Source organism: Hesperophylax consimilis, chromosome 6 (genome assembly GCF_061612785.1).
Source record: "Hesperophylax consimilis isolate HC1 chromosome 6, BYU_Hcon_1.0, whole genome shotgun sequence".
NCBI lineage: Eukaryota > Metazoa > Arthropoda > Insecta > Trichoptera > Limnephilidae > Hesperophylax > Hesperophylax consimilis.
In genome coordinates, this window is record NC_142841.1 from 23,970,945 (window position 1) to 24,033,295 (window position 62,351).

At 34.3% G+C, this 62,351-nt stretch overlaps 4 protein-coding genes and 1 long non-coding RNA gene across 6 annotated transcripts in view; 2 read left to right on the forward strand and 3 right to left on the reverse strand.

The window, feature by feature from the left end:
• The window catches only part of LOC149423105 (uncharacterized), an 11,147-nt gene extending 9,257 nt beyond the window's left edge, over positions 1-1,890 (forward strand). Inside the window, exon 6 of the mRNA XM_089632857.1 lies at positions 1,435-1,890. Coding sequence (XP_089488983.1) covers positions 1,435-1,520 — 86 coding nt within the window. The 3' untranslated portion in view covers positions 1,521-1,890. The remainder of the gene's footprint in view (positions 1-1,434) is intronic.
• Positions 1,891-8,180: 6,290 nt separating this feature from the next.
• RabX4 (RAS oncogene family member RabX4) lies at positions 8,181-12,167 on the reverse strand. The gene is made up of 5 exons (XM_089632858.1): positions 11,981-12,167; positions 11,666-11,865; positions 11,345-11,437; positions 10,788-10,901; positions 8,181-8,542 (listed from the first exon to the last, which is right to left on the reverse strand). The coding sequence occupies exons 1-5, from the start codon at positions 12,102-12,104 to the stop codon at positions 8,432-8,434; spliced, it is 642 nt and encodes a 213-aa protein (XP_089488984.1). The 5' UTR covers positions 12,105-12,167; the 3' UTR covers positions 8,181-8,431.
• A 6,872-nt stretch (positions 12,168-19,039) lies between these two features.
• Positions 19,040-23,951, reverse strand: LOC149423107 (complex III assembly factor LYRM7). Of its 2 annotated transcripts, none has more exons than XM_089632859.1 (4): positions 23,781-23,951; positions 23,551-23,694; positions 22,297-22,378; positions 19,040-21,171 (listed from the first exon to the last, which is right to left on the reverse strand). In XM_089632859.1, the coding sequence occupies exons 1-4, from the start codon at positions 23,802-23,804 to the stop codon at positions 21,080-21,082; spliced, it is 342 nt and encodes a 113-aa protein (XP_089488985.1). In that variant the 5' UTR covers positions 23,805-23,951; the 3' UTR covers positions 19,040-21,079. The 2 variants fall into 2 exon arrangements, with proteins under 2 accessions (XP_089488985.1, XP_089488986.1); XM_089632860.1 differs by having other exon boundaries at positions 23,867-23,929.
• An 11,065-nt stretch (positions 23,952-35,016) lies between these two features.
• LOC149423108 (uncharacterized) lies at positions 35,017-41,636 on the reverse strand. The gene is made up of 3 exons (XR_016302304.1): positions 41,453-41,636; positions 41,223-41,366; positions 35,017-35,103 (listed from the first exon to the last, which is right to left on the reverse strand). It is a non-coding gene; the product is annotated as an uncharacterized LOC149423108 (long non-coding RNA).
• Positions 41,637-54,344: 12,708 nt separating this feature from the next.
• LOC149423109 (uncharacterized) lies at positions 54,345-60,567 on the forward strand. Its single transcript, XM_089632861.1, has 3 exons — positions 54,345-54,632; positions 56,626-56,834; positions 57,901-60,567. Exons 1-3 carry the CDS (start codon positions 54,471-54,473, stop codon positions 59,852-59,854), a joined length of 2,325 nt encoding a protein of 774 aa, XP_089488987.1. The 5' UTR covers positions 54,345-54,470; the 3' UTR covers positions 59,855-60,567.
• Positions 60,568-62,351: the final 1,784 nt, after the last annotated feature.

Here is a 62,351-nt window from a genome sequence, read left to right on the forward strand (position 1 = left end):
ATTGTTTCAACGTTCTGTGATTTAGAATACACAGACCCGGCCCTGAGCCAAACGAAGCGAGTAAAATTTTGGCTCCACTTGTCAAAACCAGTAGACGTCTATGTATTGCTGCTGAATTCAATAATATTCTGAAGATTTTTTGCTTACGTAGCATCGTTTTTTTGAAAAATAATCTCAAGGGTGATGTTAGAACTGTTAGATAAAATCAGAGCCATTGCGCCTTGGCAATTCGGTGCCCGGAGCGGACTGCTACAATTACGCCCGCATAGGTCTGGCACTGCACCATAAATGACAAAAAAGTTCTTGATACATATTCATAAAAAAAAAAAAAGTGGGTGTGTCAAGCCTACGCAAGACAGAAGAGAAACTTCTAGTATTCCTCTCTCTCTATTTTCATTTCATCATCTCTATTTTCTCTCTTAGGTTAGTTTGAAAATTAGAGGTTAAATAATTCAACGACGAAGCATGGATTTGCTTTTTCTAATATTTTCTTATAGATGAATGACGTTCGATTAATGTATAGTTCCAAAAATTTTCAATTTATTCACAAGTATACAATATTACATAAATAACAATATTACAATTAAATATCTCGTCACTACTCATTTTTAACACTGAAATTCTGTACCAAACCGTATGAACCACAATTTATGAATGTGGGTTCTGTTGGTTTGTCGGTTTCTTACCTTTGTCGTCTGCGCCTCGAGCCGGTACAGCCGAGATGTTCCTGGTCTCGAGGAACTGTCTCACCTTACTGCAATTGCTTTCCTCGAAGGTTCTATCGGAATTATCCACATTTTTGGAGGCAGCACTACTCACTAAAACCAGCAGCAGCAAGCTGAACGCACAACACGTATATTTACACGGCATTTTAAACATATTTTTTAAAGTTTATAACAACTTCCTCGACAGTAAACAATATTTATATACTGGAATACGAATGGAACGGCAAAGCGCGCGACGCGAGCGCTCTCGACGGACGACTAAACCAGACTGAACGGCGGACGGACGGTACAGGAAAGCCCTGTCCACGTCTGTACCACAGCTAAGGCATGCGCCAAACAAAATTATACTACCGAGTAAAAAAGTACTTAAATAAAACACATAAAAACTTTTATGCGCATGCTAATGATTTGTTGCTTTTACTGAAAACAGTGAACGGTGAACGGTGAGCGGTGGTGGGGGTACCCGCATTTTCGTGTCGATCCTGACTCGGTTTTACTCCGTCCCCGAAAATCCATTACGCGCCTAAAGAAGTTTCACTTCAAAAAAATTGAGGTATCTCTTTTATAAATATATTTTCACTTTCTTGTGTGTCGAGGAATCCTGGCCAGAACTTTGGTATGCAGCGGGGTAGAAAAGGTAGCGTAGCGATGAGTTATGGAGTGACTACAAACTTAAACAAAACTATAAACTTATTGTGTTTGTTTTCAGTTGTTCTCGACACAAATCGCTGGTACCACAAGACGGAAGTCCTACCAGGAGAGATTAGCATCACTATTGGAGCGGAATATGATTAACAAAACCAATGCTATGAGCAGCCCCTTCCTTAATCCGCCACACAATGTTACCAGCCGGGTGGCGATGTAGTTCCTCCATTTTGTACACCATACAGACAGGGATGGGCCTATTGAGGCGTCACAAATTATCTATAATAATTCATAATTATTGTTAAGTTTATTGTTCATTATAATATTTATATTACTACTAAGCAAAATATTAATGAATAAATAAATTAATGAATGAATCAAATGACTTCTTAGAAGTGGAAATTAAAACAATTCCTGACATTCAATTGAGCTGTAACTCGGGAGATAGACTCGTTGTCGATGACATGACAATGCATTGTATCAACATCTGGTGGCACTCACGCACATACGCGCATTTCTCTGAAATTGGATGACGTTATAAAAACTTACAGTTGCAGTTGATATAATACTAAATAAATCTCGGTACCATCCAATTAGGATTTGGCTTAAGTGATAGCGCGGTTCACTCACTTTAGTCAGTCCCTGGAGAGGAAGGTTCAATCCTAAGTACAAAAAACTACATTTATTAATAAAAAGAGTGAGAAATATGTGTATAATATTTAGAAAAAAACGTCGTTTTTTAAGGGTTGATTTTTTTCTAGAAAAAAATGTATTGTCGTCATCAAATATTTTCTCTTGAAATTCAATTTTAAATAGTTTTGCTTTTATGAACGAATCCCAAAATTAAATACTGTGTTTGAAAGCAGATGAAAGACTCTTTCAAAATTTCATATTATAAACGGAGATGTACAAATGAAATAAAAAACTAGACTAACATAGCTAAAGTTTTTAAAATCGCTTACCGATGTTTTTTAAGTGCATTTTATTTAGCACTTAATATGAAAATAATTTTAAAAAGTGTTATACCAACGTATTATAAACGTGTTTGTCACTTCAATTTTTTTGGTTTATATAAAAATAATTCATTATTTAAAAAAAACTTGACCGGGTCTTTGGCGGTTTTCTGTTTTATAGAAATATTTCAAATTATACGGAAACGTCTATTGTAAACTTTTAAATGAAAATATCAAGCTATGTTTATAATAATTTCTAAATATGTTAATAATATATATGATCATTATAGAAAGGGAGACAGATATATATTTATTGTGTGCACTAAGTATTTTTAATTATTTACTTGAATTCCATTGATTTTGTTAAAATATTTTAATTTTTTTAAATTTCAATTTTACACTCAACTTTCATTACGTGACCACAGGCACAACACCACACTGAAATGTCATTAATATTACTTCGATCCACTAGACACTAAACTAGTGAAGCTCTTAATAAACCATTATAACTCGGTTCTGAGTATTTTTTACAACATTGTATTGAGGGGTATTTTTACAAAACTGACTTATTCCAATTGTTATCTTATTTGACCTGTGAATGCAATATTTTTTCTAAATATATTTCTATACAATATTTTGCAATACTATGTTGCAAAAGGTACTTATTCCCATAGAAAAATAACTTAAAAAAACTTCCGTTTCTTGCAAACTCGTCTTATTCCATCCAATGTTATATAAAAATAGGCTTATTCTATTTCAGCCAATATAAACCGACCATTTGTTCACTTACAAAATGGCCGACTTGTTTGAAAGTTATTGTATGTTGTATTATATTAAGGTAATCTACCACTTAAGAAACACAGATATAATATCATACATTTGACACCTGTTTTTTGTGATTTCCCAATAAAAAGATCAAATGTAATAAGTCAGTTTTGCAAAAATACCCCTAATTTTGTAGATACGTACTTGCCATAGAAAAATTGCAAAAAAATTGAATTTATTTTATAATACCCACTAACACGTGCATTTTTCTAAATTATTGTTGTATATTTTTTCAACATACAACATAAAAATCAGTAGTTGTGGATAATTAGGGTTGGGATAAGGAATTGGGAGGTTACTTGGCCGAGTGCACACTGACCACATATGCAAGATTTTTTTTGATTAGTTGACGAAAAAAAAAACCAAAACCTCAAAAATACACCGAATGTATTTCAAAAGTTCATTTATTTTTTTTACTCAAAACTTTACAAATTATTGCAGGAATCCCTGGTTAAAGAATGTCAGGTCTATCCCTTAACACGTAGTATAAACAGGTATAGTACAAGGTAAGTAAAAGTACAAACACGTGGTATAGTACAAGGCAACTTATTTCGATTCTATCGGCTAATAATTAACTTTTATAGCTTTAATAATTTTATTACATCTTCTCCCATTCGAAACCTTTCAAGTAAATTATATCCATATTTGTTTGTTTTTTATTTGCTCTACTATACACTTATAATTGTATGCATATACCTACTAACTACTTTTTATACATAACACTATGTTCCATCTCAGATCTTATTATTTCTTATTCATGTCGATATTGCTAAATTCTATTAGTTTTTGCTTTTTACAGGTGCAACTCTTATTTTGTTATTTTTTTTTTAAATCTCTGTTATAATGTTCTTTACCTCACGAGTAAGTTACACTCTAATTTATATTGGTTTATCGATTTGTTAAACACACAATTAATACTGGGTTTAAACACACCCACTTACTTACTTTTTATGTTGAACTTTCTTTTACTTACTATTTCATGCTTGGGTATATTTTATATTGAATCCATCTTATTAGTGTTTTGCTAATTTGCACAAAATTTTATTATATGTGTTGCTTTCTTACAATTAACTCCATTTATCTTCTTATGTTCAATTATTGTAATCAATGTAAATGTATATTTTCATGTAAAAGCCCATTAGGGCGTAAATAAAATAATAAATAAATAAATAAATAAAGTATAATATCCACATAGCACTCTTCTTAGGGTGAATTGCCTAATACAAAAAAAAAAAAAAGTATAATATTTTCTCCGGTAAGGGTGGTTTTTAAAAATAAAGGAAAAATTGAATAAATTTGACATTCAAAATATGTAAAAGAAACATTTTTATTGTTTTTATTGCTATATTTTAATCATATTTTTTAATGTTAATTCCACACAAGACCAACTGCTCCAAACATCTGGAATCAGTGAGGCTACGGTATCTCTAATTTCGGTATGCTATGAGACTGAAGAAGGGAAATGAGATGGGAAGTGTAAAGTGGAGGAAGTACCTGGCTATTCAAATCTGGTCACTAAACACAGCTAAGCAATTTCAAGCAACGTTTCAATTCTAAATGGTTCACCAGGGTGATACTGAGAGTATCTTCCACTGCGAATTTCTTGTGAATCTTCTTGTTGGGTGTGGTATTACAAAAAAATGTTGGTAATAAAATATAATTTTTTTAAATTAAAATATATTTTTGGAAATAAAAATATATTTTTGGAAATAAAAATGCTTTATAAAACGAGCATACTGGGTTTCACACTGAGTAAAATATTTTCTGTTTACAATTTGTAGCCATAGTTACAAATGCAAACTGCGATAATTATCACGCAGAATGAAGTCGATAAAACATACATACATACATGTCATATTATAATATATTGAAATTCCGATTTTCCAGGTGGAGGGTGTTTTTAATGTATCCGAAAACAAAACTTCATCTAACCATTACACCGTTTCTCCGAAAGGGTAGGCAGAGAGGATAGACTTCCACACAACTCTATGTTGGCATAGATTATTTGCTTCATTCATATTCATAGATCATCTCTTACATACTCTTCTGTAATTCTGACTCGTGACATGGCTCGACTCGAGTATTTGATACATTTCATCGTGCCCCGTGTTCCTAGTGTTTTGCCGACTTCTTCAATAATTCACTTCAACTGTTGCGAAGGTTGAAAATGTGTTCGGTGTTGAAAGTAAACCATATAATGTTTTATAGTAGATTTATTCTGTTGACGAGATAAAACAGTAATGAATAAATTTCATCAATATTTTAAATATCACACTGGTAATTAAACACAGACACAGCAAGGATTATTTTAGTATTCGCGGCGCGAAAGGAATAAGTTATTTTGATTAGCGCGTTAAACGTAGCGCGTAGTAGACTGCCAATAGTGTGCCAATACGATTCAAGTTGCTCCTAACAACGTTCCACAACATTCTAGTTGCTATGGCTAAACATTGCCACCCGTAACGCTGAGCAACGGCCGAAATTTCAGTATGTTCTATGACGGCCTAGGTACCTTAGCGATTGGCACTGTGTACTAACTAGTACTTGACACCGTCCGGCTCGAGTAGTGGCGTACGACTACAACTCCTTTCTTTGTTTATCCGATCTTCATACAAAAGTAATCTAAGCGTCCCTTGTGTGATCTTAACCATTACACTTATACCAGCCTTACAGATTTTACACACATGTGCCTCTTTGCATTTCTACAACATTCAGACTATTTCATTCATTCTCTGCCAGTTCAATCCCTCACTGCCATACTTGAGGGTTATTACTATCAACTACTATCTACTATCAGCACTCCATTGTGGACTGCAAGCTTCAATAAAAAATTCCATACCCAAGAAATATTTATTAGTATTAATTTTTAAATTTTTAATTAAAAAATCGCAAAATTAAAAAAATAATCAAATCTAACTTTCTGAAGAAAAAAAACATGCGCAAATATCAATAAGACGCATGTTGAAGTTAAATTCGAATATTTTCACATAATATTATAATTTTTTATTAAAAAGAAAGACAAACAAAATTAGTGATTGAAAGAAGCTAGGGATGCCCGAAGAAGAGATGGCACAAACAAGTGAATCAAATATTTGACTCGGGCCATGTGAAAATTCGGTATAATTGAAGAGCATATACGAATACGAAATAATCAAGAAGTGTGTTTCAAAGCAGAGCTATGTGGTGGTCCATCCCTTTACCTACCAATGCGGTAAATGGCGTGATGGTTACAAAAAATTTCGATAGTCCCTGACTATCTAGATTTACCTAGTATATGGTTTTCCAATAAGAGGTGTTATTTTAAATAGCCCGCTATTTCGGTAGATGTTGCTTTTGAAGCTGTCATTTTTTGACATTTGACAGGTAAAAACTACGCCATTAATAAAAATGGAACGATACACGCTTCAACAACGAATTGAAATTCACTTGAGTGAATCAAATGCAAATCATCTCGAGTGATGAGGCCCATTTCCACCTCGGTGGCTTCGTCAACAAGCAAAATTGTCGCATTTGGGGCTCGGAAAACCCATGAATTATTGTTGAAAAGTCTCATTATCCTCAACGTGTGACTGTTTGGTGCGGTTTATGGTCCAGCGGAGACATTGAAACTTACTTTTTCGAAAATGAAGCTGGAGCAACAGTTACGGTGAATGGATTGCGCTATCGAGAGATGATTAATGATTTTTAATGGCTGTAATTGTATGGTATTGATTTGGACAACGTTTACTTTTTAAAAAAAACGGCGCTACGTGCCACACAAGCAATGAAAACATTGATCTTTTACAATTGAATATCAAAATAACACCTCTTATTGGAAAACCCTGTACATATGGATACATAGCTGAAGTCAAGATACATAGATGTAGAATTTCAATTTCAGAAATCAGATGTACTCGTACACCGAAATTTTTCTCTAATTTTGAACGTAACATGTTTAAAAAATCATGGTGTAGTATCAAAATTCTGCTGTAAGGTGTGGAAAAAGGGGAAGGGGTGATTAAAAAAAATCTCATTTAGACAGTGACCTTCCACTTAGTTCGAAGGTAGAGGGTGCAAAATTTCATCGATAATGGAATAAAACTGTAGGTTTGTATAAAAAGAAAGCCACACCGGAACACTTCTGCATGTGCAAAGATAGATAATATACAGCTGATGTCCCGGCGTTGCTCGGACATGAATTTAAAACCTCTCATAAATCATCAAAAATCGTTGGTATAAAAAGGTTTTGTAATTTGCCTATATGCCAGGAGTCGTTTGAGTTCACCGAAGGAAAAAACACTTTCTCGTTCATTACATATCTAATGGTGGAGCAATCTGAAGAATGATAATTGTTTTTTGATAATGTTTTAAAAGCCTATGGTTTGTTCTAAAAAAATAATATCAATATTAGGTAGGTACAGTCTGTCAACAAATTCTAGAAATTTAATAAAGTTGAACTTATTTTTCATTTTCGTGGGAACTAAAAATCTTAATTTCAAATGTTTGGTAATGTTTGACAAGAAAAATTTAACTCAGTTGTTCTTAACGTTATTTTCTTTATCTACGTATTTTTATTGCTAAAAGGGAGCGATTCTATCGCACACTTTTATGTTGATCGAACATCTAATAATTTATTAAATGTAATAAATTATATGCAATAAATTGTCTTCTATGATATAATGAACATTTAAAAAAATATATAATATTGATCAAAATGTGAAAAACGCATACATTTAGCAATAAAAAGCATTGAGAAGTGTTGGGTTATGTCACTTTCCCAACAATTTTCGTAGGTACCTAATGCTAAAATCGGCGTAATAAAAAATATTAATGCTTTATTTATGATTTTTTTTGTTACCATTTTATAAATATTTTGACAGACTGTAAGTGTGGGTATATTTAGAGAAAAAATACGCAAAATGCCTTGTTGGTAGAAAAGTTAATTGATAGAAATTGCTCCCGGGAAATAGTCCTATAAAAATAAATAGTAAATAATAATACAATAAGTTTATTAAATAAAAATGTTGTTTTTGTAATAAAAAACTATATTTATTCCATATAAATTATAATAGAATTAATACAAGAGGCGTTGATAGCAAAATGCATGAATGTACAAAGATTTCAAAGTCGACAATAAAATTTTCAACAGCGTTACACACTTTTTTTAAATCCTTAGATACTACAATAGCGGCATTAAAATATCACAATTCCTTTGTAGATCATCCTTGTATAACTTCCATCCGATACAAAAGCGGTAAAAAATGTTAAGGAAAAGCCGTAATGTGACTGAGACTATGATTGACATTAACATGTGCATTTCGACAGCCAGTTGGAGTACGATTGTGAATCCGACTTCTGCAGCTGGATGTTATTAGCCAGGTCTCTCTCACGCTCAGATGTCTCAAAAGCGTCCACCTTAAACACAAAACAAAGTTTTTTTACTATAATATATCTATTTTTTAATGGTTTGACTGGGGAATAAACCTCCATCCCCAGAGATTGGCACTTATCTGCTGTGAACTTTTAAAATGTAGTTTAAAACAAACAAAAAAATACTTTAAAGAAATGGTTTGACTGAGGATTGAACTTTTATCCACAGGGACTGTAGTCAACAACGCTTTGGCCAAATTATAATTGGATGGTACCAACATTTATTTCATAAATCAACTGTTGTAATTTTTTATTTATTAAATTTAATTTTATCCAATTTTAGAAAAATACATCATTTCAAAATCAACATTTTCTGCTTATAATGATGGTAGTAGAGTTCTCAAACATTGTCTTGTCATACCTGGGAATGTTTATCATTCTATTCAAAAATAAAGAAAAGGAAGACAAAGCATTTATTGATAGCACAATCATAAATACGAGCATTGTATGCATAAATATATCATAATCACAATTACACCTCTTTCATAAGTCACCCCACGTGGTTCGCTACGTTTGATGACTAGTAGGGTTGTCTGGGTTCTTGTCTGCTCACCAACTGCCAGCCGGATCGTGAAAGGCCGGTTGAGAGATCCTTCGACCTCTCCAGCCGCACTCTCTCGACACATGGATTGCCTTGCACCGCAGTGGGAGGGATGGATTCATACGTCATTCACTCCTGGATAAACTGACCCCCCAGATGCCTACCCATTTTCATTCCTAGAACTTCCAATAATTCCTTTCTTAAAAACTACCCCACACAGCATCGCCAAAAATGATATGTAGGCTTTGAGAGAAATTATTTTCTGGACCTTCAGTGTAGAGAAAAGAAAAACTTTGTAAATTGATAATGCAAGCAATATTACAACTGGTGTATATGTATTTTCTAAACAGATAATTACGAAAACATACAAACATACAAAGGTTTTCAGTGAAACAAAATCTTTTACTGAAATCTTTTAAATTCTATGAACAACATTTGAAGAAGGAGAAAAAGAGTATACCAAAATTTCCTCTTATGTAAACCTATTACTGGTATTAGCAATTTACAAAGTGTGATATTTTTTAATGCTGACCCGTGACAAGTATGAAGCACCACACAAAAGTCTACAATGTAAAACTAGGATACTACGTCCTCAACAGGTTGGGTGACCATAAGAAGCGGGTTAACCGTTTGAGTGCCAAAAAAATTCATACAGTTGCTTTTAAAATGCCACCAAAAAAACATTATTTTTTATGAAACTATACATTTTTTTAAAACCCCATAAATTCTTTAAATTTTCAAGGATTTCGATGATTTTTTCGGTGTTTTATTAAAGAATATTGGTTTAGAATCACGCGGAGGAGGATCCCGAAGTCCAGGCGTTTCGAAAAAATGAGAATTTTACGTACAGACGTACGCGCGAATCAGAACACGACTGACGCAATCGACAGAAATCGACGATCGGCAATCTTCGTTAAAACACGAATCGACGAAAATCGACGATTAGATTAGGTTAAGATAAGGAATAAAGAGGGTCTCGAGAGACCGAGATCAAGTAAGAGAGGCAAGCGTGCCATTTTATGCACGAACGAGTCGTAAAAACAAACCGTTTTACGGCAGCCGATATTTGTATAAGTTTGATTCGTGAACGATGACCTCTGACGTCATGAAATTTGCGCATATTTCCTCCCTGAAATTTCAAGGTCAAAGCTATTGTTTTTTTTTTTAAATTGTTTGAAATATCTAACTCTCAAATCGTGACGCGAGAATATGTGGTATTGACACTTGAGTAAAGCTAGTCAATATAATGTTCATTTAAATTTAAAAGATAAATTACATATAATCGATTAGGCAAATATCAAACAACGTATATTATTTTTTTTTAAATATTTCAATGTTAAAAAAAAAACACAATTCAACTAGGCAGTTGTGATATTCATCTAGAATCTATCATATAGCTTCAGGATAGAATCGAGCACAATTCAACTAAGATTCTTGTCAGAAATAACAATCCTAAAATAAACAAAATTCTTAATTAAAAACACTACATTAAAATATACGTTCTTGGTAACTGTAGAATTAGAAGAATAAGTGTAGAACTGTACAATTCCATTTTGAGTTGTTCCAGGCAGTAGCCTAGAGGGATAAGACTAAAACTTCCGACACGAGAGTTCAACAGTACAACAATAAAATCACTGAATACGTCCACATTAAAAAAATACACATATACAAATAATAATTTGTACATACCCGATTTTCCCTTTGTTCCCTGATTTTTCTAGCTAAAGTTATAAAACATTCTTCAATATTGACATTATCCTTGCAAGACACCTCGAAAAACGGCATGTCAAAATCAGCTGCGATCTGCAAAACAATTCAAAGAATAAATATTAACTTAGGCCCAGTTATTAAGTCGTCAACCGGCTTTTCAGAGATTTTTTTGCGAGTTGAAAGGTTCAGGTTTAGAATAAATTGTGATCAGCAGAAAGGGACAACTATCATGTTGTTAAGCTTGTCATCTAATTATATTTTACAAAAAAGCTGAAATGCACTTAGAATCGGCGTTTAACGGGTGTATTCAATAAACAAAATGGTGCTGAATGACTGTTTGATGACAATGTTACATATTAATTTCTGCGAAACAGCTAGGCATTAATTTAGATAAAAAACACCCTGAATATCGGAAAAACAATCATTATGAGTCATAATAAGAGTGACGATTTCAGGCAAAAACAAACATTATAATCCTGAAATAAAACACCCAATGACAGTTTTACACGCGAAATGTACTTCCAAACGAAACCTACCTTGTCTCCTCTTTCTTTGTCCACAGACCTTTGTGTTCCAACAACTTCACATTTATTCCCAGCCAACACTTTCACGACATCTGGAGATGCATTCTAGAAAACAATGGAAAATTAATTACCATGAATACTCCCTTATCAGGCACAAGAGTTACTCTTTTCTGATAAGGTATTTATGAAAAATATGACCTAATAATATTTTAATATACAACGTAACTAATATTCTTTATATTACAAATAAAAATTAAGCAACTCGTACAGAACTGCGGAATTGTCGATAATAAAGAAAAATAAATATTGAATGAATATTTAGAGGACTTTTACCTCCTGAATATTCCGCAGCCAATACGACAAGTGGTTGAAAGACTCCAGGCTAGTGACGTCATACATGACTAGGATACCCATGGCTCCCCTGTAATACGCCGTGGTCAGAGTTCGAAATCTCTCCTGCCCAGCCGTGTCCCATATCTGCAGTTTTATGGGAACTCCGTCCAAATTGATAATCTTCTGTTTAAAATCGATCCCTGAACAAACATAAAAAAATTAAACTGACACATTAATATTTTGACAGCTTAGTATTGACAAACGACTACAGGTAAGTTTTTTTTAATGTTACGAAAATAAATAAAGTATTCATACCTATTGTAGAAATATAAGTGTCGTAATAGCGCTCGTCGCAGTACCTATGAACAATACACGTTTTGCCTACATTCGAATCGCCCAAAACAAGGATTTTATACGTTGCAGCGAAATCGACTGCCATTTTATCTTTACGCCCGATGTTATCCTTTATTTCAATTTTCTCACCCAGATGAAATACTGACGCGGTATTGCCATGCGCGAGGAAAAATCGTTAATGACTGATGAAACGAAAAATATTTTGATCAAACGCTCAAAAAATATAACAATATAAATTGCTTCAATAAAAACGTAATGTTAATACTTTAACATTCAATAAAATATTATACGCTTCAAATACAAAATAAAACAAATAGTTCTTACTTTCTTACAAAAGTTTGCAGGTATAATTAAATATCTGAACGATTTTTTCACACAGTCAAAAACAGTTTTATATTTCCAAAACAGATTGTTATACAATATTGTTTCATTAAACTTATTCAATACCTACATATTATTTTAACGCAATCTTTTTGATACACAATATTCGTCAATTTTGTTATATGGCAATACTTAAGGCGGTAAAATCGATCATTCGACGCATGCGCAAGGCGCCTGAATAATTTCGTAGGGCTTGTTTATTTATGAGCGCTAGAGATGGTTGATTACGGGAAATGAAAAATTGATTTTAGCTACAGTTCCAGTTACCGAATGGAAGACCGATGAAGAAATGGACCGATGGGGAAAAGGGATCCGGTTTCTCAAAATTGTATCACGTCAACTATTCTAATATATATATATATATTTAATTATTTATAAATATTCTAAATAACCAGATTCCTAGCGAAATAATATTGACGGTTCCAGCAACAGCAAAGTAAGCGATTCTAAGTAACCGGGACAGGAATATCGACCATCTCTAATGAGTGCTACGGCGCTACGCTGCGTAGAGCATAGCAGAGCATCGCATATGGCCGGGAACACGGTTGTGTATAAATGTGTATTTGTCTTCTGTTTGCTATTATTTCTTGCTAAATAACTTATTGGCAGTATAAAAGCTCCTGGCGTAGTTTTTCACGAATTAAAACCTAGCAGAACCAAAATAGCTGGTCAAAATAGCTGTGCCAAAAATTCTGTCGGATTCCACATAAAATATTTAATTTGCTATAATTCCATCACCTAAATATAGACATTCATTTTGAATGAGATAATAAACTGTTTTCTCATGCCTTCGTGTTTACCTCTAACGACCTTAATGTATTTAAAACAATCAAAAACATTTAATATTAAATATTTAAATTAAATTAATATTTATTTATTTAAATTAGCACGGTTTAAAAAATTTCTGCGGTGTAGTTATTAACGTGCGTTATAGCTGTTTCGCCTTTTAAAGCATTGTCAAACACGCAAAACAACCATCACGCATAATAATAATTAAATAGTAGAAAAGTTTTTAATACCGGTTTCTATTTAAACAATAATATAAATGAAGTATTTCAATACTGGTTTATATTTGAACAAGCACAGACAGACCCTTAAAAACATCGGGACCCGTAAAAAAATATGTTGTTTTAATTAAAAAAGTTAAAAAAATACTTATAGGTAGAGACACCCATTCATAGCTTTAATTTTTAATAAATTTAGCATTAATTATTGAAAAAAATAGCTTTAATTTTGCGTTTTCATAGCGTTTATAGCTAAATAGGATAACGTCAAGGAATGGGAGTCGGCAAGAGGGGAAAAACAATTAAATTTGCAAAATTACTTGAAACATGTTTATTGTATTATTGATTGAAACTCAACATGGCACATGTTTCTCTAGTAGAGTGTGTCATGTTCGTTCTTTGATCTGTCAATACAAGATTATAGCGACTAAAAAATCTTATTTATTATAGCTAAAAACACCATTTATCGCTTTAATTCGCGAAAATATCGTTAATGCTATGAATGGATGACTCTACTTATAGGTATAGCATACACGGTATCCGAACGGAGAAAACTGAGTACCTATTACGAATCTCTCCAAATTATTGGTGATCCGTTAAAAACAAGATTGCAGGCCGTTTCCTGATAAACTTTTAGTAAATTCCCAATAAATCGGAACACGTGTTCACGTACGTGCATTTGTTTTGATTATATATAATGAATAATGCGAAAATATTAGGATTTTCATGAACAAGTGTTCCGACATCGTGATAAAATACATTCGTAATTTACTAAAAGTTTCAGAGGAAACCATTGACTAAATACAATAAAGTATAGTACCTACATCAATGGAGGAAACCTATTAATTCATACGTTAAAGCTGTTTCACGAAAAATTTTAAGATATAATATATAATTAGCAATATTCATTTTTCTCGGGGTGGAAACGCTTAGTGCAAGCGGGAAACTGATGAATCTACGTCACATTTTAAGATTTTTTCCCAAGTTTTTTAGGTTAAATTTGAAAAAAAAAACACGCTTGGTACTTGTTAATATCAGTTGTTTAACGTAATTAAAATGCGTTAATGCGTAGAACTGTAGTTTTTTTGTATGTCGAAAAAAGATAAAAACTTTAAAAAAAGTATACCAAAATTTTATTTATATTTTTTACTCAAAATAATGTCAGGAATCACTGGGTAAAGTAATCCCTTACGTGCGTCTCTTAACATCCTGTATAATAGATATGGTGATAGAACCCAGCATTGGGTACATAGTAAATTTAATTACATTGTTTATAATAACAGTTATTATTTAAAAATATATGACTACGGAGTTCTACAAATGTATGTATTAACCTTTAAAATAATAAATAGGTAAGTAGGTATCTACATTAAATAAACTCTACAGTAAGTAGGCAAGTACCTATTTATACGATTTGTTTATCTAACGAGTACCTACAGAGCCGATCCTAAGCTAAACACGAAAAAAAGCGCGAGACAAACCACGAATTATTGGAAAGGAACAAAGCAACCCTTAGCTTCTAGCTACGGAATAGCTAGATGTATAGAGCTTACAGGGAAGAGACAAAGAAGTAGTCAGAATAAACTAGAAATATTTACATCCAAGCTGATGTGGATACGACGTTGCTCGGGTTTACGAACAGGGCTGTCTTAAATCGTGAAGGGGCCGATGGGGGCCCATTTGAAAACTTTAAACCCAAAAAAAACACCAAACCCCATTTATCCTTTGAAAATATTCTTGTGTTAAAAAGGTCAAATAAAAATTAAACGTGTTCTTTTTTTAAAAAAGTTTTTGTGAATTAATTGTAACAACTCTTCAAAAATACGAAGCGTAGTACAGGCGATTTTTTTTCTATGATATCCCCAATGGAGAAGGTATGTTGTGTGGGTGAAGGGAGTGGAATATGAATTGTTGCTTTCAAAAACACACGGAAAAAGCGCAACGGGCGAAAATTTTTGTAGTTCGAATGGTGAACCAACAAACGCTTTCGATTTCTATTTTTCGAAGAGTCGGCATCCCAACAATATTTAGATGAAAATCAATTAGTAAGTTTTAGAATTATTTAAAACGGAAACCTTTAAAATATACCAGTTTAACCGTCCAGTAGCCGAGTGGACAAATGCATCGGATTCCCAGACAGGCCGGCATAGTCCAGTAGTAACGCATTGGACTGCCATTCCGAAGGTCGCGGGTTCGAACCCGGCGTGCGCAAATAAATTTTATTTGATTGATTTGTGTTATTTCACAATTAATTAATTAAAATAATATATAGTATATTTGCGGCACGTTCCAGAGTGGAAGATACTACCAGTATCGCCCTGGTGTAAGACCACCATTCAGAATTGAAACGTTGCTCCAAATAGCTTTAGCCGTGTTTAGTGACTAGATCTGAATAGCCAGGTACTTCCCCACCTTCCTCTTTCCCTTCCCCACTTACCTACAGCCTCACAACATCCCCCAATTGGGGATGCCATAGTCTCACTGGCTCCAGACGGGAGCAGTTGGGACTCTTGTGAGGTATTCACTATAAAAAAAAAGGCGTCGCGAGTTAAAACCACTGCTAGATAAGTCCTCCATCATTGCACAAGCAACATTTTCAGCTTTCATAAAAATATTTAATATTTTTTTCCTTAATGTGTGTCATTTTGGCACCTAGCCGGGGCCATCTCCGACATTGGGATCCTATGGAAAATTTGATGTATTATTTTCTGTCATATGTCCTCAATGTGACCATTTTCATAGCATCTCCAAAGATGACATATCATTTCCCTAAAGGGAACTTATTTCCCATCGGGGCCTTCTTAGTGGAGTTATCGTTAAAATAAATAATAAAATTCGTTAACTGGCCGGGGCCCCTCCCCCAAGGTGAGAACTCTAGGCCAGGGTCTCTCAGACCTAGACGCAAGTCCGGCCCTGACCGAGACGACGCGTTATGTCTATATCTAAAATAAGTTTTTTTTTAAACTATAATGCATGTATTTTTTTATTAAGAAATGTATTTGAAAACATACATTTTTTCGTTTGACTCAGATTGAACCATACTCCCCACGGACTGGAGCCAACCGCGCTAACAACTGAGCAAAATCCCAATTGGAAAGGACTGAAATTTATTTCGTATACGAACTGCTGTAACGTTGATATAATGCATTATCATGGACAACGAGTTTATCTGCCGAGTTTCAGCTTAATCGGATGTCGGGTAGTGGGTTAAATCCCACTTCCTGACACATCCCAAATAATAGATTTTGGCGCCAGTTATAAACGTAGTTTTTAACTTCAATTTTTCTAGGGGGAGAGTAGCTGCCCTCCCCCCCTGCTGACGCCCATGCAGAGATGTTCAAAATGGGTAACCAAAACCATTTGAAATGCAAAATGGAAATGGGTCAAAACTTTTCCATTTGAAAATGCAAAATGCAAAATGGTTTTTAGAAAAGCATTTCAAATGCAAAATGCAAAATACCTATTTTCAAAATGCAAAATGGTTTCTCAGGTCAAAACAATCAAAATAATTATAGAATTTTTAAACAATTTTGTCATTTAATAATGGACATCAATGTAGAACAAACATATTACATGATGGTAAATCCAAAAACACCACGACTACAGATTATGAAACCACAAAAAATTTGCGCGGGACTAATGTTGCCAACGTAAAAACTGCTATCTAACATTTAATACTACAGCGTCATGGCCCCATGTTCAGTATTTGAATCAGTATTTTTTGTAATGGTATCACTCAATTGCCAGGGCTCCTACCAGGGAGCAACTTGACAAATGTAAATTATCTCTCATAGCGAAGTTGAGGACCTGCTGATATTTAGGGCTTATGAAAAAAAGATGAGTGGAGATAGTAGGAAGAATGTTGCAAAAAGCATTTAAAATGGAAAATGCATTAATAAAAGCATTTAAAATGCAAAATGGTTTTCAGAAAAGCATTTAAAATGCAAAATGGAAAATACCCATTTTGCATTTCCGTTTGAAATGGATCTATTTGAAATAAAGCACATCTCTGCATAGGTGTAACAACCGATCCATAAAGTCCTATGTCAATACGATATTAATGAAATCAGTTGATTATTATTTATTTATTTGTTATTAATCAAATGGCCAGTTGGCGATCTTCGTGAGCATAGTCAAAATATGATTCCGACAGTCGGTAGACAAAAGTCGCTGCTTTTAAAGAGGCCTCCAAGGTGTCAGATATGTCAATATGCACAACGTTTTGGATAATGTTGTTCGCTATTCAAAATAACTGGCTAATTATTGAATGAAAGTAAACTTACTAAGTTCTGTTAAACTGTTCTGATAGCCAGGCAGCCCTAATAACACTGGGAAGTAATAGCGAGGTTGAGGACCGACTGATATTTGGGGCTTTGAAAAAAAGATGAGTGGAGATAGTAGGAAGAATGTTGCAAAAAAGCATTTAAAATGGAAAATGCATTGAGAAAAGCATTTAAAATGCAAAATGGAAAATGCCCAATTTGCATTTTGCATTTCCATTTGAAATGGATTTATTTGAAATAAAGCACATCTCTGCGCCCATGCATGCAAGTTGGCGCACGGAGCGGACTGCTCCAATTGCAACTGCACAGGGCTGGCTCTGAGTTCGTACTTATCTATACCAAAGACAGTAGGAACTGAATTGGATCCCTGAAGTGCGGGAACAAAGGGGGAGTATCAGTATATGTAGATGTGCTTTATTTCAAATAGATCCATTTCAAATGGAAATGCAAAATGGGTATTTTCCATTTTTCATTTTCAATGCTTTTCTGAAAACCATTTTGCATTTTAAATGCTTTTATTAATGCATTTTCCATTTTAAATGCTTTTTGCAACATTCTTCCTACTATCTCCACTCATCTTTTTTTCAAAGCCCCAAATATCAGTCGGTCCTCAACCTCGCTATGAGAGATAATTTACATTTGTCAAGTTGCTCCCTGGTAGGAGCCCTGGCAATTGAGTGATACCATTACATAAAATACTGATTCAAATACTGAACACGGGGCCATGATGCTGTAATATTAAATGTTGGATAGCAGTTTCTATGTTTTTACGTTGGCAACATTAGTCCCGCGCAAATTTTTTGTGGTTTCATAATCTGTAGTTGTGGTGTTTTTGGATTTACCATCATGTAATATGTTTGTTCTACATTGATGTCCATTATTAAATGACAAAATTGTTTAAAAATTCTATATTTATTTTGATTGTTTGGCCTGAGGAACCATTTTGCATTTTCAATGCATTTTGAAAATAGGTATTTTGCATTTTGCATTTTCAATGCATTTTGAAAATAGGTATTTTGCATTTTGCATTTGAAATGCTTTTCTAAAAACCATTTTGCATTTTGCATTTTCAAATGGAAAAGTTTTGACCCATTTCTATTTTGCATTTCAAATGGTTTTGGGTACCCATTTTGCACATCTCTGCACCTATGGATCTGACATTGTACAGTTATCGATTTCACTGTGCTACGAGTATCTTTACCCACTGGAACTGTAGCCCAGTTCAGCCACGGAAGTCATGTAATGTAAGAGATTAGAAAAAAATTTTAACAACAACATAAGAAACAAATTATAATTTATTTATTTTTCACAACAAATTTTTTATATAAAGTTAAAATAACAATAGTGTTCTATTCTAAAAAACATAAATCATATAAAAATAATCAACAAAATAATTGGTAGGTACCTACTCAGGAAATTAAAAAATAACTATGTTGTTACTAGCGGTAACAACAACATTAATTATTATTATCAATTTTGAGAAACCGTATTGTGCTACTCATTAATTCTGACTAATATCATTCTTTTTAATTAATATAAATAATAATGCAGGTAGTCTGTCAACAAATTGTAGAAATAATAAAATGGAACTAAATTTTTTCAATGCTATGGCAACACTGATTTTAGAACAAAAAATATAGCAGATTCAAATGTGAGGTTATGTTTGACCTCCGAATCCGACAGATTGACTGGGCAGAAAAAAGAAATAACAGTTTTATTAACATTTAAATTTTTTAGTAAGTTTTAAAAGTGTTCTTCTATAGGGTTTTCCAATAAGAGGTGTTATTGGTGAATGGATTGTGCTATCGAGAGATGATTAATGATTTTTTATGGCCGGAATTGGATGGTTTTGATCTGGATAACGTTTACTTTCAACAAGACGGCTTTTACGGGTAAAGTTTCCAGACCGTGTTATCTCTCGAAGAGGTGATCACAATTGGCCACCGAGATCTTGTGATTTAACACCTTGCGAATTCTTCCTTTGGGGCCACGTGAAAGAGAAGGTCTACGTCAACAGCCCAGCGTCGATTCAAGACCTCAAAGATGGAATTCGTGAGGCTATCGAGGACATAAGGCAGCCACTTTGCGATTTGGTTATGGAAAATTTCATGAAAAGGATATGGTCCTGTAGGCGTGGTCGTGGTGGTCATTTGACTTATGTTATTTTTCACTATTAACGGCATACCTCCTCTTTATAATGAAATAAACATTTGATCATTTATATTAAAAAATGGCATTTTTCTTTGAATATCAAAATAACACCTCTTATTGGAAAACCCTGTACATAATTTTGATTTGACGTCTAATAAAAGGCTTATTGATATTATGTACACTTTTCTATAGTGGACAAAAAAACTTTTTCAATTGCAATTATCTCGCAAGAGTTACAAAATAAGGTAAATGTTTTCTAAACTGCCACACTTTTAATAGGCACAGATCATGGAAATTTGATCATGTTGGTTAGTTGGAAAAAGATGCATTATAATCATTGATGTATTATACATATTTAGATAAGAAATAAAGCGAAAAAATAGGTTGGGCTTTTTGATCTCCAACTCTACCAATTCGCTATCTAAAAGTATTGAATACGGTCAACGCATTAGAACGTGATAAACGGTGCTGAATACGGTCAACACGAACCGCTTATCGCGTTTTAATAGTGGAACAAGTTTCGACGAGATATTTGTAAGCAGTGGCACCTGTAATTATAGCTCTATGATTATAATTCCATTTTAATTCAAAATTCAAAATTTATAAAATATACCTTTGCCAACATTTTGGACTCTTTTTGTATGGATTGACATTTGCGTAAGTTTCGTTTTAATCTAAATATGCATAAATTACTTATTAAACCCAACCTAAGAACCTAATAACTTATTTTGTGCATGTTTTTTGTAATAAGTGTTAAAAGAAAGCGTAATTTCTATCATCTGTGCCTAAAGTGCGGCAGTCAGGGAAATAATTACAAAAAAAACAACAAAGTTAAATATAATGTAAAAACAACTCCATTCAGGAAATACAACTAATTTCTGAACACCATTTGGTAGTGATGTAAAAAATAGCGACCGGATAACTCATTAAAAGGACAAAACACAACACACATTTAAAACATGATATAAAGTCATGAAAAGTAATGAAAATTGTGGGTTAGTTTTTTATCTTCACTTTTAATGACTTTATATCACTTTTTAAATGTGTGTTGAAGTGTCATTGTGTTGAGTCAACATAGAACTGTAGAAAATATTCACTAGACCGATAGTGCTTTTTTAAAATTACTTTTTTTTCCTTTCAACTTTCTCAGTGTTGCCTTTAAAAATCATTTAAAAGATGGAAGCGACCTCAATTTTTGTCTACAACTTGCTAACAGACTATATCCATTTATTGAAGACTTTCTATGCAGATTTTCCAGGACATCCTTCTGTTATGGCTTTGTCATTGAAAGGAATGTTGTCCAGTTTCAGAGTTTCAGGCCTAATTTTAGCTTCTGAAATAATAAAAATATATATTATTCATTCGGAGAAAGCTAACTTTGCCAAAAAAAGGAATGAAGATGCCATTTCTTTTGTTATTCGGCTGACGGTTGAGTTTATTTGTTTTGGGTTTTTATGCTAAAAAGCGATGTAACCTATGAAAAAGGTTTTGATATTCATTTGGTTTTTATGCTAAAAAAGCGATGTAATCTATGAAAAAGGTTTTGATATTCATTTGGTTTTTTTTGCTAAAAAGCAGTGTAACCTATGAAAAGGGATATGATATTCATGGATTTTGAAAACCTATAAAACATCGGAAAATTCCAGTTTTTTGTCAGCTTTGTAAAAAAACAATTACCATTGAAAATAATGAATTATTTTTGATTGGTTAAAAATGCGAGACCACAAACACACTAATACTAACGATCAATATCAAATGTCAATTTTTACTGAGGCCATTGAAGCGATTGACAATTGAGAATTCCCATTGATGGGGGGAATGATGTGTATTTTGATTGAGCGCATTTATGCTACAGACAAGCGACATTGATTTATCGGAATGATTGTTTCGCTGTGCGATTGACAATCTTTTTAAAATCTTTTAAATTTATTAATTTACTTATAATTACATTATATTGAGATTGCCCAGAGTATGGAAAGAAAAATCCAAAGATTATCACTGTATTCGCCGACTTTAGATTATGTTTCCGCAGACATTCCATCAATCACACTTCAATCTCTTGTCTACTAAACATTGGCATCAAATGGCCAATCAGCGTTATTTGGTTTCTTTGAAGGGTTCCCTCTTAAACGTCGATTCTAGGTTTCCATCAATTTATAATCAGCTGACCAGCATAAAAACATGACAGTTGTATTATCTACTGATTACAATTTGTTGAAAAGCTATAAAGGATCTAGAATCAGAGATTAACAGGGATCTTTCAAAAGGTAACCAAAAAGCAGAATTGCACCAATTGACTATTTGACGACATTGTTACATTTGAATTTTCGTGAAGCAAATCAACCTACGTCAGTTGAGTGAATTGATAATGTGATAAATATATTTTTTTGGCCATGCAAAATACCGGTATTACCAAATTGATACTCTTATGTAGATATGAAGTCAATAAATTCATTACCGTAGCTCCCAGGTTTCACTTCCACGGCTTGAATGACAGTTGTCCGAAGTTCGTGTTCCACCTCAGACCCAATTTTTAATAACTAGAATAAATACATCATTCATCAGTTAAATATTTCATAAAAACAGTAAATATACTGAAAAGTTCCATTTTTTCTCAATCAAAGTTATGTTTGAAGGTTAAGAAATACCTAACTAAACTAAAACCCTACTTTGTGCATGTGCGACTTAAACCCCCCACATAAATACTTGTAAGCATTAGTTAGAGAACTTTAAATCAAGTGTTTTTTTTTAAAGAGCCTTTGCATAAAACAGAATTCGACAAGTTTACCGAATATATAGATAGACACGCCGTAGAAATCTCAAAGTGGTAAGCAAAAACTATGCAAAGTGTAGTGCTTTTGATTTCGTAGTTTTAGTATTAAACTATCACGCGTTGCGTAAGGTTGTGTGCTACCTCTAATTGTCTTTAAAAAATGTCAAAATGCCCTGGTGTGTGATGAAAAAGTGTTTTAATTACTCGACCAACACTAGTAAAGGCCAAGGAATAACATTTCATTTGTAAATACATGCAAATTACTTATTTTTGTCAATTACCATAAATAATACAGTTGTTTCCTGTCTGAAGATTTTACGCGTGATGAAGAAAATGTGAGACCGACTAAAGTTGCAGTATGGGCGCACAGTCAAATTATGAAGTCAGTGCCTACGCCAACTAAACTTCGCTGTTTAAAATAGTCTAAACACTCTTTTTATTTATATGCTTGCAGTAAAACACCATAAAAATCAACAGTAACAAACGAGTATCAACAAGAATCGCCGCTATTTGCAAACTGTCGTTGATATATTATCGTACGGCACTGATTTGATCACTTGACTCCTTAAAATCCGCCAGGCGCCCAGGTTCGTAACTCTATCAGCCTTGAGGTAGTATTCAACGAAACTTTTGAATACGAAAACGCCACCCGGTCCTATGGTTTATTTCATTCACACACACATATATTTTTTTTGTTTTTCTTTGTCATACATGAGTAACGTTTGAATTAAGAATTTGCTGGAAACATAAGAGAGTTTTTTGTTTGCCACATTTTATCTTAATTTAGTGAGACAATAACAAGTCTAGATATATTGTAACATCATTGTTTTTTTTCTATTAAATGTGCGTATTAACGGTATCCATATTTTCTGCATATTTACCCTAGGCCTTTCTGTAAAGATAAGACGCAATAAAATCAGATAAATAAAATAGAGGTACCTCCTGTATCTTTTTCTCATCTGATATCGCTTTATTTTTCTTGAACTCTTCATTAATTTTGATTCTTGCCATGTGCACAGCATTTTTATCTTCATTGAAAATGTAAAGACTTGTTTTGTGTAATTTTTTGAAGCATTGTAATACCTGCGAAATAAAATCATCATATTTAAAAAAAATTAACATTGTTTGATAAGTAAATATCGTGGGTGATGAATGAACCAAATAATAACCTCTTTCCTTAGGGAACCCATCATCTTCCCTGAACTGTAATATTAATGTAAATACGGCTATAAATAAATACAGAAATATTAATTACATCACTTTCCAACCTAAATCTTGTAATTTAAATTTTGCTGTCAAATGTCAAATTTAATCATAGAAATAGAAAAACCAAAAGACACAGAAAGGAGAAAGAACTCACACAGCGACTTTGTTTTTATCTATGTGTATGGTCACTGAGCATAACTTAACAAAATTCAACGACGCTGAATATTTTTATGGGCGATGCAGACCACTCAATTTAGTTGAGCGGTTATATCAATCCGGTTAAGACAAATGTAACGGTACACTGTCTGGAGATGCATTGTATGCGATAAGGAGGCGTGGATGTCAAGTTGAGCAGTTGTCTCGCCTGATCATCCACCCGACCAACCACTAACCAAGTTGAATCGTCTCTAGGGTGGTTGAGCGGTTGAACCTACTTTACTCCATCTCCCTAGGGAGCCGTCATGCGTAGTTTTTTGTGAGCGTACAATAAATAAAATGCTATGCATGACTAATATCTTAAAATTTTGACGGATTTAAAAAAAATTATGAAAATTTATATTTGAAATGCATTCTCTAGAGAAGTAACTGATGAAATTGGACCAACCATCGTATCGTCTGTACTAGAGATGTGCCGATTATGACTTTCGCCGACTAGCCGATTAGTCGGTTGTAATAAAACCGACTAGTCGGCTAAGCCGATTACGGTTGGAAGCAGAAGCTTTAGTCTTCTTACATCATAATTTACCCTTAATTAAAAAATATAAGTGAGTTATAAAAAATATAAGGAGATAATGATATTTTTGGTTGTTACAATTGTGACTTTGATTTGATTAGATTATGTAGGTATGGCTATAAGAAATATGTTTTTTTTTAAATTTTTTTTTTGTTTTTATCAAACAGTTCATGTTTAGAATTTTTGGATATATATATATATATATATATATATATAATATATATATATATATATATATATATTGTCCTCTTCCCGTATTATGTTGATCCAGTAAGAAGTTGTTAGACTAAGTTGATCCACCTTAAACACCATATAACTTGGCTATTATGGAATACATCTGAATGAATTGACAACAGTGGTACAATAATTATCAATGTTGCCAGTTTGCCAGAAAAACCATTTGATATACTGTTAGTAAAATTTTCAAAATTTGTATGGAAATCGGATGCATAATTTATGTTGATCTACCTAAATTGGCATACTTATGTTGATCTCATATATATTGATCTATTCCCGTAGTATGTTGATCTACCCAAATTGGCATACTTATGTATGTTGATCTCATATATATTGATCTATTCCCGTAGTATGTTGATCCAGGTAAGAAGTTATTAGACAAAGTTGATCTGTGTCCCTATATATGGTTTTACTAAATGAACCAATCAAGGGGCAATCGGTGGACTGTTCATCACAAGGTTTTATGTGATTCCGTAATCTTTTGTGATATTGAACTCAAAGTATTAGTCTCTAGAGTCGAATATCGCATGAAATGACTGTGAAATGGTACCGTTTCAAATCAAAATGACGTGTGTTGCTTGAATTGTTTATAAGAAATGTATGCGTATTTAGATCTAAACGAAAATTTCGCAAAAACAAATCCATAAAAAAATCATAACTTAGCAGGGGTACACGGGTTCATAGGGTGAGGTTTGTCTAGGTCCTGGCGGCGGATGCGTTTTCCCATCTACTGCGTGGCGGGCCGGATCGAAATAAACTGGTTGAGGGATACCTTTCGACCATAAAAATCCAAAATGGCGGCAAAAGGAATAATGTTATGTAGGAAATTTTGAACCTGTATCTTTTACCATCTCTCCTGATTACGCTTCGTGACTTAGTAGGGGAGGCCGTGTTCTTGGTTATAATGGGTAATTAATGGATGATTGGACGCGGTTGGAGCTAACTAAAAACTGTCCAAAGAAGCGAAGCTAGCAGTCCACAATGGAGTGCTGGTACCTACCCTAATATATGTTGCTTGAATTGTTTATAAGAAATGTATGCGTATTTAGATTGAAACGAAACTTTCGCAAAAATCAAATCCATAAAAAATACCTACTGCGTGGCGGGCCGGATCGAAAGAGACTGGTTGAGGGATACCTTTTGACCATCAAAATCCAAAATGGCAGCAAAAGGCATAATGTTATATGGGAAATTTTGAACTTGCATCTATTACCATCTCTCCTGATTACGCTTCGTGACTTAGTAGGGGTTGCCGGGTTCTTGGTTATAATGGGTAATTAATGGATGTTGGACGAGGTTGGAGCTAACGAAAAACTGTCCAAAGAAGCGAAGCTAGCAGTCCACAATGGAGTGCTGGTACCTACCCTAATATACGGAAGTGAGGCATGGAACTGGCAGAAGAAGGCTGAAAGTAGACTGAATACTGTAGAAATGAGATCCCTGAGGCATATGTACGGTAAAATCATGTATGACAAAATGTGCGTATGCTGTGTCTATTCTACAGATATTTTATTAGAGCCTGTTAAAAGGAGCTAGCAGCATTGATCCCCGGTGCACCGTGCACGTGCTTGATACTCGACGGACCGAGTGGAATACACGTTCACAGTTAAGTTGATGTTATCATTACATATATGAACGGGTCGTTTCTCCGACTCGTTTTATCGTAAGTCGGCTCGCATGTGGAACGAGCTATCAATATAAGCCGGGCCTCTTTAAGACCCGCATTAATAAATTCATTCCTACAGCCCCTACCTTAACCCGCCTCATAACGCTGCCCAACCGGTTGGCGACATAGTTTCTATGTATTTCACGTATAAAGACAGGGGCGCTCTAGTGAGAGGTGTCACATAAAAAAATCATACCGCCGAATTTGAATATGGAGACTTACAAAAACTTCCGTCTGGAGCCAGTGAGACTATGGCATCCTCAAAGGAGACCTCAAAGGAGATGACGAGGAGGAAGGTGGGAGAGTACCTGGCTATTCAGATATAACCAAACACTAATTGTAAAATAGTGCAAATTAATTTTAATAAAATTTATTTGGACTCGCGACCTACGGATTGCTAGTCGAGAGCCACCTCAAGTAGTTTGATATGTTTGGTGACTTAGCAGGAGTGCCCGGGTTTATGGGGTGAGGTTTTTTCGGTTCTTGGCGGCGGATGCGCTTGCCTACCAAATGCGTGGTGGGCCGGATCGATTAATCCTCTTTCAACGCATCGCCTTGCAACGCAGTAGGAGAGTTGGAATCTTATGTTTATCACTCGAACACACCGACCTCCAGAATACTACCCACCCATCCATACCTATTTCCTTCCCAGAACTCACTGACCTTCCTTTCTTTCAAAATACCCCCAACACAGCATTCACAAAGATGACATAGGCCTTGAGGGTTACGATTTTCCTTAGGGCCTCCTGTGTGGAGACGATGTAAAAAAATACAAAAAATAAACAACTATCTCGCTAAAACGTTGGCGGTGACTAATGGTAGGTGTATTGGTTATCTAATATATTGGCTCCCGGGGCGGCGGTACACATCATTGTAATAATTCTCGAGGGCTCTGATGTACAGACATTATGGCTCCTGTTGATTGACGAACATATACTAAAACATCGTTGGTTGGAATCGTTGCTTGAAATGACTTTAGCCATGTTTAGTAAAAAACAAATTGGAATAAATTTTTCAGCAATTTCAATTTAAAATTTGAAAAATTAAATTCTCACCAATCTAATCACCGCAATTTTAATAGGCACATATTATGGATATTACGCTTTGTTTCAACTTAATCATTACAAGAAACTTACGTCGGGAGAGATGGTAAAAGATACATTAAAATAAAATTTTATTCAATCAATGTTCAAAATTTCTCTTATAAAATGACTTAGACAAATCTCACCCCATGAACCCGGGCACCCCTGCTAAGTCACGAAACGTAGTAAATGATGCATTAAAGTTACATTTTTGTTTAATCAAGTTCAAAAGATTTTGTTGATCTCATATATATTGATCTATTCCCGTAGTATGTTGATCCAGGTAAGAAGTTATTAGACAAAGTTGATCTGTGTCCCTATATATGGTTTTACTAAATGAACCAATCAAGGGGGCAATCGGTGGACTGTTCATCACAAGGTTTTATGTGATTCCGTAATCTTTTGTGATATTGAACTCAAAGTATTAGTCTCTAGAGTCGAATATCGCATGAAATGACTGTGAGATGGTACCGTTTCAAATCAAAATGACGTGTGTTTCTTGAATTGTTTATAAGAAATGTATGCGTATTTAGATTGAAACGAAAATTTCGCAAAAACAAATCCATAAAAAAATCATAACTTAGCAGGGGTACACGGGTTCATAGGGTGAGGTTTGTCTAAGTCCTGGCGGCGGATGCGTTTGCCCATCTACTGCGTGGCGGGCCGGATCGAAAGAAACTGGTTGAGGGATACCTTTCGACCATAAAAATCCAAAATGGCGGCAAAGGAATAATGTTATGTAGAAAATTTTGAACTTGTATCTTTTACCATCTCTCCTGATTACGCTTCGTGACTTAGTAGGGGAGGCCGGGTTCTTGGTTATAATGGGTAATTAATGGATGATTGGACGCGGTTGGAGCTAACTAAAAACTGTCCAAAGAAGCGAAGCTAGCAGTCCACAATGTAGTGCTGGTACCTACCCTAATATATGGAAATGAGGCATGGAATTGGCAGAAGAAGGCTGAAAGTAGACTGAATACTGTAGAAATGAGATCCCTGAGGCATATGTACGGTAAAATCATGTATGACAAAATGTGCGTATGCTGTGTCTATTCTACAGATATTTTATTAGAGCCTGTTAAAAGGAGCTAGCAGCATTGATCCCCGGTGCACCGTGCACGTGCTTGATACTCGACGGACCGAGTGGAATACACGTTCACAGTTAAGTTGATGTTATCTATACATATATGAACGGGTCGTTTCTCCGACTCGTTTTATCGTAAGTCGGCTCGCATGTGGAACGAGCTATCAATATAATCCGGGCCTCTTTAAGACCCGCATTAATAAATTCATTCCTACAGCCCCTACCTTAACCCGCCTCATAACGCTGCCCAACCGGTTGGCGACATAGTTTCTATGTATTTAACGTGTAAAGACAGGGGCGCTCTAGTGAGAGGTGTCACATAAAAAAATCATACCGCCGAATTTGAATATGGAGACTTACAAAAACTTCCGTCTGGAGCCAGTGAGACTATGGCATCCTCAAAGGAGACCTCAAAGGAGATGACGAGGAGGAAGGTGGGAGAGTACCTGGCTATTCAGATATAACCAAACACTAATTGTAAAATAGTGCAAATTAATTTTAATAAAATTTATTTGAACCCGCGACCTACGGATTGCTAGTCGAGAGCCACCTCAAGTAGTTTGATATGTTTGGTGACTTAGCAGGAGTGCCCGGGTTTATGGGGTGAGGTTTGTTCGGTTCTTGGCGGCGGATGCGCTTGCCTACCAAATGCGTGGTGGGCCGGATCGATTAATCCTCTTTCAACGCATCGCCTTGCAACGCAGTAGGAGAGTTGGAATCTTATGTTTATCACTCGAACACACTGACCCCCAGAATACTACCCACCCATCCATACCTATTTCCTTCCCAGAACTCACTGACCTTCCTTTCTTTCAAAATACCTCCAACACAGCATTCACAAAGATGACATAGGCCTTGAGAGTTACGATTTTCCTTAGGGCCTCCTGTGTGGAGACGATGTAAAAAAATACAAAAAATAAACAACCATCTCGCTAAATCGTTGGCGGTGACTAATGGTAGGTGTATTGGTTATCTAATAAATGGCTCCCGGGGCGGCGGTACACATAATTGTAATAATTCTCGAGGGCTCTGATGTACAGACATTATGGCTCCTGTTGATTGACGAACATATACTAAAACATCGTTGGTTGGAATCGGTGCTTGAAATGACTTTAGCCATGTTTAGTAAAAAACAAATTGGAATAAATTTTTCAGCAATTTCAATTTAAAATTTGAAAAATTAAATTCTCACCAATCTAATCACCGCAATTTTAATAGGCACATATTATGGATATTACGCTTTGTTTCAACTTAATCATTACAAGAAACTTACGTCGGGAGAGATGGTAAAAGATACATTAAAATAAAATTTTACTCAATCAATGTTCAAAATTTCTCTTATAAAATGACTTAGACAAATCTCACCCCATGAACCCGGGCACCCCTGCTAAGTCACGAAACGTAGTAAATGATGCATTAAAATTACATTTTTGTTTAATCAAGTTCAAAAGATTTTTTAAGCATGGATTTGACGTTTTTGAAAGTTCCATTTCAATATAAATACGCGTGAGGCAGTCTATCCTCTTTAAGTACAGAGTCATTTTCATAGAATATGGATGTTCTAACGGAATCTAAAAAGTACCACAACGCGCGCGAAATTGGCGGTTACAAGTTACAACACATGCAAGCGGTCAAGTTTGTCAGAAATATATAGATCAACAAAATAAATCGTGTAAAATGTATATGCGACCGAAAAATGGGCGTGGCTTACAGCAAAATCTCGATGACACAAGTTGATCTGTAGGGATTTACATATGTATGCCAGCTTGGGTAGTGGATCAACATATCCGGGGTGGATCAACAAATGCAAACGGATCAACATATACCTGGCGTACCGTCGCGCGAGATCAACATAGTACGAGAGGGGATAAATATATATATATATATATATATATATATAATATATATATATATATCTAATATATACATATATTACTGTGCATCTTGTACATACAATCTTGCTTTAATACATATAACTGAGTTTGTTAATTTAAAAAATCTACTTTTTATTTTAATAATAAGAAATACTTATAAATGTTCATTGAAGATAAGAAGATATTATGTTGTTTTTTATGTTAATTAGGATAGGTACTAATTTTGTTCAATAAATGTCATAATTATGTTTTCTTTACAAGCAAGTAATTTTAAAAACTGATTATCAAAGGAAAGATTGCTTTACATTTTTTAATGTATAAGACTGATTATAAAATAAAAAAATATATATAATCAAGGTTTTTATTTCATGTAGTTCCCCGCATTCATATTATTGAGAAATACATACAACGTAAGAAGCCGGATAGTCGGCGCTCTTTGCCGATTAGTCGCCGACTACAATAGTGGCCGGATAGTCGGCTTTACCGACTAGTCGCCGACTAGTCGGAACGTCTCTAGTCTGTACGCAACACTCAACGGCTGACGCACAATAGTTGAAGCGACCAAATCGAGTATTCTTTAAGGGGTTTTATACAAAAGTTTGAGTAAACATCACTTACTGATTGACAAATATCCTTGTAAAGAAATTGATTTGCCAGCTTCCAGCTGCTTAGATAGTTAGATTCCAACAATCAAAAGAAACTAACGAATATAGCGGAGTACATTGTTTTATTCCACACAATTTATTACGCTGAAATGTTGACTCAACCTTAGTTCTTCCATACAGTTACTCAATGGCAATTACATTTTTTGATTATTATATCTATGACTTATTGGTTTGACGTTTGCCGGAAATGTCAACAAAGAATAATCTAAATAATATTTATTATTAGTTTCTTAACACAAACAAATTTTCGTCTGGACTATTTAATATAAAGTTTCCGTAGTAATCTTGATAGTATTATTTTATTGATATTTGGTATGGATTCAGCTCCCACATTCGACACTGATGAAGAAAATATATTATGTTATTTACCATTTGGCTACGAGTATGTTGTTTCTGGAGAAATGCAATTTAAAAATGAGGCTGACTTTAGGTGTACAGTTAACATAAAACATATACACGATGAAGATGATGTAAAGGTACGACTATTGATATTTTTGACTCAATTTATTTGATTTTTCATTCATTGGTATCTCTGCTGAAGTACCATTGTAATGTCAGAATCAGGGTTGGAAAAATCCCGGGTTTTTTCAAAAATGTTTTTTTCCGAGTACGTTTTTTAAGTGCGAGTTTTAGGGTTTTATCTATTGAGGTATATAGATAGAGTCAACATTAGCGTTCGAAGTATGGGCCACTTACATCGGTTCATTGTCCGCTGTGAGATACCACGGGCTTCAGTCGGTTACAAGCACTCGCCGGGCACGGGTCTCTGGCGATAACTTCAAAATACCGACAAGCACGCTGAGATATTGTACAAACAAACTGCAAAAGATAGGGAAAGCAATATTATAACCTTTCATCGGTAAATAGGGCTTTCCATTATCAGTAGTTGTGTAAATTGGCCTTTTAATGTTAAAAAATTCAAGGAGCGCTTTTGGCGCTCCCGTAACCCAAATTTTCCAGGCGGTGACGCGGCGAGTGTCTTTGTTCGTTGAGTAAGTTCGCGGTCGAAAGGATTCATGCGACATCGATAGCCAACACACCCCACTTCCTACTTCCTTCACAGGAACAAAATTTTACACTGATTTCGCAAGGAATATAGACCATCAATATACCTCAATGGCTTGGAATTCTTACAAATAGGTATATAAAAACCCATGTGTATTCAAATGCAATGTTGTGTCAAAATTTCAAAGCAATCCGTGAAGAACTTTTGGAGATTTCTAGTATTTTTATTTAAATAGATTATTATTGCCATGAAGATTATGATCAAAAAACCTTTTAACATTATTTTTGCAGTAACTTCATAAAAAAAAACATAAATTTTTGATATTTTTTTTTCGCAAATCAAAACAGGCGGGAATTTCAACCTCATCGCCATTTGCATAAGGAGTGCGTAATTCCGCCCTATTTCTAGTGTTACACATCAAGGTGGATTGCCTTAATTAGAATAATCTGTTAGTGAGTGAAAAATATTGAAGTAGTTTTCAAGATAAGTAGATTTAGGTTCATGTAAACCAGATGGTTATATTTTCAACGTTGTTTTAAACTCTCGTCACATGAATATTTCCGACTGACGTGGTTTTTTATTCTACTCGAGAGATATATTGTACATTTTATTACCTAATATTACTTATAATTACTAGGTACTACATTACTACAGCATGTGTGTACATATATGTCAAATGAAATCAAATGCCAGCGCACTTGAGGTGATTTTTCACAAAAACCGTGCATTACAAATGATCCTTTTTTTTGATCTTATGGATTCTTTCATCTAACTACCTAGGGCTTATAACAATACACTTTCATGTGTCCAACTAACTAGTACTGCGGTTCATTTGGCCTTATTACTATAAGCATCTGATGGTCGTATTTACTTGACTGATTTTAAGTTAAATTAATGTGTTTTATGGGGAAAAATTCTTACTGAATAACTAAACTCCATACAAATGACAAGAAACATATGGTCAACGGATGCCCGCTCCATTCATTCCCTGGCGGGATTGATGAGGTTCACTTGGCGACGCCTGAGGCCTTAGAATGGCTCGCAGACCTAGATGTCCCCCTCTGACCCACCACCATACGAAAGAAGAAGATGACAAAAAAAACAAATTATCCCATTATTATTATTAGGAGAGATACCGTGTTGCCCGCTCCAATCGTATAAAGAAGGAGGATGCGAAAAATGGCATAGTAACCCAAAAATAAACCACGATAATCCTTTTGGTTATGAAAATCTAAAATCATACCCCAAGTCGATTACGTTATTATTCGTATTTTTGTAAGTTGCCACTGTTCAAACAACCAACTAGTTAGGTATCCCTGGTAAACATTAAACATAAGATTCGTCCACTAATTATTTTCTCTTTAATAATGCTGAAATGTTAAAAACTTGTGCCTTCTACCCCGTGTTTAGAATATTTCATCAGATAATTATAGTGTATTTATTTATCTATTTTCTACATTCAGGAATGGATAGCAAGGTTTAGTGAATCCACCCTGACAACATGGAGAGTACAGAGAACATACCCAGCATCTGGAAGATGTAATGTGTTTAAGATAGCCATGAAATGTCAACATAATGTTAATCACAAATATAAAGATCAAAAAAATAGGAAAAAGCACTACCTTTCCAAACACACTGGCTGCCCGTCCAATATGATCATTACCATCAAGAGGTAAAGTTACCAAATTATTTACATATTTGTTTATTTTTCATGCTCACTGTAAAACGGTTATACAACAATACATCACGGTGACGATTGTAAATTTGAGGTAAATATAAGTATAAAAAGGTCATGGGGGGCAGTTTCACTATTCTGTGACATGCATCAAAAGATATGTTCTTAGTTGCTAAACTGTCCGTAAGTGACATTGAAAATGTCTATGGTTTTTATCTCTTGATTTTTAAGAAATATGATTATTCAGTTTTAATAATATCATCTAATATTAGTTTGAGTTTGACATTTTATGAAAATAAGGAAGTCAAGTCAATTAAAAAAAGAAGAATTTTCACCTTCTAACTTACATAGGTAACAGTATATTTTTTTTAAGTTCATTTTCATACTAAAAATGATAACGTGTATTTTGAGTTAATATTTTTCAATGTTGGAATTTTTCAAAGCCTATCAAATCGCTTGAAATCTGATAGGGTACGCTTGGCGTCATACGTACATAGTTTGGTCGCTTAACAGTAAGGACCGTGGAGGAAAGAAGGGAGAGGAGATGGCACTAGGGCAACTGGGCACATCACATCGAACAAACTCAACCAGGCTCAATTGGGCATGGCTTACTAGGCCAGTATGATTTCGCCGCTTGGCCTGAATAGACCGTTCCTTCACAAGCTATAAAGTGCTACTGTTGTCTTTAAATGATGAAATTCAGTATGAAATTTTGTAAAAACTATAAGGAAGAATGTTAAAAACTAGGGATGGCATTACTTTTCATGTGAAAGTATTTTTATTGTCGTTTTTTGTAATAAATTGTTCGCATTTCGCCACATGTTTTCAACGCATTTTGTCGTAGCAGCGTAGCAACCTATATATATATCTTTTAAGCCATAATATTTTTACTGGAGTTTTACAATGGAAACACGTTGAAAATATATATTTTTTTGGTAACGGTAGAAACATTTAAAGTATTGCATGATGTTGCACAGGGATCTTTCAAAAGGTAACCAAAAAGCAGAATTGCACCAATTGACCATTTGACGACATTGTTACATTTGAATTTTCGTGAAGCAAATCAACCTACGTCAGTTGAGTGAATTGATAATGTGATAAATATATTTTTTTGGCCATGCAAAATACCGGTATTACCAAATTGATACTCTTATGTAGATATGAAGTCAATAAATTCATTACCGTAGCTCCCAGGTTTCACTTCCACGGCTTGAATGACAGTTGTCCGAAGTTCGTGTTCCACCTCAGACCCAATTTTTAATAACTAGAATAAATACATCATTCATCAGTTAAATATTTCATAAAAACAGTAAATATACTGAAAAGTTCCATTTTTTCTCAATCAAAGTTATGTTTGAAGGTTAAGAAATACCTAACTAAACTAAAACCCTACTTTGTGCATGTGCGACTTAAACCCCCCACATAAATACTTGTAAGCATTAGTTAGAGAACTTTAAATCATGTAACAATAATCGCAGTGACAGCAGTTCGTGTTTACACTTTGCTCTTGCAAAAAAACTAAAAAAAACCTCCGAATTCGTGTGCAAACAGTATTTATATGGAAAATTTAAGTGCCAAAAAAGTTTATTTGATAAAACAGTAATAAAATAATACTATTCTAGCGGATTCTAAACATTTTTATCGAAAGTTTTAAAACAACCTAAGATTGTGTGTTTGTTCTCACTGAAATGTCCATCCCACCGATGCCTGATGAATGCTGCCATCGGCGTAAAAAAAGAATGCTGGATAAGATGACGTCCCCATCACAAAAAAAGGCCTCGGGAATGATTTCTCCAGTGGTTGAAGATGAGGAATCTGACGGAGCATCGGACTATTCCGACGTGTCTGAAAATGATAGTGAAATCCCAGTGTCCTCAGTCCAGATACTGAACGACACTGAAGCAAGTCTAAGAGCACTCCAAGATGTCCTTGCTGAAAAGCAGTCAAGAGTCTCAAAGGATCAACAACTGCGGATAAGCGCATATGTATCCGCTGTATTCAGATCAGTTTCACAGCTGTTATTGGAACGAGAGGGTTTCAAAGCTGATCTGGCAACAGTCAATGCCAAATTAATAGTGGCAAAGGGAGAGATCGCGATTGAAAAAGCAGAAAACCAACACAGGTTAGAAAAAATATTGCAGTTGGAGTCAGATCTAGGACCAGTGATGCGTAGAGTAGCCGATGCCACGGAAGCAAGCCTATCGTTTGCCGATATTGTGAAAAATGGCCCACAGAAGATGATACCATCAATCAACCGCTCAGGACTTAACGTTGGGACCCCCAAACCTGCTGTATGCATCTTCCCAAAGCTGGATTCTACAAAAGATAGCGACGATACGAAACAGCTACTAAAAGATACATTACGACCATCAGAACTTGGAATCCGTGTGACGGGTATTAGGAGAATCAGAAACAAAGGCGTTGTAATCCATACTGCAACACAAGAAGATCAGGATAAAATACTGAAAACCCCATGTATAGCAAACTCGGACACTCTAAGCGCTCGATTACCAACAAAACGGCTTCCAAGGGTGATTTTCTTCAACGTTCCTCGTGACCTAACGGACGAGTGCTTCCTAAAAAATGCCTTAGCAGGAGCCCAGGACAAAGCAGGCCTAGATTTCGCAGTAAAAAGTTGCAAGCTAAGTCACCTTGCTGGCGCTCGAACTGGATCAACTTGCCACCGGGTCTTCGAGGTTCCTGCCCACATTCGTCACGTGCTGGTGGAGCAGGGGAAAGTCTGTGGACTGGAATGTGTGCCGTGTTCGTGACTTCATTGGACTTACAGTGTGCTCCAAGTGCCAAATGATCGGACATTCCTTCAAGTTTTGCAAAGACCAGCAAAGATGTGGACACTGCGCAGGCGAAGGTCACGCCCGGATAAACTGCCCAAAAGCCGCCGCCGAGCCTGTCTGCGCCACCTGTACAAGATTTGGGAAGCCCGCTGCACATCCGACTGGAGACAAGGACTCCTGCCCGGCCTACAAGGCTGCCCTTGCCAAGGACTTTGCAACTATTGATTATGGCGTCTAATTACATTGAAGAAGATGACGAGGTAGATTACGAAAATACTCATAATTTCTGTGATTGGCTAAAGTTTCATAGCAACTACAATATGGAAAATATTAATATTGTTCAGTTGAATGTTAGATCGATTTATAAATACTGGGATACTTTGAATGTCTACTTAAATACTTGTTGGAAGCATATTCATGTGTTAATGTTATGTGAAACGGCTATAACACCGAATCTTGTCTGTCTGTATAATATTCCTGGATTTAATTGTTACAACTATTGCCGAACTAAAAAATCTGGAGGAGGTATATTGCTATATGTTCGAAATGAATTCACATTTCAACAGAAAACAATAGAAACAAATCATTTTGAATGTGTGCTTGGCTCTATGACACTTCCAAACAAGAGTATTTTAAACATCATAGCAATATACCGCCCCCCCAACTCTAGCCAACCACAATTTCTTAATGAAATATCTGCCATTCTGCATACTATAAGCCCCAAAGAAAATGTTTTACTTATAGGAGATATTAATCTAGACTTGTTAAATTGTCAAAACCCTATTATTATGGCATATGAAAATATAATGTCGGATAATTATTTAATCAAATGTATTTGTGACGTAACTAGAGAAGCAGTTTTAGCAGGAAAAGTTACTCGTACTTGTTTAGACCACATATTTGTCCGATTTAACAGTGGATGTAAACAAAGCGATTCTCTTTCCTCATGTGTATGTAATAATATTACTATAGCGGATCACTTTTTAACTGCAGTTAATATTAAATATAGTGCAAGGAAAGAAGCCCCAGAACACGGGGAAAGAATTTCGTTTTTATCGCAAAACAAAATCGACAAAAACATTCATAATTTTAAGTGGCACTCCTTGCTTGAGGAACAAGATTGCAATATACTATATAGTAAAATTAAAAACAACTTTAAGAATTTGTATGAACAGAGTAAAATCGTTATGAATTATAAACCCAAAAAAAGACCTCTGTCAATAAAACCTTGGATAACTTCTAATATCTTAGAAAACATTAAAAAAAAAGATTCATTGTACAGAAGGTGGAAGAATTTTCCTAGCAATCAATTCTTTGAATTGGAATATAAAACTTTCAGAAATAAGGTGACAAAAGAAATTATTAAATGTAAGTCTACCTTTTTTAACAATAAATTCAAAAATTATTTTGGAAATACAAAAAAAACTTGGGATGAAATAAATAAATTATTAGGACGCAAGTCCAAAAGTAGTTGTGATGAAATAATCTCGAAATATATGTTAAATACGAATAATGAAGAAACCGTAGCAGATAAGTTTGTTGAATATTTTACAAATAGTGTTAGCTCTATGATACATAAATGTGATTATTTAGCATCGACCGTCAGGCCAAATGAAGTGCAACATAGTATGTACCTACCCAGAGCTACCTGCCAAGAAATCAATATTATTGTTAGCAAATTAAACAATTCAAAGTCACCAGGGATTGACAACATTCGAATGTTTGACATTAAGACACATATTAATATTTTAGGGCCTGTTATAACACACTTTATCAATTTAATTTTATCGCAAGCAGTAATACCAGATGAACTAAAAAGTAGCATCATTAGGCCAATTTACAAAGGGGGCAAACATACAGATATTCAAAATTATAGGCCAATAAGCATATTGCCAGCACTAGAAAAAATACTTGAAAAATACATTTCCATAAAACTTAATAAATATCTAGAATCTTTCTCTTTGTTGGATCCCAACCAATATGGATTTCAAAAGAAAAAAAGTACGGAAATGCTGCTTCAGGAATTTTCAAATCACATAAATTATGAATTAAATCTAAAAAAACAAGTTTTGGTTTTATTCATAGATAACTCTAAGGCATTTGATACCATTGATACAAATAAACTATTAGAAACACTGGAGGCAATAGGAATTAGAGGAAAGCTGCTAGTTTTATTAAAAAATTTACTAACTGATCGACAAATAAGAGTAAAAATTCTTAAAAAATTTAGCAAAAGAAAATATATCTCAACAGGTGTTGCACAGGGGTCAATTCTAGGGCCAACCCTTTATATTATTTATGTCTCAATTATGAGAAAATTGTTTTCATTTGTTAAACATTTTGTATATGCTGACGATACGGCGCTCGTAATATCGCACGAAGATCTGGTTACTGCAATGAACCTTATGCAACATGATTTTATTGCCCTACTGAAATGGTCGCATGATGCAGGCCTCTTTATAAACGCCAAAAAAACTAAAATTATGCACATCAGATCTCCACACGCCAGATGTAATGTAATTCCTTCATTATATACACACACATTTGACTGCATACATAAAAATGTTGCACAGCCCTGTTCATGTGAAACCATTGATTTTGTCAAAAGTTATGTATATTTGGGTGTTACTATTGACTGCTACATGAAATGGGATGTACAAATTGCTAATGTTTGTAAACGTCTACGAGCTATTGTGGGTAGGATTTATAAAATAAAATATTTCGTGCCTATGAGTACTTTAAAGTTAATCTACTTATCTCTGGCTGAATCCACTATACGTTATGGAATTACTTCTTGGGGACATTCTTGTAAAACTAATATAAGCTATATACAAACATTACAAAACTCCATTATAAAATTGTTAATCCATAAATATGACAATCAACACAGAAGTAACATTAAATTAATATACAAGTCTCTGAATATTTTACCTGTCAGAGGATTATTGTTTTATAATATTGTAAGTCAACATGTTATATTGTCTGATTCATTGTATAGGGAAAGAGTTTGCCATAAACATAACACAAGATTCACTCAAAATGAAGGACTGGTAGTTCCGATATGTACTAATAAATATGGTGAAAGAACTTTAAACTATATAGTACCCAAAATGTTTAACTTATTACCAATGACAATTAAAAATAATAACATGTATACTGCTAATGTTAAATATAATCTAAGGAAATGGTTATTGGATAATAATGATCTATACTGATGCCCCTGAAATGGAATTCATATTCTTAGAAAATGGAAAAAACAATTATTTTGTAATACCTGACTACCTACCTCTATTTATGAAACTATTGATGTACTTGTTGATAATACTAATTTGTTCATACATTTATTTTTACTTGCTTATTTTATAAGGCTTTTATTTTTTATGTTGATAATACTAATTTGTTCATACATTTATTTTTACTTGCTTATTATATAAGGCTTTTATGCTGCTATTTAAACTTTTCTGCAATGTAACCAATTTATGTAATTATGTACCGTTCAAATTGTATCTTATGAATGTATAAATGTTGTCTCTATGTCCCTGCTGACAAACTACATAAGTAGTTTAGCGGGTTTAAATGTGAATAAATAAAAAAAAAAAAAAAAATAAAATAAAATGTTTTTTTTTAAAGAGCCTTTGCATGAAACAGAATTCGACAAGTTTACCGAATATATAGATAGACACGCCGTAGAAATCTCAAAGTGGTAAGCAAAAACTATGCAAAGTGTAGTGCTTTTGATTTCGTAGTTTTAGTATTAAACTATCACGCGTTGCGTAAGGTTGTGTGCTACCTCTAATTGTCTTTAAAAAATGTCAAAATGCCCTGGTGTGTGATGAAAAAGTGTTTTAATTACTCGACCAACACTAGTAAAGGCCAAGGAATAACATTTCATTTGTAAATACATGCAAATTACTTATTTTTGTCAATTACCATAAATAATACAGTTGTTTCCTGTCTGAAGATTTTACGCGTGATGAAGAAAATGTGAGACCGACTAAAGTTGCAGTATGGGCGCACAGTCAAATTATGAAGTCAGTGCCTACGCCAACTAAACTTCGCTGTTTAAAATAGTCTAAACACTCTTTTTATTTATATGCTTGCAGTAAAACACCATAAAAATCAACAGTAACAAACGAGTATCAACAAGAATCGCCGCTATTTGCAAACTGTCGTTGATATATTATCGTACGGCACTGATTTGATCACTTGACTCCTTAAAATCCGCCAGGCGCCCAGGTTCGTAACTCTATCAGCCTTGAGGTAGTATTCAACGAAACTTTTGAATACGAAAACGCCACCCGGTCCTATGGTTTATTTCATTCACACACACATATATTTTTTTTGTTTTTCTTTGTCATACATGAGTAACGTTTGAATTAAGAATTTGCTGGAAACATAAGAGAGTTTTTTGTTTGCCACATTTTATCTTAATTTAGTGAGACAATAACAAGTCTAGATATATTGTAACATCATTGTTTTTTTTCTATTAAATGTGCGTATTAACGGTATCCATATTTTCTGCATATTTACCCTAGGCCTTTCTGTAAAGATAAGACGCAATAAAATCAGATAAATAAAATAGAGGTACCTCCTGTATCTTTTTCTCATCTGATATCGCTTTATTTTTCTTGAACTCTTCATTAATTTTGATTCTTGCCATGTGCACAGCATTTTTATCTTCATTGAAAATGTAAAGACTTGTTTTGTGTAATTTTTTGAAGCATTGTAATACCTGCGAAATAAAATCATCATATTTAAAAAAAATTAACATTGTTTGATAAGTAAATATCGTGGGTGATGAATGAACCAAATAATAACCTCTTTCCTTAGGGAACCCATCATCTTCCCTGAACTGTAATATTAATGTAAATACGGCTATAAATAAATACAGAAATATTAATTACATCACTTTCCAACCTAAATCTTGTAATTTAAATTTTGCTGTCAAATGTCAAATTTAATCATAGAAATAGAAAAACCAAAAGACACAGAAAGGAGAAAGAACTCACACAGCGACTTTGTTTTTATCTATGTGTATGGTCACTGAGCATAACTTAACAAAATTCAACGACGCTGAATATTTTTATGGGCGATGCAGACCACTCAATTTAGTTGAGCGGTTATATCAATCCGGTTAAGACAAATGTAACGGTACACTGTCTGGAGATGCATTGTATGCGATAAGGAGGCGTGGATGTCAAGTTGAGCAGTTGTCTCGCCTGATCATCCACCCGACCAACCACTAACCAAGTTGAATCGTCTCTAGGGTGGTTGAGCGGTTGAACCTACTTTACTCCATCTCCCTAGGGAGCCGTCATGCGTAGTTTTTTGTGAGCGTACAATAAATAAAATGCTATGCATGACTAATATCTTAAAATTTTGACGGATTTAAAAAAAATTATGAAAATTTATATTTGAAATGCATTCTCTAGAGAAGTAACTGATGAAATTGGACCAACCATCGTATCGTCTGTACTAGAGATGTGCCGATTATGACTTTCGCCGACTAGCCGATTAGTCGGTTGTAATAAAACCGACTAGTCGGCTAAGCCGATTACGGTTGGAAGCAGAAGCTTTAGTCTTCTTACATCATAATTTACCCTTAATTAAAAAATATAAGTGAGTTATAAAAAATATAAGGAGATAATGATATTTTTGGTTGTTACAATTGTGACTTTGATTTGATTAGATTATGTAGGTATGGCTATAAGAAATATGTTTTTTTTTAAATTTTTTTTTTGTTTTTATCAAACAGTTCATGTTTAGAATTTTTGGATATATATATATATATATATATATATATATATATATATATATATATATATATATATATATATATATATATATAATACATATATTGACCTCTTCCCGTAGTATGTTGATCCAGTAAGAAGTTGTTAGACTAAGTTGATCCACCTTTAACACCATATAACTTGGCTATTGTGGAATACATCTGAATGAATTGGCAACAGTGGTACAATAATTATCAATGTTGCCAGTTTGCCAGAAAAACCATTTGATATACTGTTAATAAAATTTTCAAAATTTGTTTGGAAATCGGATGCATAATTTATGTTGATCTACCCAAATTGGCATACTTATGTTGATCTCATATATATTGATCTATTCCCGTAGTATGTTAATCCAGGTAAGAAGTTATTAGACAAAGTTGATCTGTGTCCCTATATATGGTTTTACTAAATGAACCAATCAAGGGGCAATCGGTGGACTGTTCATCACAAGGTTTTATGTGATTCCGTAATCTTTTGTGATATTGAACTCAAAGTATTAGTCTCTAGAGTCGAATATCGCATGAAATGACTGTGAAATGGTACCGTTTCAAATAAAAATGACGTGTTCATTCGACTGTTTGTTGCTTGAATTGTTTATAAGAAATGTATGCGTATTTAGATTGAAACGAAAATTTCGCAAAAACAAATCCATAAAAAAATCATAACTTAGCAGGGGTACATTATTTTAGTCACCTAGATATCTTATATAATATAATTTTGTGTATTTATCTTTTTCTTTTAAAATGTAATTGTTATTTCTTGTATTTTTTTACATTTTCCTACTAGATGTATGAAAAAATTTGCATACATCTAAATAAAGATTCAAAAACAAAAAAACGGGTTCATAGGGTGAGGTTTGTCTAGGTTCTGGCGGCGGATGCGTTTGCCCATTTACTGCGTGGCGGGCCGGATCGAAAGAAACTGGTTGAGGGATACCTTTCGATCATAAAAATCCAAAATGGCCGCAAAAGGAATAATGTTATGTAGGAAATTTTGAACCTGTATCTTTTACCATCTCCCCTGATTACGCTTCGTGACTTAGTAGGGGAGGCCGGGTTCTTGATTATAATGGGTAATTAATGGATGATTGGACGCGGTTGGAGCTAACTAAAAACTGTCCAAAGAAGCGAAGCTAGCAGTCCACAATGGAGTGCTGGTACCTACCCTAATATATGGAAATGAGGCACAGAATTGGCAGAAGAAGGCTGAATTTAGACAGAATACTGTAGAAATGAGATCCCTGAGACCGGTCAGTGGTTGAGTGGGCATAGCGCTTGGGTCTCACCCGAGCGTCGCGTGTTCGATTCCTCGGCTGGCTAAGTCCTCCATCACAACACAAGCAACATTTTCGGCTTTCTGTGGTGGTAGTAGGAGATTTTCAAACATTGTTGGGTTATTCGTAACCTGGGAATGTTTGTCTTTCTTTTAAAAATAAAAAAAAATATATGTGCAGTAAAATCATGTATGACAAAATGTGCGTATGCTGTGTCTATTCTACAGATATTTTATAAGAGCCTGTTAAAAGGAGCTAGCAGCATTGATCCCCAGTGATACTCGACGGACACGAGCGGAACACAGGTTCACAGTAAAGTTGATGTTATCTATATATGAACGGGTCGTTTCTCCGACTCGTTTTACCGTAAGTCGGCTCGCATGTGGAACGAGCTATCAGCATCTGTTTTTCCTCCTCCATATAATTCGCGCCTCTTTAAGACCAGCATTAATACATTCATTCCTACAGCCCCTACCTTAACCCGCCTCATAACGCTGCCCAACCGGTTGGCGACATAGTTTATCTGTATTTAGAGTGTAAAGACAGGGGCGCTCTAGTGAAAGGTGTCACATAAAAAAATCATACCGCCGAATTTGAATATGGAGACTTACAAAATGTAATCGCACAACTCAACTCAACTTCAAATATTAATATTCTGTATAAACGATTGTTACATCTTACCGGAGATGACCGGATAAATCATCAAAATGATCATTTTGTTTGTCTTTATATTCAAATTCGCAAGTATGATTTTTTATGTGACACCTATCACAAGAGCGCCCCTGTCTTTACACTTTAAATACAGAGAAACTATGTCGCCACCCAGTTGGGCAGCGTTATAAGGCGGGTTAAGGTAGGGGCTGTAGGGATGAATTTATTAATGCGGATCTGAAAGAGGCCCGTATTATATGGAGGAAAAAACACACACACGAGCGGACTTACGCAAAAACGAGTTGGAAAAACGACCCGTTCTCATAAAGACAACATCAACTTTATTTTGAACGTGCGTTCCGCTCGTGTCCGTCCGGGGATCAATGCTGCTAGCTCCTTTTAACAGGCTCTAATAAAATACCTGTAGAATAGATTTCGTCATACATGATTTTACCGCACATTTGCATCAGGGATCTCATTTCTACAGTATTCAGTCTACTTTCAGCCTTCTTCTGCCAGTTCCATGCCTCACTTACATATATTAGGGTAGGTGCCAGCACTCCATTGTGGAGTTTCGCTTCTTTGGACAGTTTTTTGCTATCACCAACTGCGTTCAATCATCTATTGATTACCCATTTTAAATAATTACCCATTATAATCAAGAACCCGGCCACCCCTACTAAGTCACGAAGCGTAATCAGGAGAGGTAGTAAGAAGTTCAAAATATACCATAGAACATTATTCCTTTTGCCGCCATTTTAGATTTTTATGGCCAAAAGGTATCCCTCAACCAGTCTCTTTCGATCCGGCCCGCCACGTAGTAGCTGAGCAAATGCAACAGTGTACCCTGCTAAGTTATGATTTTTTTATGGATTTGATTTTTGCGAATGTTTCGAATAGCTCTAAAGACGATTCTTTTAAAATCATCTCATATTTAATATTAAAAAACAATATAACCGGAAATCGGCTGAACTAAAAAAACAGCTACAAGGTGGTTACAAATACTATTATATTATATCAATTTTGTCATTTAATTCCCAAACAATGTGTATATATATTCATTTAAATTAAAATAGCAACTTCACATTAGAAAATAGAGGACAACGAACAAATAAGTACATTGACTAAGTGTTACGGACGGACATGCACTTGAGCTTATAAAACTTGGGAGCTGTACTCACAGAAACTGGAGTTTTGTTGTAATACGGGGTCAATTGTACCGGTATAATCATCCCCCAAAAACATTAACACAGAAACCATATAAACTACTAAATGCGGTTTAAAGCTAACGAATCCACCTAGATTTAATCAATAATCCCATATTTTTAGATTCCATATGTACCCACTCTATTGTGTACCTAGAGGTAAAACTAAGATATTGCACAATATTGGCAAAATATGGCAGAAATCGCTCCAGTGGATAAGTAATAAAACGTATTTTATAAGCACTTTTAAAAAAAAATTGTCTAAAGAAACAGATAAATTTTTAAAACAATTATGAATAAAGTACATTCTGGAATCGTAAATAAGTCGTTTTGAAATATTTCGCCTTGTTTAGTAATAAATAGTATCAGGAAACGCGGTGGCAAGACGTAGAATTCCATAGCCGTTGATTATCAAAGACAAAACAATTAAATTTTAATTATTATATGGGTTAAATGTATTCAAATCAGGGTGTTGTCACATCCCGGCCAGTATGCAGGTCCATTGTCTTAACAACGAAGTTTTGGTCTGATCACATTTTCAATACAGTATTATTTTTTAACGAAAAAAGTTTTCATACAGAGAATATACAAATAAACCTTTTTTGTGTATAAAAACATATCTGCTTTTAAGTTAAGATGTAGTGTGATATGATTTGTATTTTTTTATTAAACACTAATATGAAGCATCAAGGAATTATCAAAATTTAAATAAAATATATTGAAGTGTTTTATCTTATCTTTTAGTTGGTATTACTATAAACTGCACGTATTAGTTCATCTTCTGCCATGTTTGTGCTAAAAATATTTTATTCAACTTCTCGAAGCAAGCTGTAGCTTTTTGTAGGAAATATGATATCTGATTATAATATTGTCAATATTTCTTTTTTCATTTTTTATAAATAAAAACTTGTGTGAATACCGCACCAGAGTCATACAGTCCTAACCGCTCCCGTCTGTAGCCAGTGAGACTATGGCATCCTCAAAGGAGACCTCAAAGGAGATGACGTGGAGGAAGGTGGGAGAGTACCTGGCTATTCAGATATAACCAAACACTAATTGTAAAATAGTGCAAATTAATTTTAATAAAATTTATTTGAACCCGCGACCTTCGGATTGCTAGTCGAGAGCCAAGTAGTTTGATATGTTTGGTGACTTAGCAGGAGTGCCCGGGTTTATGGGGTGAGGTTTGTTCGGTTCTTGGCGGCGGATGCGCTTGCCTACCAAATGCGTGGTGGGCCGGATCGATTAATCCTCTTTCAACGCATCGCCTTGCAACGCAGTAGGAGAGTTGGATTCTTGAGTTTATCACTCGAACACACTGACCCCCAGATTACTACCCACCCATCCATACCTATTTCCTTCCCAGAACTCACTGTCCTTCCTTTCTTTCAAAATACCCTCAACACAGCATTCACAAAGATGACATAGGCCTTGAGGGTTACGATTTTCCTTAGGGCCTGCTGTGTGGAGACGATGTAAAAAAATACAAAAAATAAACAACTGTCTCGCTAAATCGTTGGCGGTGACTAATGGTAGGGGTGTTGGTTATCTAATAAATGGCTCCCGGGGCGGCGGTACACATAATTGTAATAATTCTCGAGGGCTCTGATGTACAGATATTATGGCTCCTGTTGATTGACGAACATATACTAAAACATCGTTGGTTGGAATCGGTGCTTGAAATGACTTTAGCCATGTTTAATAAAAAACAAATTGGAATAAATTTTTCAGCAATTTCAATTTAAAATTTGAAAAATTAAATTCTCACCAATCTAATCGCCGCAATTTTAATAGGCACATATTATGGATATTACGCTTTGTTTCAACTTAATCATTACAAGAAACTTACGTTCGGAGAGATGGTAAAAGATACATTAAAATAAAATTTGATTCAATCAATGTTCAAAATTTCTCTCATAAAATGACTTAGACAAATCTCACCCCATGAACCCGGGCACCCCTGCTAAGTCACGAAACGTAGTAAATGATGCATTAAAGTTACATTTTTGTTTAATCAAGTTCAAAAGATTTTTTAAGCATGGATTTGACGTTTGCGAAAGTTCCATTTCAATATAAATACGCGTGCGGCAGTCTATCCTCTTTAAGTACAAAGTCATTTTCATAGAATATGGATGTTCTAACGGAATCTAAAAAGTACCACAACGCGCGCGAAATTGGCGGTTACAAGTTAAAACGCATGCAAGCCGTCAAGTTTCAGAAATATATGGATCAACAAAATAAATCGTGTAAAATGTATATGCGACCGAAAAATGGGCGTGGCTTACAGCTAAATCTCGATGACACAAGTTGATCTGTAGGGATTTACATATGTATGCCAGCTTGGGTAATGGATCAACATATCCGGGGTGGATCAACAAATGCAAACGGATCAACATATACCTGGCGTACCGTCGCGCGAGATCAACATAGTACGAGAGGGGATAAATATATATATATATATATATATATATATATATCCCGCTACATTTGTTGCGTCCGACCCCTAAAAACTCCATAGCATTGCAGCGTCCACCGACTTACAGCGTCCGATATACGGACGCTGCAATGTTTTGACCTCAAAATTGGCCAGAACGATGCTTACCCCATGTAGAATCGTATGGCAAAAATTTTTGTGGAAGCAAAAAATGTCTCAGAATGTCTGGAAACGAATATTGAACGTTTGACATTTTGCCGACAGGTTCGCTACACGATGTATATATCGAGCAGTGTATGTTTTTATTCATTTCTACGATCTTGCCGCGTCCACGAAGTAATATAATTTTCGAAACATAACGACGATCATGCTGCGTCTACGCATTACATCGTTAGTATTGCGTCCTCAAGACCGATTACGAGTAGATATTATTTTATATACATAACGACGGTCGTGCTGCGTCCACGCATTACGTCGATAGTACTGCGTCCCCGTAGCCGCTCATGAGAATATACTATTTTTAACTCATAATGACAATCATGATGCTTCCATGCATCACGTCGATAGTATTGCGTCCCAGTGAACGATCACGAGTAGATATTATTTTGAATATACAACGACGGTCATGCTGCATCCACGCATTACTTTGATAGTATTGCGTCCCCCTGGCCGATCACATTGAAATATTATTATGAATACATAACGACGGTCTTGCTGCGTCTACGCATTACGTCGATAGTACTGCGTCCTCGTGGCCATTCGGAGTACATTGTTAAATATTATTTGAGCGTTTGGTTGAGTAAATCATCAGATTTGGCAACATTTGGTTAATTTACAACGATGCCGCTTGATACTCAGAACTAAGAATCGTCTTGCGTGGTTTTTAATGCATAAAGATGATTTTGCTGCGTCCACGCATTACTTCGATAGTACTGCGTCCCCATGGCCATTCACGAGTACATTTTTATAAATTATTTGAGCGTTTGGTTGAGTAAATCATCAGATTTGGCAACGTTGGGTTAATTTACAACGATGCCGCTTGACACTAAGAACTAAGAAGCATCCTGCGTAGTTTTTAATGCATAACGACGATCGTGATGCGTTTACGCATTACGTTGGTAGTATTGCGTCCGTTGTTGTTTTTTTTTAAAGAAAAAGCGTTTTTTTTGGGAGCGAAACCCGGTCGGCACAAAGTGTAAAAAATAAAAGTGGTGTTTACAAAGTTATTGTTTTATTTTAAATTAAATATTTTTGTCAATTAAACAAACAATTTATAAGTTCCCGAATATTATCAGAATATAAAATAAATCTTATAGAATAAAATAAAAACCTCAAGATATGAATTGAAATCTAGCAAGAATATCGTAACGCAAATTGTGAGGATTATTATTAATATATTCATAGAATTATAACTATATATTTTATCACACCTTCATAAATGCAATGAAAACTTTAACTTAAATGAAATCAACAAAAAATCTAAATATAGAAGAATACGTATGTGAAACATACAGCGAATGCACTAAAATCTAGAACAATATAATAAATCTACTAACAATCTTGCACTTAAACACAAGGAGTATAATTTGAAACATGGACGAACTTCTGGTATACCTATGTATTTAACATTATGTCCACAACCAGATTTTTTAATACTATCCGAGGCACACTCGCATGCAATACATAAAAATATACCAAGTATTCCAAACTACAAACAATAAGTCACAAATTATCACAAAAATAAAAGTAGTGGAATTGTAGTCTATGCTAAAGAAAAATTTACTGATATCAATGTTAACGAAATACCAATATGTAACGCAAACTGTTTGTCAATTAATGAATCTAAATAATTAGTCAATTAATATAATCGCATGTATCGAATACATAGCTCGTTATACCCTTATAGTCCAGTAGGTACCCAAGCGATTCCTTCAGAAACTTGATCAGGGTGCTTAGGCTGTGAACATCTTGGAATAATTATCGATAATAACATCAAATAGAAAAGTCAAATAAACTCCACAGTAGACAGAATGAGAAAACTCATCTTTATGTTTTTTAGACTTAGAAATACTGTATCATTAAAAATACTTAAAGGTATTTATTTTGCACTTGCACATTCTACACTACTAAAATATGAAATCGTGGTTTGCGGGGGGGGGGGGGGGGTGCGTATAAATCATACCTACGTCCACTTGTGACAATTCAAAAAATATTAATAAAAATCATATTTAAAAAAGCCATATAACTATCCAACAATAAATGTTTTCCAAGGTTTCCCGGTTCCCCTTCTCACAAAAATTTATGATAAAAATACTCGTACATTAAGAACTTCAATTACATAAAGATTTATTTGATAAAAATAATATTCCATAATTAATTTTAAGCTAAATAATTATTTATATTGGAGGACTAACCGTACCACTAGTTCGAACTACAACAGCAAAACATCATTATTTATTTAACGGTATAAAATTATTCAATAAATTACTCCTGGATATATCTGAGGAAAATTCTGACAGTTACAAAAAAAAACAATTTAAAATTCTCTAATACCACCTAATAAATTTTCTTATTGTTTTAAATTATTTATTTATTTATTTTATTTCAGGGAAATCAACAGTTTACAATGTGGTTCATTTATACACGTGTAATTTACCTAACTGAGAAAACAAATGCAGATTTCCGCAATATTCTATTCTATTATGTATGTAAAAATTTAACTATACTTACAAGAACTAAAAAATATTAAATTTATCGAAGAAAGCAAACACTTAGTGGCTTGACATTATACAAAATGAAACAAATACTTTGTTTTAAAACACTTTATTTTTATTTATATTTCGTCGACCGGTTTGGATTGAACCCAAATATTGTATAAAATAAATATAAAGTGGTTTAAAACATAGTATTGTTTCATTTTGTAAAAAATACAACGTTATTCAAGAGGGAGATTATTATAACATGAGATTATTTTAACTGGAGATTATTATAACAGGAGATTATTAAAACAGAAGATTATTATAACGTACCACTACATAATATATGTCATTACATAATATAATAACATTTTATGCAGTTTGGTACACGTTTAATACATTTTTAATATAGTTTTTATATTTATTTTGGTTACATTGGAAATAGAATCAGAGAGAATGTTATTATACATATGTTGAACATATTCTTCTAAGACAAGCATTTTTATTTTACTAGATTACATGAGCGTGTGTGCCGTGTAGGTACTTTCAAATCAATTCTGCTTAATAAACTCCACATATTATGTTTCTGCTTATCATTCCTTGGTATTATTTATAACTAACCTGTTTTTATTACTTTTATTGTATTTTCTTGTAAGGCTATTAATAGTTTTTGTAATAATATTTGCAATATAAATATGTAAAAATATATTGTTGTCCTCTCCTAAGCACAAGCATCTTACTTATCAGAAAAGTGATTTAAATATATTATTTAATATTATGTTGTAAATATTGTAACACTAAAGATGTTAAGAAATAAAAATAAAAAAATATTTTTATTTTGAACTTAATGGTATTAATAAGTTCTCATTAATTAAAATATTGCAATTTGAGGTTGAACTAATTAAGTTAAATATAAAAACAGATATTATTATATTGAATACGTAACGACAGAAGTTCTGCGTCGATGGTATTGTATCCTCGTGACCAATCACGAGTAGATATTATTTTGTACACATAACGACGGCCGTGCTGCGTCCACGCATTTCGTCGATAGTATTGCGTCACCATGGCCGTTGGTGAATTTGTACATTTTTATGTATTGTTTGAGTCCTTGGTGAAGCAAAACCCCCGATTTGGCAACATTCAGTTCATTTACAACGTTGCCACTCAGAACTAAAAAGCGCCTTGCGCGGGTGGACATTTTTGTAAGATGGTTTACAGTGGACGGTAAATTGATATCCCGACCTAAAAATGTCCGACCGCCCTCTGCAATGGAGCGAACTGGCGCGTTATGAAATGATACATTTTTACTAAGGATATTGTTGTAAAAAAAATTGTCGCACACCTGCGCCCAGTAGGTACGTTTGTATACAAGGTGCAACAAGATATTCATTCAAACTTCTCACTATCAATAGACAGTTTGTTGTCAGGTCTGGTGTGTTTCTGGATGTCAAAAAAATAAAACATAAATATATATACATATATTTTTTTATATACCGCACAAGAGTCTCAACCGCTCCCGTCTGGAACAGCGAGACTGGCATCCCCAATCTGAGTACTAGGGTGAAGGTATTGGGGAAGGGAAGAAGATGAGGAAGAGAAATGTAGAAAAGTACCTGGCTCTTTATATCTGGTCACCAAACACGGCAAAAGCTTGGAAATAACGTTTCCATTCGGAATGGTGGTCACACACCAGGGCGATACTGAGAGTATATTTCACTCTGGAACGTGCTGCAAACACACTTTATATTATGTTTAATGTATTAATTGTGAAATAACACAAACAAATAAAAATTTATTTGCGCACGCCGGGTTTGACCGTCAGATTACGGGCTTCGGATTGCGAGTCGAGAGTCTTATCTCTCAACCACAGATGCTGTAATTAATTAATTAATTCACTATGAACGTAAAAACTTCACTAGAAAAGTAAGAAATATTTTGTGTTGTTTATTTATTTGTTAATTTATTTATTACACCTAACAGACGTTTACATTCTAGTTTAATAGTTGAGTATCGCAGTTATTATAAATTCTTCAAAATTAAAACAATAGACAAAACAAAATAGAATGAAAAAAAGTAAAATGTTACAACAAAAGCGTATAATAAAATAAGATACATTGGTAAAAATGATAAGAAGTCTCACATAAGTAGATATTCAAAATAAAGAAAAGATTGCAAAAATTATAGATGTCTATTTGTCTCGATATATAAAAGAATTAAAATAAACAATATTTATATTGATTATTTTTAAGGTGAAATATATCTCCCATATCAGAATAAGTCATGTTATCCTAAGGGGTTTAATAATATAAGGGGCATAACAACGGCCTAAATTTACCTTTTGAAACTCTCAAAACAAATCCAAGAGTCTTAAGGGCCGTATATACGGAAGACGTAAAAATTAAATCGACCTTCAAAACGCCATGTAACAAACAAATAATATACACTCGGACGCAAAAATATATTATTCAGTATGGACGTGAAACCTTTATTGGAATAGTCAGAAATATACGGCAGACGTAACAATTAAATTAGAGTGAACGGACGTGAAACCTATATTAAAAGGAACTTTCAATATACAAAAAATATACACCCGGACGTGAGTATGTACGTGACGCTAGAAATGTATGAGAGTGTAATAAACATCAAAACCTGCATTATTATGAATATTAAAAAAATATGATATTAGCGATTATCGTGAGTAAAACATAGTGCAATATTCACAAAAACAATCTAAAAAAAAGAACTAGAAGTGCTGGACGCCCAAAGACGGATTTACGCACGGACGCAATAAATGTTGTGGGACCTATATATATATATATATATATATATATATATATATATATATCTAATATTTACATATATTACTGTGCATCTTGTACATACAATCTTGCTTTAATACATATAACTGAGTTTGTTAATTTAAAAAATCTACTTTTTATTTTAATAATAAGAAATACTTATAAATGTTCATTGAAGATAAGAAGATATTATGTTGTTTTTTATGTTAATTAGGATAGGTACTAATTTTGTTCAATAAATGTCATAATTATGTTTTCTTTACAAGCAAGTAATTTTAAAAACTGATTATCAAAGGAAAGATTGCTTTACATTTTTTAATGTATAAGACTGATTATAAAATAAAAAAATATATATAATCAAGGTTTTTATTTCATGTAGTTCCCCGCATTCATATTATTGAGAAATACATACAACGTAAGAAGCCGGATAGTCGGCGCTCTTTGCCGATTAGTCGCCGACTACAATAGTGGCCGGATAGTCGGCTTTACCGACTAGTCGCCGACTAGTCGGAACGTCTCTAGTCTGTACGCAACACTCAACGGCTGACGCACAATAGTTGAAGCGACCAAATCGAGTATTCTTTAAGGGGTTTTATACAAAAGTTTGAGTAAACATCACTTACTGATTGACAAATATCCTTGTAAAGAAATTGATTTGCCAGCTTCCAGCTGCTTAGATAGTTAGATTCCAACAATCAAAAGAAACTAACGAATATAGCGGAGTACATTGTTTTATTCCACACAATTTATTACGCTGAAATGTTGACTCAACCTTAGTTCTTCCATACAGTTACTCAATGGCAATTACATTTTTTGATTATTATATCTATGACTTATTGGTTTGACGTTTGCCGGAAATGTCAACAAAGAATAATCTAAATAATATTTATTATTAGTTTCTTAACACAAACAAATTTTCGTCTGGACTATTTAATATAAAGTTTCCGTAGTAATCTTGATAGTATTATTTTATTGATATTTGGTATGGATTCAGCTCCCACATTCGACACTGATGAAGAAAATATATTATGTTATTTACCATTTGGCTACGAGTATGTTGTTTCTGGAGAAATGCAATTTAAAAATGAGGCTGACTTTAGGTGTACAGTTAACATAAAACATATACACGATGAAGATGATGTAAAGGTACGACTATTGATATTTTTGACTCAATTTATTTGATTTTTCATTCATTGGTATCTCTGCTGAAGTACCATTGTAATGTCAGAATCAGGGTTGGAAAAATCCCGGGTTTTTTCAAAAATGTTTTTTTCCGAGTACGTTTTTTAAGTGCGAGTTTTAGGGTTTTATCTATTGAGGTATATAGATAGAGTCAACATTAGCGTTCGAAGTATGGGCCACTTACATCGGTTCATTGTCCGCTGTGAGATACCACGGGCTTCAGTCGGTTACAAGCACTCGCCGGGCACGGGTCTCTGGCGATAACTTCAAAATACCGACAAGCACGCTGAGATATTGTACAAACAAACTGCAAAAGATAGGGAAAGCAATATTATAACCTTTCATCGGTAAATAGGGCTTTCCATTATCAGTAGTTGTGTAAATTGGCCTTTTAATGTTAAAAAATTCAAGGAGCGCTTTTGGCGCTCCCGTAACCCAAATTTTCCAGGCGGTGACGCGGCGAGTGTCTTTGTTCGTTGAGTAAGTTCGCGGTCGAAAGGATTCATGCGACATCGATAGCCAACACACCCCACTTCCTACTTCCTTCACAGGAACAAAATTTTACACTGATTTCGCAAGGAATATAGACCATCAATATACCTCAATGGCTTGGAATTCTTACAAATAGGTATATAAAAACCCATGTGTATTCAAATGCAATGTTGTGTCAAAATTTCAAAGCAATCCGTGAAGAACTTTTGGAGATTTCTAGTATTTTTATTTAAATAGATTATTATTGCCATGAAGATTATGATCAAAAAACCTTTTAACATTATTTTTGCAGTAACTTCATAAAAAAAAACATAAATTTTTGATATTTTTTTTTCGCAAATCAAAACAGGCGGGAATTTCAACCTCATCGCCATTTGCATAAGGAGTGCGTAATTCCGCCCTATTTCTAGTGTTACACATCAAGGTGGATTGCCTTAATTAGAATAATCTGTTAGTGAGTGAAAAATATTGAAGTAGTTTTCAAGATAAGTAGATTTAGGTTCATGTAAACCAGATGGTTATATTTTCAACGTTGTTTTAAACTCTCGTCACATGAATATTTCCGACTGACGTGGTTTTTTATTCTACTCGAGAGATATATTGTACATTTTATTACCTAATATTACTTATAATTACTAGGTACTACATTACTACAGCATGTGTGTACATATATGTCAAATGAAATCAAATGCCAGCGCACTTGAGGTGATTTTTCACAAAAACCGTGCATTACAAATGATCCTTTTTTTTGATCTTATGGATTCTTTCATCTAACTACCTAGGGCTTATAACAATACACTTTCATGTGTCCAACTAACTAGTACTGCGGTTCATTTGGCCTTATTACTATAAGCATCTGATGGTCGTATTTACTTGACTGATTTTAAGTTAAATTAATGTGTTTTATGGGGAAAAATTCTTACTGAATAACTAAACTCCATACAAATGACAAGAAACATATGGTCAACGGATGCCCGCTCCATTCATTCCCTGGCGGGATTGATGAGGTTCACTTGGCGACGCCTGAGGCCTTAGAATGGCTCGCAGACCTAGATGTCCCCCTCTGACCCACCACCATACGAAAGAAGAAGATGACAAAAAAAACAAATTATCCCATTATTATTATTAGGAGAGATACCGTGTTGCCCGCTCCAATCGTATAAAGAAGGAGGATGCGAAAAATGGCATAGTAACCCAAAAATAAACCACGATAATCCTTTTGGTTATGAAAATCTAAAATCATACCCCAAGTCGATTACGTTATTATTCGTATTTTTGTAAGTTGCCACTGTTCAAACAACCAACTAGTTAGGTATCCCTGGTAAACATTAAACATAAGATTCGTCCACTAATTATTTTCTCTTTAATAATGCTGAAATGTTAAAAACTTGTGCCTTCTACCCCGTGTTTAGAATATTTCATCAGATAATTATAGTGTATTTATTTATCTATTTTCTACATTCAGGAATGGATAGCAAGGTTTAGTGAATCCACCCTGACAACATGGAGAGTACAGAGAACATACCCAGCATCTGGAAGATGTAATGTGTTTAAGATAGCCATGAAATGTCAACATAATGTTAATCACAAATATAAAGATCAAAAAAATAGGAAAAAGCACTACCTTTCCAAACACACTGGCTGCCCGTCCAATATGATCATTACCATCAAGAGGTAAAGTTACCAAATTATTTACATATTTGTTTATTTTTCATGCTCACTGTAAAACGGTTATACAACAATACATCACGGTGACGATTGTAAATTTGAGGTAAATATAAGTATAAAAAGGTCATGGGGGGCAGTTTCACTATTCTGTGACATGCATCAAAAGATATGTTCTTAGTTGCTAAACTGTCCGTAAGTGACATTGAAAATGTCTATGGTTTTTATCTCTTGATTTTTAAGAAATATGATTATTCAGTTTTAATAATATCATCTAATATTAGTTTGAGTTTGACATTTTATGAAAATAAGGAAGTCAAGTCAATTAAAAAAAGAAGAATTTTCACCTTCTAACTTACATAGGTAACAGTATATTTTTTTTAAGTTCATTTTCATACTAAAAATGATAACGTGTATTTTGAGTTAATATTTTTCAATGTTGGAATTTTTCAAAGCCTATCAAATCGCTTGAAATCTGATAGGGTACGCTTGGCGTCATACGTACATAGTTTGGTCGCTTAACAGTAAGGACCATGGAGGAAAGAAGGGAGAGGAGATGGCACTAGGGCAACTGGGCACATCACATCGAACAAACTCAACCAGGCTCAATTGGGCATGGCTTACTAGGCCAGTATGATTTCGCCGCTTGGCCTGAATAGACCGTTCCTTCACAAGCTATAAAGTGCTACTGTTGTCTTTAAATGATGAAATTCAGTATGAAATTTTGTAAAAACTATAAGGAAGAATGTTAAAAACTAGGGATGGCATTACTTTTCATGTGAAAGTATTTTTATTGTCGTTTTTTGTAATAAATTGTTCGCATTTCGCCACATGTTTTCAACGCATTTTGTCGTAGCAGCGTAGCAACCTATATATATATCTTTTAAGCCATAATATTTTTACTGGAGTTTTACAATGGAAACACGTTGAAAATATATATTTTTTTGGTAACGGTAGAAACATTTAAAGTATTGCATGATGTTTAGAAGAAAGAGGGCCATGTATAGATATTTTTGTTTTAGAGAATCTTGAATAACGAATCACTGTTTTTCAAATAGCAATCTTTTGTTTACAGGTATCTTAAGAACTCCAAGTCAAAACGATTCAAATGTTCAGACCCATCGCTGATCGATTGGCCGTGTTTTGTGGACTTGAACTTTGTGCACAACCATCCACTGAACACTGCCGCTGTTCTCCGCTTCAGACCTCTGGGAAACCAAATAAAAGATAAAATAATCGCCCTATTCCGGAAGGGACACACTCCTTCATCCGCCTTAGAGAGTATCAAACTTGAACTGTTTTTAGATAATGATGATGACTATTTTGATATGGCCGAAGATGGCTTTTATGTACCGACTCATTCTCAAGTTAAATATTTATTTGCTCAGACTTTTGGTGTTTCCGGCGTCAACGATTCTAACTGCATTCGACCCGGAATAGAAGAGCTGGTTAATAATTATAATGCAACTATTGAAGATGGAAAAGCTGAATTTGGCCGAATAGGAGATAATGTTTTTGTGACCATCTGTAGTCCAATAATGTGGAGAGCACATAAATTTTTGCCGCATAGTTCCCAAGTTGCGATAATAGAAAGTACAGGAAGCGCAGATAAGAGAGGACATAAAATATACTTTATTGTTTCCCCAACTCCTTCAGGTTCCATTCCTCTCGGGTGCATCATCACTGATGGAGAAGGAATGGAGGTGCTGAATGCAGCTTTACACTCTTTGAAAAATTGCTTTCCCCCAGACAACTCTTTTTATAGTCAAACCTATCCCTATGTACTAATGTCGGATGATGAAGCAAATGAACAACAACCGTTGAGGTCTCACTGGCCTAAATCAGTTATGCTCTTATGCCAGTGCAGGGTACTTAAAACTGCCTGGAAATGGTTGAATTGCTATCAAAATGTACCAAAACCCATGCGTGAAGAGGTCTACTATGCGGTCAAAACTCTTATTTACTGTCAGAATGAAAAAGATCTCTGTGAAATTTATACAATATTAGTTACTAAATATCATTCTAATGTTCCTAAACTTGTCACTTATGTAAACAACTTGTGGCCTAGTAGAACTTTATGGTCTTCGGCATATCGTTGTACTATCCCCATCGGGGGAAACGGCAAATTAAATTATGTTGAAATAACATTTAAAATCATGAAGGACTGTATACTCCAGAGAATCAGGCAGTACAATTTAACACAACTTGTAGATTTTATTCTAGTTCATTATGAATCTTACGTTCGTAGAAGATTACTGGAATTTACTGAAGGAAAGGTTAGCAAAAAATTGTTGTTTAAATACATACCTCCTACTTCAATCATAAATCCTAGCACTATAATACAAAGTGAAGTTGATGGAGGTTGTTACTTTGTTCCTAGTGAATCAGATTATAGTATTAAATACATGGTAGACGTGAAGCATTGCATATGTTCGTGCGAGCAAGGGAGAATGGGAAAAATATGCAAACATCTTTGTGGAGTCATAAGCCAGATGGAAAGTTCAGAAATCATCGACGTGCCTCAGAACTTTAAAGACATGTTGTACAAAATAGCGACAGGAACAGTTCCAAATAAAGCCAAGCTTGATTTATCTTTATCTGAAGCCCCTCCTTCACCGCTTCTTCAAGAACTGAATAACCAAACTGATTCATATTCATCATCAAAAATCATACCTCAGAGTCTAACTAAAAAAGAACAAACTCAACTCCTCGAATTTTACAAGACGATTAACGATGGACTAAAAAATAGAAGCAATTTATTTGTGCCGGCTTTAAAAACGATGCTTAAAAAAATTAAACGCGTAAAATCTGAGACAGATTTTGTGAAAGCAATTAAAACATTTGGTAGTTATAATAAATCTCGCTGTGATTGTGCGAAAGGTGTTAAAAGGCCAATTTCAAAAATAAAGAAAAATATTAATGATTCAAAGAAGGCAGTAAAAGAATGCCTTAGTGAAAGTCAGTATGTGCGTATTTTGCCTAAAATCGAAAATGAATTTATACTTTTGTACGATCCTCTTGCTCTTTAGTTTGCAAAGTTCAATTGCAGGGATAACGTCTGGGATGAATACCTATTGCAGTTTATTAGGCTTTTTCTCCCACAATACTTAAAAAGTCTACGCTTTTCTGTTTAACCACGCAAGAGATGGGGTGTTTACAAAATATATCTTAAGCGATATTTCCGGTCATTTGGTTTTGAATTTGGCAGCGCTCATTCAAAAATTCGTACCTCTGAATATTAATACTGAAATATATAAAATTCTTACTGTGCTTTAAAGCCAAATAGTCCACCTATATTTCATCATTAGCCCATATTTATAGGTTTTATAATTGAGTTGTTTGCGTAAATTTAAAAATAAATCTTCTACCTAAATTTAGGCAGCCATCGCTCATGGCCTATAGCGATGAGACCTAAATGTGGGTAGCTACCGTTCGACTGGTTAATGAATTTAATGTTAATATGTCAATACTATCGTATTGGAGTTTTAAAGTTACTCATAAAACTAGGTGATTCTTTTCCGGAGCTGAAATGTGTAATAAATACTACATTGTTCAATAATGCCCCTTTAAAGCACCCTTCATTAAATAACTAAACAGCACTATATAGAATTGTCCAATAATACGTTTTAATAATAATAATAGTCATCATTACCTAGTACCTAAAGTGCCTTATTAATATGATGTATTATTTTTCTGCTCAATTTTAAATTGAAATTCATAGTTACATAATATTATGTTTGTATTTGCATTTTAGAACATAAAAGGTATCTAAAAGTTTATTTTTCATTTATTTATTTAAAAATAATTTCCATCATAAATATTATGATATTTTAAATGGTGCTTATAGAATTACTCTCTAATTTGGTTGTAAATGTTTTAAGTTTTAAAAACTCTTTGTTGTAATAAATAAAATATTATTAATTATAGTAAAATTGTATCGCAATAATGTGTTTAATCATTTTACCCATTAATGAGGATAGAGAACTTTTAGAGACTAAAACCTATCTTATGGAATAGGATAAATACTAGTAGTTCTGTGAACAGTAGACTGCGATTCTGATTCGATTAGATTCGATTCTTCGATTTGACAGCTCGTGCAACAGAGTGCATGAGCGCACTCTGGTGGTATTAAAAGCTATTATCTTCTACCTACAGGATTGACCGGACCCAGAACACACAAACAAATTTATATACAGACGAAATGCAAAGTGGTCGATTTTATTATTACTACTTTTTTTAAAAATAATTTTTTACAACTATTGAAAAGAATGTGACTTTACTGGGGTACCCCTTTCCAAGGTCACATTGTATTAGGTTATTTTGGTGAATTATAAATTTGGTATTTTTTTAAGTATGTTAACTTTTTTCAACTTATTTTTGCAAGCGTGTTAAAATATAACAGAGGTATAAAGCGAAATAATAGAAGAAAAATATAACATTATACGAGAGAAACAAACAGAAGAAAAACATAACAGTTGAAACAGGACTTCGCTACGCTAAGTCTATTAATATTTAAGGTGAAAATTTGTATTATTAAAATATATTATTAATTTGTACCAAGTTCGTGCCTACTTACTTGCCTACTTACGTGCCTACTTGCTTGCCTACTCACTTGCTTACATATTTGCCTACTTACTTTCTTGCCTACTTACTTGTCTACTTACTTGCCTACTAGTTTACTTAGTCGCTTATATACTGGCTTGCCTACTTACTAGTTTACTTAGTCGCTTATATACTAGCTTGCCTACTTACTAGTTTACTTAGTCGCTTATATACTGGCTTGCCTACTTACTAGTTTACTTAGTCGCTTATATACTGGCTTGCCTACTTACTAGTTTACTTAGTCGCTTATATACTGGCTTGCCTACTTACTAGTTTACTTAGTCGCTTATATACTGGCTTGCCTACTTACCTACTTGCCTCCTTTCACCTATTTGCTTGCCTACTTACTTGCCTTCTTAATTGCCTACTTACTTGCTTGCCTAATTGTTATTTTGGTAATTGAGGGTTCTATCGAAGCCAGAGCCATGTTCGCCATTCAGAAGCTGGGCGTGCTGTACAGAGTTCGCAGGTACTTAATGATACTAATAGTACACAACTGCTGACCATGTACAAATCTCAAGTGCGTCACCTGTTGAATTTGGCAGCCACCTTTGGTCTGGAGCCCCAAATTTCATGAAAAAACCCTTGACTCTGCTCAGAAAAGGCGGGCCGTTTGTTAGATCCCCTATTTTAACAATCAAATTGCAATCTTTTGAGCAGCACAGGCATCAGGTGGGAATACTGTCCCTGTTCTGCCGGTATTTCAATGGAAGGTGCTCCGAGGAACTAATATCATTTATGCCCTTTACACACTTTCGTTTGTACACTTTCGACATTTTGTTGCATGAAAACGGGTCGTCTCTACGACTCCTCATTGAATTCATTATTTCGGCTGTGGAACGATTCTATTCTGAACGACTCTCCTAAAACAAAAGCGCATCCTCAAAGAGGACATAGGCCCTGGGAGAAAATATTTTCCCCAGG

Bases quoted from the DNA above. Each gene is read 5' to 3' on its own strand.
- RabX4 (XM_089632858.1), bottom strand. From the start codon at position 12,104: ATGGCAGTCGATTTCGCTGCAACGTATAAAATCCTTGTTTTGGGCGAT. The intron at 11,438-11,665 runs GTAAAAGTCCTC...ATTGTTTTCTAG, and splicing joins GGCTGCGGAATATTCAGGAG to AATGCATCTCCAGATGTCGT. The intron at 8,543-10,787 runs GTATGTACAAAT...TTTGTGTTTAAG, and splicing joins GGGAACAAAGGGAAAATCGG to GTGGACGCTTTTGAGACATC.
- LOC149423107 (XM_089632859.1), bottom strand. From the start codon at position 23,804: ATGATGGGTTCCCTAAGGAAAGAG. The intron at 22,379-23,550 runs GTACCTCTATTT...TATTTATTCTAG, and splicing joins ATGAGAAAAAGATACAGGAG to TTATTAAAAATTGGGTCTGA. The intron at 21,172-22,296 runs GTAATGAATTTA...TTATTATTTCAG, and splicing joins AGTGAAACCTGGGAGCTACG to AAGCTAAAATTAGGCCTGAA.
- LOC149423109 (XM_089632861.1), top strand. From the start codon at position 54,471: ATGGATTCAGCTCCCACATTCGACACTGATGAAGAAAATATATTATGT. The intron at 54,633-56,625 runs GTACGACTATTG...TTCTACATTCAG, and splicing joins ACGATGAAGATGATGTAAAG to GAATGGATAGCAAGGTTTAG. The intron at 56,835-57,900 runs GTAAAGTTACCA...TTTTGTTTACAG, and splicing joins ATGATCATTACCATCAAGAG to GTATCTTAAGAACTCCAAGT.